Source organism: Astatotilapia calliptera, chromosome 22, assembly GCF_900246225.1.
Source record: "Astatotilapia calliptera chromosome 22, fAstCal1.2, whole genome shotgun sequence".
Classification (NCBI taxonomy): domain Eukaryota; kingdom Metazoa; phylum Chordata; class Actinopteri; order Cichliformes; family Cichlidae; genus Astatotilapia; species Astatotilapia calliptera.
In genome coordinates this window covers 34,037,922-34,090,503 of record NC_039322.1, presented here as the reverse complement: position 1 = coordinate 34,090,503, position 52,582 = coordinate 34,037,922, and the positions used below count along the sequence as shown (strand labels likewise).

General features: G+C 42.6%; 1 long non-coding RNA gene across 2 annotated transcripts; it reads left to right on the top strand.

Annotated features, from left to right (window-relative positions):
• Nucleotides 1-25,372: 25,372 nt before the first annotated feature.
• On the top strand, nucleotides 25,373-28,930 carry LOC113014760 (uncharacterized). 2 transcript variants are annotated; one of them, XR_003271000.1, is made up of 5 exons: nucleotides 25,373-25,427; nucleotides 25,965-26,011; nucleotides 26,391-26,483; nucleotides 27,114-27,234; nucleotides 28,706-28,930. It is a non-coding gene; the product is annotated as an uncharacterized LOC113014760 (long non-coding RNA). The 2 variants fall into 2 exon arrangements; XR_003270999.1 differs by lacking the exon at nucleotides 25,373-25,427 and having other exon boundaries at nucleotides 25,856-26,011; nucleotides 28,706-28,926.
• Nucleotides 28,931-52,582: the final 23,652 nt, after the last annotated feature.

The following is a 52,582-nucleotide window of genomic DNA, read 5'->3' as shown; positions in this document are numbered from 1 at the left end:
GTATTTGATGCTTTTGTCTCAGACTTCTACATCATCAGGTGACTTTTTTACCCTCAAAAAATGAAATTAATTGCATGACACATTTTTAAGGATGATCTGATATCGTCGTGTTGGTGTTGTTCCCAGACCATCATGAAAATGTTGTTCCAGGTTCAACATTGCAAGTGACCAATCACATTGTTGTGACGTTATTCTTTTGCCATTCATGCATTTATGAAATTCCAATGTTGCAAGGACAATATCAATTCTGCTTGCTGTTTATTAAAGGGTTACAGTTAGGGTTAGGGTCAGGGTCCGTTGATCGGCGGACAGAGGCGGTTTCACGCAGCTTTAGAACAGTTTTTTGTTTTACGCCGCTTTTTCCCGAAGTCGCAAAAGTATGACGTCACAACATTCTGATTGGTCACTTGCAATGTTGATCCTGGAACAACATTTAGTATGATGATCTGGGAACAACACCAACACGAGGATATCAGATCAACCCATTTTTAATGACTAAATTGCAAAAACATGGCTAATGTAGCAAATGTGATACAAATTAAAATTTGATACATTTTTATATATTTTGTGTAAAGGTTCAACAAACACCATTATAAAAAAAATAAAGATTTCTGGCAGTTACTTCAGGTTTTAAAGGGTTAGGGATGGCATCGGTGTGGTGATTCTCACAAACACACACACACAGCGATGGCTAACAACAGCACAGCAGAAGTTTCCTCTGAGACGCTGTTTCCTTTCTATCAGAATCAGAATCAGAATCAGAATACTTTATTGATCCCTGGGGGAAATTATTTTTTGTTACAGTGCTCCATTTTAAACCAACATTAAGACAAGACAGACAATACGCTAACTAAGAATAGTACAATATATACATATATATACATACATACATACATAAGTCACTCATAAATAAATATTTGGAAAAGAAACATGTGTAGTTGTAGCAGCAAACAGTGTGTTAAGTGGATGCGTTGTACAGGGAGCCACAGGCAGGAATGATTTCCTGTGTCGTTCAGTGGTGCTTTTCGGTAATCTCAGTCTCTCACTGAACGAGCTCCTGTGACTGACCAACATGTCATGGAGTGGGTGGGAGGTGTTATCCAACATTGTCTTTATCTTGGACAGCATCCGCCTCTCCGACACCACCTTGAGGGAGTCCAGCTCCATCCCCACAACATTGCTGGCCTTACGGATCAGTTTATTAAGTCTGTTGGCATCTGCGACCCTCAGCCTGCTCCCCCAGCATGCAACAGCATAGAGGATCGCACTGGCCACCACAGACTCATAGAAAATCCTCAGCATTTTCTGGCAGATGTTGAAGGACCTCAGTCGCCTCAAAAAATAGAGACGACTCTGGCCCTTCCTGTAAAGTGCTGTGGTGTTTTTAGCCCAGTCCAGTTTATTGTCAATGTGTACTCCAAGGTATTTATAGTCCTCCACAATGTCAACACTGACCCCCTGGATTGAAACAGGGGTCAAGTGTTTCCTGGTCTTCCTGAAGTCCACGATCAGTTCCTTGGTCTTTGCCACGTTGAGCTGCAGATGATTCTGCTCACACCACGTGACAAAGGAGTCGACCACAGCCCGGTACTCTGTCTCATCATCCCTGCTGATGCATCCAACCACCGCAGAAGTTTTCTGATGACTCTGCGGTGTCTATCAACAACAGACCCACAATATAGAAATGTTCATCAAGCTTTCCAACAATATTACCATTGCTCTTCATTTCAGTTGAGTCCAGTAATGGTGTGACTTGGATTTGTACTTTGTTTACAGCTATGACGGCCTTCTACTGTCAGTGAGTGTGTTCACGCAGCACCAGCACAGCAACTTTCCTTTGGGGAAGGTTACTGTAAACTTACATGTATTTTAGTGCTCATGCAACAGAGCGGCCAAAGAAACGTCCATTCTTCTTTTTATTACAAGGTTTAAAGGCAACAGCAAAATAATAGCTGACATAATTACAAATTAGTGCATTTTTAAGAAGGATAAGAACATAGACTGACTTGGATCCACTGAGTTGAGCACTAGTACATTGTGTGAGAGCTGATGAATCACACAGTTCCTCAATGTAATCAGATGGAGAGGAGAGCCAATCCCAGTTTAGTTCCCCTGAGAGAATGAATTCAGTCACTGAAAGTGTGTAAGACATCACAAAGACAGGAGAAGGCTTCTTTGTAGCTGACTGCACCCAGTGACAGCAACGAGCGCAGACTGTCTTCCTTTTGTTAGCAATCGTCACAAAGAGCTACAAAATTTTCACTTAAACCAGTTTTACCAGCAAACAGACTGTAACCATCAGTCACAGTCAAAGTGTACGTCAGTGACTTTTTAGCCAAGATAAAACTTTATGTCTGTGCTAGTTGTGACAACTCAAAGCTTTATGAAGACTTTCAATAATAACGTACACACAGGCCAGTATGTGTGCTGCTGCCATAACAACATTTCTGAGATTGTACATCAGAGTTTGGTGTTGGTGGAGAGGCTGGAACAGGACAAATTAATTCTGTATAGGCTTTTACATACGTAAGTTGAGTGACTGTAATTGATTGATCGGTTGTAATCTGTGTGTCACATGGGCACACAACAAATGTGTTGGAGCCAGAATTCTGGCTGGCTTGTAGGGCATCATAATATGACTCAATGACATGCAGGCTGATTTATACAGACCTGTCATAAACATCAGAGTCCCTTCATTTCTTTGTAAGTGAGAAAACTTCAGCAGGAGCTCAAATAGTTCTTCCTCCAGCTGTACCCACTCACCCACTCGGGTGTGGACAGGGGCAGACAGGGCAGCACTAAACCTCCTGTGGTCACCAATGAACTAACTGTACGGGATTAAATTAGACCTGATGAAGTTTAATGTAACTGTTCTACAACCCAGTAACACAGTTCACTGTTGGCTTCTTGAAATAAACCAGATGAACCAAAGCTTATCCCAGTTTAGGTTTTGGTGTAGTTTTGCCTCAGCTTGATTTCTTTTTCACCAGCAGCCTAAGTAAGCGGCTCACTTTTTGTCACACTTTAGTTTTCACTCCTGTGTCTGCTTTTGGGTCCACACCACAAACACACCGGCTGCTCAGCGTGGCAACTAAACTATTTCCATCTATTATACACACATGTTCAAATACACAAAACAAACACACCTCTGAAATTAAAAAGTTTTATCCTAATATTATATATTGAGCTGTGTCCTCAGTTTCTAATATTATTGTATTTTTTTCTTCCAGCAGCAGCATTTAAAGTCTGATAGGGAGCAAAGCTGCACTCAGCCTTGAGACATGGGCTGCTGAGTCTTCTGGATGTGTGTTCATGGACTTACAGCGATATGCTCATTGTTATGTAAATTCACTGAGGGCTGGAAGAAGGATGCAGGGATCAGCAGCAACAGGTCCAGTCGGTTATTTTAACCATCCAGTATGAGCGCAGTGGTGTCGTGGAAGAGCAACAGAAGACACTACAAATAATAAAGTATCGCCACGGTGACTGGTGGAGCAGAACTATGTTTTCTACCTCAGCACCAGGATCCTGAGCTTCTCTGATGACGGGGTGTGACTGTGGCTTCTGGGGAGTGTCTGGAATGGGTACCATCTCTTTGCGGTGCTCCACAAAGGCCTGACGATGGGAAGAGAGGGGACAAGTCAAAGATTCAAATCAGCCATTGGCTGACACGAGAGGACGAAAAGGAGAAAGAAAAGGCGGATGGGAGGTGGGTGAAGACAGAGGGTGCATGGGAATGGCTCATTCTCTCCTCCGCCGCCCAGCAGCTCTGGCATATCACCAATGTTATGGCGGTAATTGATTCTCTCTGTGCCATTAGTCTCTGAGACAAAGATGCGCCAATGAGAGGGGGTGCTGTCACTTAGAGGCTGGCGCGGCGCCCAGCCACGCGCTTTTACCAGCACACAAACAGACCTACGCAAAGATATATTCATTTTACAGGCGCACACACATGCAGTCGTTCATACAGAGGCAAAATACTATTTGTATAATGTCAGCTGTCAGGGTCTGTTGAAGCAGGAGTATTGCTCATTTGCAAATAAGCCAATCATGAATCATATATAGCACAAACATGGTTAATGCAGAAGTGAGCACACGAGGAATCAAAGAAATACAAATGGCTGCTGATCATAATTGGCATTCTCATCCTACTCGTGATTCTGTGTCTGCTTTTGAGGTTACTGTGGTGGAGGCAGAACAACTCTAGTGCATTTCCTCACACACACTCGAATATAGAAAGTGAACTCCCCAGACAAAGAGCAGGGCTTCATCTCATTAAAGTTAACGAGACGCTTCTGTCCTCTGCCTGCAGACCAGCAGTAATCTGATACGGAGCCGTGCTGTGGGCTTCGGGCCTCGGCGCTGTCACAACCTGCACCGCAGCACTCATCGCCACCATCGCACTCATCACCCAGCCTGTGACTGATGTCACTGCTGCACCTTAATGCTGATCGCAGTCATAATACTAATTCTAAGTCTTCAACATTCACGTGTTACCTTATCATCTTTACCGTCGAGTGCTAAATATTGTACATCGTCACCATGGCAATTGTCTTTTGTCTCTGCTGTTCTCATCACCATAGTCACAGCAGCGTTACCTGCTTCACAGTGAGGCAGAGAGGGAGAACAAAAGCAGGTATAACCTGCTACACACACATGCAAGCAAACACGCATGCACTGAATGCCAATTAACCAAATGAGGGATAAGCTGGTGAAGACAATCGCCTCTCAGTCAGTTATAAGCTAATTACAGAACATATTAACGCACATGCTCAGATCATTCAGATCTGCGAGCCCCCAGGTGCTGCAAGCTGGCGGATGAGCGTTCTTCAATATATGTAAAAGCACGCCTGTAAATTGGTGGCAGCCTTCCATCGCTCGAGTCAAACCAGCCCTGGCTGACTTTTTTCCTCTTGCCTTTAAGGCCCACGACTACTTGGATGCTCATTTGGAGTCTGTAATTAATTGGAAGCTCTATTTTTCCATCTATTTTTGTTTGGCTGTTGACCGACGTGTGGTCCTCTCACGCACTCATCTTCAGGTCGAAGTGGCTCCCTAATTAAGACTCCAGAGGATGGCTAATTGCTGTTGCGTGCCTCACGGCAAAGCAAGGGAACCTTCTCCCGGCGCTGCCCAGAAAGAGTGCCCGAGCACCGAATTAAAGGAGTTTATGTAAGCTTGCGGTGAAACTATTAAACACCAACCAACTTTTCCTTGTGAGGAGCTGCCACTTCATTTAATGGGCCTCATTAAAAGTGCACATCACAGAGATCCAAACCACTCTGTGCAACTTCACAAGACAATGGGATAATGGTTCCTCCTCCATGCTGTCAAAGCCTGATCCTAAATATTGAACAGTACTATTGCTCCAGCGGAAGGAACCAAAATGGGCTGCAGCATTCTTAAAAGGAAGTATTCACATCATTTGTCTTTTTTGACAAGGAGCAGAGAGAAGGGATAGATGGTGCCGAGCAGCTCTCTGTTGTTTATTAGAAGCATTTAAAAAAAAAAAACCCTGGAGTCGAATGAGAATAGATCCAATACAAAGCTGAAACACTGGTTTACTGCACTCCTTCAAACTTTAGATGAGTTTCTTCTGATGCGAAGAGATCAGATACATGTTGATACTGTTTACATGGATTTGATACAAATAACTGTAATCCACGACATTTTTGCATATATCAATGGCCCCATTTAAGGTGACATATAAGGATTTATAAAAAATGAGTGTGCTGTTATTTAGTGATCTCACTTCTCCTGGTTTTTGCCTGATTTGCTTTGGTTAGTCTTTTGTTACTTTGTTATTCTTACATGTTTCAGGTCATTAGCTACATTTTATTTTAATATCAGAGTAAATACAAAGTCCAGTTTGTAAATACTGGTTAATCTGTAACTGAGACCTTGAATTCTAATGATATGATAAGGACGATGTTTGGTCTTTAGTTTGATCTCTGGAGCTCAAGCACACCTGGGCTATGGAGCAGGATGATGATCTGAAACACACCAGTAAAGCCACCTCTGATTGGCTAAGGTCATCTTTGACATTAACACTGGTTTGATCTGAACCAAGAAAAGTGATAAGAAAGGAGGAAATGGGGCAAATATGTTTTCACAGCACTGTAGCTCCATATCAGGCAGTATCTACTTACGTGTTGAACTAAATATGCAACGACACATTTACATTCAGTCATTTATGACTGAAGCAGGTGGACGACAACAACCACCTGATCTGTGGCCAGAGAAAGGAAACTCACTGCAGTTATTACACGTCAGTGTTCGGCAGTGTGGAAGGCAGGATGTGGACCGGGATCAGAAACCAGGAGTGAATTCGAAACAAAGCTTGAATGCAGGTAATTAACAATACAGAGAAAAACAAATAATATGTAGAGCACAGAATCCAAAACATAGAAGACTGAATGCAGAACAAAGAAACACAACCATGAGGGCCAACTCAACAACGGACAAGGGGAGACTGGGACAAAACACAGGACAATGAGGGTGTGGGTACCAGTGGGAACACAGGTGGGGATAGTTAATAATGAGTCTTGGGAAAAGTAAACTGACTCAAGACAGAGAACATCACCCACCAAAATAAAACAGGAAGTGCAACAGCAGCACAGGGGAAGCATGACCAACTTGACACAAATCACAAAGAGAAGCAGAGACACGAAGGCTGTCAGACATGGGAGGTGGAAATAAACACAGACTCAAGGAATAAAACACAAACACAGAAGTAGATGTGACATTATAATATAAATATAATGAAACCAAGCAGCAAATGCTGCTATGAGAAAATATAAAACTCAGAATATAGAAGAGACTGTCAAAGTTCAAGACCCAGGGTCCATGACGTAACATCCATGAGTGGGAAATTAGGTGTTTTTGTTTTTTTAAGGGAATGTGGTCTCACTGTGTTAAGGATTTAAGAGTGAGTGTTTGCAGAGTATTAAAAAAAATTCGAAGTCCTAAAGTAGCACCCTGAACGCCCTGTAGTGTTACCCAAGCATTGCTATTCATTGATACAATGAAACTCACCAAACCAACAGGAATGAAAGTCATTTTCCACTGTTCCAGTCAAACATGCAATTTAACCTGGAAGCTGTATCAGGTTCCACAGCTTCCAGATTTATGTGTGAAACTGTGCAAGCACTGTTTGTTTCCCCCTGTGGTTACAATATCTTCCAAGGCCCCCACTTGGCCCCACAGCTTAGCAGTAGCCCTCATACTGTACATACTTCATAAATCCTTAAATAATAAAAGTGAAGTAAACTGGCTCCACTAGTTTGCTGCATACATTACACATGTATCTGCCAATAGAAAACTCACCCACCTTGAGAAATTGGTCTTGTCAAACCAACTAAGGTCACTGCAGCAAACGTAATGTGTTAAATCAAGTCAAATATTGAAAATTAATTGGATTTTTCACAAAAAATCAAATATGAGTTGAAGAATAAGCCAATCACTGGGGTTGCTGTAGCTCACAAGGTAGAGCAAGTAAGGTTGGTGATTTGATCCCTGCTGCTCCGGTCTGCATGCCAAATATCCTTGGGCAAGATACCAACCCCAAGATGCTCTGTGTGTTGGGTGCTCAGGTAGAGTGCTTTATACCAGCGGTCTCCAACCTTTTTTGCGCCACGGACCAGTTTATGCCCGACAATATTTTCACGGACCGGCCTTTAAGGTGTCGCGGATAAATACAACAAAATAAAACTAGTACCGGTACCGAAAAAAAGAAAATTTATTCATAACACACGTGAAAAGACCCAGGAAAACCAAGTTAACGATAAAAACGATAACAAAATAACGCTGAAAACCGATAAAAACCCTGAAAACCAGACATTTCACACCTGAGCCTCAACTCTTGTGGCCCGGTACCAAACGACTCACGGACCGGTACCGGTCCGAGGCCCGGGGGTTGGGGACCGCTGCTTTATACCAGTCCAGTTTGACACTTTGATACTTTCCCCTTGTAATCTACCTTTGAGCAGGCTCTGAATGAATCAACGAGTGTAGATGCTTCAAGAGGAAGGACAGTATAAAACACAGCAGCACTTAAGTGTAATTAAAACATGCATATGTGGAAAGACCACGAGCACAATGGGTACCCTTGAAACACTCCTTCACTTCAAACACATAACTTGTGCTTCTCAGAAAAAAAAATAATAAAAAAAACTCAAAGGAAAAAAGGAGATGGTAGAAAAAAACAAAAGCAAATCAGGAAGAAGCTGGAAATGAGTGCAATTCATGCATAACTTCAAACACTCCGTCTTCAAAGTTGCATAACATTAAAAAAGCAAGCCCACTCCAAGCTCGAAACATCAAAAACCAGCCTGCATCGCTGGGACACTGCTGAGTCTGCTGGGCCATGCCCTCACTCTGAGGCACAGCATGCACCCACCCTCCTCTTCATCTTCATCCTTTGTCATCCCTTGCTATTGTCCTTCGGGTATTTGTTGATGCAACGCAATGCAGCTTTATGGGTAAGAGGAGGGCCAGGTGGTAGCACACATAATGACCCAAAGGCAGGCCAAGAGAATGTGGAGATCCTCTGAATTCATTCCACCAGGATGCCTTTTAGTCCACACACATACATATTTCTCTGTTTGTGCATGAGAGCCTGAAAAAGACCGACGACACAGCAGTTCCTGTTTGTCACTCATTGCCCGTTTAGATGTGCTCTTTTTAAACTGTCATTTAACAATAGTGATTAATGATTTTAAACAAGTGCTAAGATGATATGTATTGTGCGTGGCACACAGGATATTGTACACTCACTGTGCTATTTGAAATCTGATTGACGTTCCTAATCTTCACAGTGCTTTAGGGGAAGTAATGCACAGCTGAAAGTTGTTCAAAAGAGTTTGTAGAACTGTCCCATGTCCTTTATCTTTCTATTGGCATTATTACAATCTTCATCCTCCATGTATAAGATAAGATAAGATAAGATAACCTTTATTAGTCCCACACGTGGGAAATTTGTTTTGTCACAGCAGGAAGTGGACAGTGCAAAAGTTATGAGGCAAAAATTAGAATACAATAAGAATAAATACAGTACACAACTGTACAGAATAGAATAAAATAAAATACTATATACAGTAGAATAAAATAGAATAAAAATATACAATAAGATAAAAATAGAATACGAATGCTATATACAACTGAGTAAAAATACAACGATGCCAGAAAAGATTATTGCACTTAGTGTTATTGCACATGTGTGGATGTGTGTGTTTGTTCAGTTAAAGTCTTTGTTGTGGAGTCTGACAGTGATGTATGCATGTTTAGATGCCTTGGGAGCATCTGTATCCAGAGTTAGGTTCCCTAGGCTAGAAGCCCAAAAGCTACTTTGGATATGAGTGAGAAAGAGATAACTGAAACCATATCTGCTTGATTAATCAGGTCCATGTCAAGTGTTGAGGAACCAGGACACAGGTGAGATGTGGGCGGCTGGACCAAGAAGGCGTAAATGGATGAGAACAAGCACTCTTTGAATACTACCAAGAAGGAGGCTGTTTCCCTCTTGCTAAATAATCCCTTGTGTTCTGTCCAGGCTCCAGCTCCTCTGTTCTGATTGAATGCTGCTCACTGACTCCACCTAACTGCCAAGCAGCAGAGCCCTATGTAATGCAGCTGTGTGTCTGGGCCGTCCAGCCATTTTTGACTGCCATACTTGTGCAGACTTACATGGCTTGTGATGTGTATGTGCATTTTATGTGTCTGTGTTCAGACTGCCTGTAGGGGACAGCTGCCTTTTGTTTTGATCCCCTGTTTTCTCCTGTTTCTGTGTTGTTAGGCAGGTTATGGTTATAGGTTGTATATTTTGTTTTCTTCGGAGTTAGGTAAGTTCCTGTTATTGTCATATCAGGGATGTTTTGTTTGTTATGCTGGCCTTGGCTCTCCCTGAAGTTAACCTACAGTCTGAACCAGAACTTTAACACTAGCAGAAAATAAACCTTTTAAACCTTTAAAACGACCATCTTGACTCCTTCTTCACCATTTTACCATTTAACACTACTATGCAAGTAACCCCAGCGGTTAGATGTCCTATTGAAACTTTGATACCCAACATCAAAGCAATTAATAGCTCAGTATTCCAACATTCAGAACAAGGAACTGCTATCACAACAGGATGTTGATGAGGTAAAACAGTAAAGGTATGGCAACGGGGAAGCAGGAAGTCAGGTCAGAGAGGAAATCACAACCACTAAGGATTGGGACCCAAGTCCAACTGAAGGTGCGTTGAGTGTGAGAGCAGCTGACCTGAAAGACAGGATCATGGCAGGGCTACAAACCTGGAACCTCCGTGGCCGATTACAAGACTACATGAAGCACCCTGTGAAGGTCTGCTAGAAGGTGTGAATGCAGCATTACAACCTACTGTAACCATCACCACAACTAATCAGCTGATCTATACCAAGCAGCAGTGATCACTGAGATGCTTGGCTACAAAATGAATGGCCACATGGAGCAGTACATGGAGAAGAAGACTAGAGGCCAAGATCAAGGCAGTGCAGAGGAAATAAGCCAATCACTGGAGCTGCAGACTGTTGTGATGAAGAAAGGCGTACAGCAAGCTGTCCATACCTGAGTCCTTGGAAACTTGGAAGCAACGACTCACGGCCTTGGCCAGCCACTTGAAGAGATACACCAGAGAGACCGAAGGCAGGAGAATAAACCAGCTGTTTGCACAGAACCAAGAAGTAAATGCAAATCCTCATGACCATTGATCAACAACCACTAATCGTGGTCATGAGTACCAACAGAACCAACTTTTGCAGAGAGGAAAATACTTTTAATGTTTCAGGAAAATCTCAAAGAGACAAATAAATTATAGTAAGAATCATTGTGTTGCCAGTATGAGACAGGATGATGATTGGTACAATCAACAAATGCAGTGTCAGAGTATTAGTATGAAAGTCTGAAGTTAAATCTGAGACGCTGTGGAATTAAACACCACAAACAGCAGCAGCCACTTCTGCTCAGTTGTTGTTTAATCTGATTAGTTTGTTTGTCTCTATGATACCATTGGCCTGTGATTTTAAAACATCTTTCTGACTGGTTTGTACTCTGGTGCCTCATGCTGTGGTTAGCACTGCTGCTTCACGATGAGGAGGTCACCTGGGGCCTTTCTGTGCCTCTGTAGCTTTCCTGGGCTGTGTCCCAATTCAGGGTCTGCATGCTTGAAGAACGCGCACTACGCGTACTACGTACGGTGCGTACGAGAAGTGCGCAAGTGAGAGGCTTGTAAAATGGGACGGTATACGCTTCGTCGCACTGTTCAGGTTGCCTAGCAACCATGATACTAACCGCGACACACGTTACAGCTTTGTTTGACAGAAATGAAGGAGAAAAATGTTTTGTTGGTCATTCATTTTCGTCATGACATCACTTTGATTAGTTGAGTATCTGAGGCTGAGACCACAGGACTGTAAAACATGATTGTTGGGCTTCATTTCTGTGCTGAACAGTCATTTAAGATTAGTTAGTAAATAACAATTAGTTAATGTTGTTCATGAGACTAAAGCCTGTGGTAATGTAAATATAATATGGCCAATATTATAGTATTGTCAGATTATTATGATATATATATATATTATATATATATAAGAGTTAGTGTCATTTTGCTTTGATAACATCTTTTCCTTTGCTAAGCTGCTCAGCATACACACTGCTGTGTCATAAAATAAATACATTGTGATAGAAAACAAAACAGAGGTTATAAACTTTGGTGAACAGCTGGGACTGTGTGAACTTTTTATTTAAAACAGTGCAGCAAGAGGGAACCTTATGTAATATTTAAACCTCCAGCCACCTTTACACACTGTACAACAAATAGAAAGAGCCTGCTTTAGACATCACAGACCAGTATGCACACACAGCTACATGCATGTAGCAGGGAAATGCCACAGTAATGTGTTAGAAAGCACAGTGTACAAAGCACGGGAGACATACTTTAAAGCTAGCTGTACAAGCTGACGAATGAAAAGATACGACAGATATTTCCCGAAACTCTGACTTACCATCAGTTTTCTTCTGTTTACTGGGAGCCTGTCCCACTGGTTTAAAGGCAGGGTACACACTGCACAAGTCACCCGTCTATTGCAGGTCTAACACAGAAGAACAGGCAACCATTCACACTCCCAGTGTCCTCATTACTACAAGTTACCTCTATTGCTGCTGGAGCATTAAGCTGCTGTTAAATGAAGCACTTCCTTAAGCTTAGTCGCAGCTTGAGGGACTTATTGCAGTTGCGTCTAGTGAAGTTACTACCATTACTTAGTTTAACTTAGTTGTTGAACTATGTCAGAATTTGGCTGAGAAAACACAGTAACCCCCGAGGTGATGGGTAGCATTATAAAGAACGTATGAATGTAAAACTGAATCACTGCTCATATCTTTGATTATTTGCAGTTCAGTTAATATTGCTGATAATCACCAGGTTCTTCTTTAAAATAGACATTTAATGCTTCTTTCTAGTTGCATATTTTTAGCATGGAGCCCCACTCGAAACGTATGATTTATTTTATCTGATACTGCTCCTCAGTTCACTCAGCATCTGAAACAAGCACTTCTGGTCTTGCCCATTGAATCAGATCTGAGCTTATTTTGTTCATATTAAATGTTTACATTCCTGACTGTGCAAAGCAGCTAACGCAGGACAAAATGTTCTGCAAACTTTTGCAGATGTCACGGCTGCGGAAGGGAGACGAGGAAGCAGGAAGACACAGGAGAGACGACACAGAGGAACCAGCAACGAACACGAGGGAACTCACACTATAAATACACAGAGGGGAACGAGGACACGACACACAGGAGGGAGGCACAGCTTATTCTGATTGACAAGACGAGACAGGGGAAATACAAACTGAACAACTGGCATAAGACACAGACTTTCACAATAAAACAGGAAACGTAGAACACAGGGACACATAACAAACCCTAAAACTGAACTCAAGAAACACTAAAAAACTTGACACCATGAGAAGAAACCAAAAACCAAAAGTATAAAACTCAAAAAACACTGGGTCACTAACCCAGGCCCATAACAAAAGATTCCTCTGTGATGTGGTGTGAACACACAACTAGCTAGCCTTGTTTATAATGAGTGTACACATTTATAATATATATGATATAAAATAACAAAAAGCATAATAGATCTCCTTCACTCAGTTTGCCATTTACTCTATATGCGTCTTTAAAGACTTCTTATATTATCTAAATGGTTCCACACTTGTGAACCACATCACTGGTATGCAGCGCTCAGCGTATGCAATGAGCTCCACGAGGATGACAGCAAGCACACAGCAACTACAAGTGCAAAGTCTTAGCATGTCTCTATTTAAGAAAGGGCAGAAGTGTTGGAGGCAGCACGGACTGTGTAAAAGCACACTTCTTCAAGTCATCACGTGGCTTTTCCCTTCTTTGTCACTTTCAGCTGCTTCTGACAAATTCTCCAATATACTGATAAACACATACAAAATCCCGCCCACGCGTTCACACAGAGAAAGCTCTTCAGAAGCGCACCTTTCCACCCACATATGTTGACACACACTCATGAACAAACTGGTAATGTTCCATCAAAGCTTATAGCGCCCATTAAAACACGGAGACACACATGGAGCCATGCTCGTAGTCGACACCCACACACTCGTGAATGGCATGGCTTTCCATCACTGCAATTGCTGGTGACAATCATGCACCTCACTCAATTACACCTGGCTAATTGTTGAGATGCCATATTACCATAGAGATTTTCAGTGATGAGTCGCATATGTAATAAAGGATGAATATATATATATACACACGAGGTCAATCCCAGGTGGGGTGGGGACGGAGGGAAACTGTTCGTGCGGCTGTTGGCCACACTGATGTGATTGGTGCTTCCTGCTCTCCCAAACAAGCGTGCACGTCTTCACTGGGATGCTCAATCCTGGCTTGGCAAGTGTGAGGCTTGTGCAGTTTTTCGATTTTTGAACACAAAAAGCCTTAAACCGGTTAAAATTAACGCCAATTACGTAGGTGTAAAAACGTTTGCAAGTGTGGCAGAGAGCTTAGAGCGGTCAGAAGGTGATTCTGCTCCGACGAAGAGGTGAAAGACGAGGTTCGACGCTCCCTGACAGACCTGGCGGCGAGCTGGTATGACTCGGGCATCCTAAAACTGCCACAGCGCCGACAAAAATGTATCAACCAATTATGTAGAAAAATAAATAATTCTTCAACCTTTAAAATGACGTAAATATTATAGAAAGTAAAAGGTGGTTTGTATTTCTAAAGAAATAGGAGACCTTACTTTTGGGATTGCCCTCGTATACACTTATAATTCATTCTTCTGGTTGATGTTACGGTTCTGTAATGTCCTCATATAATCACCAAATTATTTGAGCATGTGCTGTCATAGATTTTCTCTTTTTGCTCCCAAATACACACACACAAACTGCGAACTACACAATGTACACTACAGGGCACACACACTGCCTGAAGGATTTTAATTTGAGATGCAGACTCTGGTGTCATAGTGAATGATATTAAAAGTCGTATCATGAATAAATCAGGAGACAGAGGACTCACCTCAGCAATGTGACAGATAAGCAAAGAGAAACAGCACACAGGAGGAGACAAAAAGATGGAGAGAGGAAAAGGCTCGGGACTGGCAGAGGAAAGACCAATAAATAAAGCCACTTGCATTTTAACAATACAGCCAGCAGCACTGTTTGATGGAGGCCATTAGTTTATGGCTTTACCCAACAAGGCTGTAATTACTTTACTGCTAAATCTACCACATATGTGCATCTGTTACCTGAGCACTGGAGAAGGTTCTTTATGACGGTTAACAAACAGGAGACGTGTTCACAATGGGAGCTTCATTTGTAAGAAATCACTCAGTTGTAACATCAACACAGATTGACAATTTGTCTATTTGTCATGTAGTTACTGAACAACACCGAACGATGCAGGAGAGCAGTGCAGCCAGACTATGAGAAAGGGCAAGAATTCATTCAAACCTGTCAGCTTTGAGATCAGGAAGGAACACAGATGATGAATGACGCATGGTGCCGAAGACGTGTTAGTTCTGTAATTGTCTATACAACTAAACTGCAGTTTGCCTCCATTATTCCAAACTCTGACTTATTATCTCACAGAATACGAAGTATGACACAAACGTCCACAGCACGATGGTGTTGAAGATAAAGCCTTCAGACTTTGAGCCTGCTGTGCTCTATCTGTGCTGACGTTTGTGGATTCTTTCTTCATTAAGGCTACGTATACACGAATACGTTTGAAAATGGCGCTTTTGTCCAAAAACACTAGCGTTTTCAGTGGTTTTCACAGAGTTGTGCGTCCACATTGAAAAGGCCGAAAATGCGAGAAACGCAAGAAGATTCGACCTGCCTCATTTCTGTCTGCCACTTATTTATTTTCCGGCTCTTTGAAACGTCGGCAAAATGTGGAGGAAAAGCAGCGAGTTTTTTAAATGGACTCACAATGAGGTGGAGTTGTTGCTGCGAGTAACACAAAAGTACAAAGTTGCAAAAGCGATTGAGAATTAAAGAATTTGAAGAAAAGCTCTCTGGAGCCCGTGCAGACTGATTAATCTTTAACAGGGCTGTCAAACACAACAACAGCTGTATAATGCCCTCCACTATCTTTGTTTAATTGGTCACATGACTGCATCACATGACTCAAATGCATCATCGTTTTCGAAAAAGCTCCAGGTTCTCTGTCCACACTGCAACGTGCAAGTGGCGTTTTCTAATGTCTCTGCTTTGGAGAGCGTTTTCAAAACGCTGTGTTTTCCTTGACCGAAAACGCCGTCTCAGTGTGGACGGGAGGCCACGGAGAGAAAACTGTCACAAACAAGGATGCAGTGGACTCAAGAGCAGACTCAATTGCTCGAACTAAGTACAATTTATTGAAAGGAAAAGGAACTTAAACAAGACTGGGTCTAACAGAAATCATTTGCAGGAACTGAGGGAGGCCTGAGGGCGGAGAAACAGACGTAGAACACAGGGAGAACACGGGCGGGAACTTCTGCAAACACAGGAGAAGGGTTTTACTGAATGGGAAACAAGTAAAGGGCAGAGGTGAGTGGTACTAGTGGACACCGGCTATTAGGCGGGGAAGGGGTTGCCGTGGGAGCGTTCCAGGGATGGTTGAGAGTGTGGGGAGGCTGGTCCAGGTTCCAAGGTGTCCAGGGAAGTTGAAGTATGGGCTGGAGGGCAGGCTGAGGAGAAGATGAGTGTGTGGTCCTAGGGTTCTGGGCAGACTGGAAAACAGGACGGAAACAGAACCACCGCTGCTGGTGAGTACGACGGGTGATGAATCTGGAGAATACAGGAGACGGAGAACACATTAACCCACGATCCAGGCATACAGAGTCTGAGCACAGAGGAGGCCAAGTTTACCACGGGTGGTAGCAGGACGAACTGGCGAGGAGTGGCAGGCAGTGCTGGCTTAAAAACCCTCTAGATGGAGCCCCGGAAATTGGAAGCAGGTGATGAGCTGGCCAACTCCTCCCCAGGGGACGGACAACAGGAACCTGGACCACACCCGACCCGACACTCCCACAGCATATGACAGAAAACGATGCGTTTTCAAATGAAAACGTATTAGTGTGGACGTAGCCTAAATCATCCAAAACCCTGACTAACGCTGTGACACCATTTGACTTGTTAATGACTTTGTTAAAAGCAGGTACTCGCCATTGGCGACTACAAGCTGAAATTGTGTCATTTGATTTTGTGTTCAAATAGCTGTTAGAATTTGACTGATCTCAGCAACAGGTCAGACATTATATCCACTGGCTACATTTCATGTCAGAGTTTTGGAGTTATGCCTAAAACATGTTTCTTTATTTGTACCAACAAACATTTCCCTTATGCTAACCTGCTCATAGTTTCCATCTGAAGGTAGAATATAACAGAAAATCTGTGAAAACATTTATAATTTCATCTTGCACGTAATCATTGACCCAAATGTATTTGATAAAATAAATGGCACCCTACAGTTTCAGGAGGGGACAGGTGCTAGAATTAGATTTTAGTTTTTCTGGGGAAAACAATACTTGTGTCATAAAACATGTAAAGCACCATTTTAATATCCTTCTAAAATGTTGTTTAACCAAGTTATTCTCCAGACTTTATGCTGATATGGGGATGATGTGCTAAATCACACAGTTGATCTACAGTATTATGCATGTTATCAGTCAGTTAGTGCTCATGAGAGCATTATTTCAAATCACAAATGCTGCTTTGGTGCTGTTAGTGTCAAAAGCTGCAATGTTTGCATCCAAATACAGCAGGGCGAGCGAGAGATACTGATATCAGTTTGATTTTAGGACAAGCCATTAATGCCAAAGCCAGTATGCTACCACAGCATCCATGCAGGACCCTCTGGTATGCACCTAGTTGGTCAGGGCTTCATCATACAGCAGGATAAAGACCCCAAACATAAATCCAAGCTGTGCCAGAACTACCTCAGGAACAAAGAACAAGATGGTGAGCTTGAAAACATGGAGGTCCAGCACAGTCTCCAGACTTAAACCCCATCGAGCTGGTTTGGGATGAACTGCACAGAAGAGTGAAAGCAAAGCAGCTACAAGGTCCACGTTTATGGGAACTTCTGCTACAGATATGGGAGAAGATTAGATTTCTGCTGTAGCCAGAAGCCACGGCTGTGTTCAGCTGTTATATCTGCAAAGGAGGCGACTCTGATGAGTCAAAGGTTAGACTCACTTTGGTCTATAAACTGATTCCATGATTTCTGATTTAACTCCAACTCCTTATTTGTACCATGCTTTCATTTCCGAGTGCAACGAGACATTAAACTGCATAATTTTCAATATAAAATGGAAACACTGGGTTGTTCTAAAATGTTTGTGTACTTCTGTGCCGCTCCTGACTTTCTCATGCATCCTCTCCTCTACCAACCGCAGCCTGTTTCAACTCCTCCTTGAACGCTGTACAATATGTTTCCTTCTTTAACTTCCACTACTACCTGCTGACCTCTGCCTTCACTTGTTTTCTCTTCGTGATTTTGAAAGTCATCCTACAAATGACCGTCCAACGTTGCCTAGCCACCATCTAACAGTCTCTCTCTCAGATTACAGATGCTGCACTACATGTAGTTCACCTTTGTGCATCTTGTTCTTATATGTCACCGTCCACTTCTCCCTGTTCCTGAAATATATGCTCACCACAGCCATTTCCATCCTTTTTGTGAATTTCACCACCATCTGTCATTTCTCTCATTAACACCATACCTGCCAACACCTCATCATCTCTGTCTCCTTATGTCCACCTATGTCCACTGAAGTCTGTTCCAATCACCGGTCTAACCCTTTGGGGACACTACCACTTCATCCAGCTTACTCCAGATTTTTTCTTCAGACATCCAACTTGTGGAGCATGTGCACTCACAGCTTCCAACATTATCCACAGATTTCCAGCTTGATTTCCAGGATCAAACTTATGATCCTGTCAAGCACTCTCTTCACTCCACATTCTACTGTCAAGATTTCTCTTCCTATCGACACCATGATGGAACAGTGTGAATGCTACCATTCCTCTCACCACCATGTCGGCCTCCTCTCTCGCTTTACCAGACCAATTATTGTTGTTCTCTAATATTTGATTTGAATTACCTTTTTAACTTAAAAGTAGTCCTGAATAAATGTGCTGTTCACATCACCTAAAGGGACTTGAACCTCTAGAAGAATTATACAGTATGGAAAGTTTTTATCTCCTATGCTTCCCTTCAACGTAACTTTATTCTTTCATGAGTTATTTACAAGTTTCTCTTTGTTCACAGCCATTGACATGTCGAAGAGGTTAACACGTGAGGAGCGGATCGAAATTGTGTTGATATCTGGTGAACGCAGTAACCGGGTCATTGCATCAGATTTCAATGCCAGACACCCTACGAGACCACCCATCTCCCATGCTACAGTCAGCAAACTGCTTGCTAAGTTTCGTGAAACTGGTTCAGTGTTGGATTTGCCAAAATGTGGACGCAAGAAAACTGTCAGTAAAGAAGAAACATCAGTGGCTGTCCTAGCTTCATTCAGCAAGAGCCCACAGCGTAGCACTCGCCACATGTCACTGGAGAGTGGCACTAGTCGAACGTCCCTTCGGCGGATATTAGCTACTCACAAATGGCACCCTTACAAACTCCAGCTACTGCAGCATCTCAGCGAGGATGACCCAGGTCGGCGCACAGAATTTGCAGAATGGGCAAAACAAAAACTGGAACAGGACCCTCAGTTCACGCAGAAGATTTTGTTCAGTGATGAGGCAAACTTTTATGTGAATGGTGAAGTTAACAAAAAAAAACCCACCGCTATTGGTCTGACACTAACCCACATTGGATGGATCCCTCCAAGACTGTTGGAACTACAAAAGTGATGGTTTGGTGTGGTATATGGGAACAACGATAGTGGGTCCATTCTTCATCAATGGAAACCTCAAGGCCACTGGATATTTGAAATTGCTACATGATGATGTGTTTCCCTCTTTATGCACTGAAGCTGGCACGTTCCCTGAGTTTTTCCAGCAAGATGGTGCACCACCACATTATGGGTGCAGGTCCGAGCATTCCTAGATGAACAGTTTCCTGGAAAGTGGATTGGTCGTCGTGGGCCAGTTGAATGGCCCCCAAGGTCTCCCGATCTGACCCCCTTAGACTTTTATCTTTGGGGTCATCTGAAGGCAGTTGTCTATGGTGTGAAGATACGAGATGTGCAGCACCTGAAACTACGGATACTGGATGCCTGTGCTGGCATTTCTCCTGCGGTGTTGCTATCAGTGTGTGAAGAGTGGGAGAAGAGGGTTGCATTGACAATCCAACACAATGGGCAGCACATTGAACACATTTTATAAGTGGTCAGAAACTTGTAAATAACTCATGACAGAATAAAGTTACGTTGAAACCAAGCACACCACTGTTTTTCTTGTGACATTACCAATAAGTTTGATGTGTCACATGGCCCTCTTCCTATTGAAAAAACAAAAGTTGTATCCAAGATGGCCGACTTCTAAATGGCCACCATGGTCACCACCCATCTTGAGGAGTTTGCCCCCTCACATATACTAATGTGCCACAAACAGGACTTTAACATATCACCAACCATTCCCATGTTATTACGGTGTATCCATATAAATGGCCCACCCTGTATATATGAATATATGAGTTTGCATGTGTATTCATGTGTCAGCGCTGCGGTTACCTTAGAGGTGGAGATGGCCGCGCTGGCAGCAGGTTAATCCAGCCCTGAGGCTAAGCATCAAACTTTCAGATCAGACAATCAATAATTCAGACAGCAGCGTGTCAGGATCTATCACCGAACACAGACTGAGAGGCAGGCAGCAGTACGACAAAGGAACACGGGTGATTTATAGCCACATACGACTCACAACATACAAATAAAGGACAGAGCCCCCCTGCATAATTGTGCACCGGTACGCTCAAATTACAGATGCAGGTGCTGAAAGAAAAGAGCGATGGCCACGTATATTTATTCAAACACACAATTATTACAGGCTAGCTGTGATATATGATGGAAAACAACGGATTCAGAAACATGTTTGATTCCCAAACCTCGGCAGCGTGTCACAGATCTACTGCTGTGCTTAAGATCCTCCAAATAGTCCTTGAAGCATATGCCAAAATATTAATATGGTTGTGGCATTGCTGTAAATCCTCTGTAAATCAGAGAAACACAGCAACAGACCGTGGCTGTTTAGTGTGCTTTGTGGGGGAGTTAGTTGGTAGGGGGTAAGAGAAATTGAGGGATATTTCAGCGTGTGGGTGTATAATGGCTATCAGAGGTGACTTTCAGTGGGATCAACTCAAAACACTTGCACACAAAAACACAAACAAGCTCCCCCACTCCCACCCACCCACCATAACAGTCACAGACTCAGGACATTAGCTTCTACAGATAACCGTATCAAATGATCATGCAGCAACAAGCTTTGAGGGTGTGTGCGTGTGACTGCATGAGGCAGTCGTGAAGTTGAATGTGCTGATTCTAAGAGACGTTTTCTTGGAGCTGAGTGAGCCCCTGCAGGCCTGCTAACCTTGAGCTCCAAGCTGCGTGAACCCTGAGCAACACAGTGAACGTAACATGACTTTATTTCTCTCTCTCTGTTTATATGTTTAAAATCACTGGCAACTGTACTACAAAGACATGCGAATGGATCTGAGAGCACCAGAGGATGTAATGTCTACCCTCCGTTTAAAAAAAGGATCAGGCTTTTGGTCAAGTTCAGGGACCAAATTCAGACACTGTTAGGTACAAATATGCGGCGGGTATCAGTTTGAAGCCCACAAAGAATTGTTTAGCGCTTTCCAGGCTGTCCTTACCTGACAGGTGGTCTACAGCAGCGGTCCCCAACCTGCTCCACAGACGGTTTAATGTCAGACAGTATTTTCACGGACCGGCCTTTAAGGTGTGGCGGATTGTGGTGGGGCGTGGTCTGCCATCTGCCGCACGGACGCACCTGCACGGCATCCACAATCATGCCCGCCGTGTTACAACACGGGGACTCAAGGGTTGGTGTAGTTGTGGTGGGATGCATGTCAATAAAGATGGCTCAAAACTGTGACCCGTGGACTCACCATGCCTTATTCACACCACACGGATAAATACAACAAAATAAAAGACCGAGACAAAAACTGAGGTATAATAATAAACGTGAATTCATTGTGTAGCTTTATTAGCAGCGTCCTCCTAAAATGCGCCAACAACATTGGGAGTAACATCCTCCTCTCTGCCCCTTAATGCTCTCTGGTCGCTATGGTAACGCATTTCTTTCAAAATACGGGAAAGACCCAGGGGAACCGAGTTAACGATAAAAACCCTGAAAACCATCAATTTCACACCCGAGCCTCACGGCCCGGTACCGAACGACTCACAGAACGGTGCCGGGCCGTGGGGCGGGGGTTGGGGACCGCTGCTCTACATGCTGCTACTGCACTTGATTTGTTTGCTGGGTGCTATGCTTGATCTTTTAGATAGATTGATAGCATCTGTCCAAACTGCTAGACTGTCACCTTTAACAGCTTACTTATGATACTGTGTATTTCTGATACAGCTGTTTATAATGTTATACCTGAAACTCAAAGAGTCCAAAAGGAATCAGCCATGAAGAAATCGTGATTCTGAGGTACAGATGTAAGCTCCCTGTTTTTACAAACCTCTCACCTGTGCAGGCTTACAACAGCATACCTACTAGTCTGCTTTAAGACTACTGTGGTAAAAGAAGGCAAATATCACTAAAACCTACTGAAAGCTGATTTTATGTAGTGTTAATGTATGACACTTCTGTTACTTTTTTAGACAATTATATGGGAAAAGATCATCTCTACTTTAAACTATAGTCTGGCACTTTTAGTTATAAATGATTTTAAATTATTCCAGAAGAATTATATCTATGTCCACACAGTTGCTTTTTGTCTGTCTTGATCCTGTTCAGGCTTCGGTACTTTGACCCAAATGTTTTTCCTATATGAAGTCAGGATCATTTTTAGACTCTCAGTCTCCTGTGCGCTGTGTGCCAAACACTTTAATTGTTATATAAAGTCTAAAAATGTCTGAATCAGATGAAAGCGTATACAGAGTTCTGCCTGCCATTATCTTCATTCAGTCCCCAGCATTAGAAAACACTCTTTGCTGCAGCACCAGTCGCAGGGAAACTGATCATTATCCACAGAGCTTGGTGGACGCAGATCATTTAAAACTAAATCTGTTTCTTCATGCAATCAGAGTCGACACAGTTTTGAATCTTCGTGAAAGTGTTGTAGTGAATGTTGGTGTGCACAGAGGGTTGTTAGTGGAGTCTGCTGTTATGGTGTGATGCCATACGATGTTTCTACCAATAACTTAACCTTGGCTTTGCAATGTTAGTTATTAACCTTCAGATCTAAACCCTGAGCCCAACCCTGGATAACTGTGCCCTGTGTATGTGCTACACCATTTACTCTCAACTCTGAGAATATATTCACAGCTGCAGTGGGAAAGTGGGAAGATGTAATGAGCACTTCTGTCTGCATTTTTATTCTACGCCTCTACCAGCATTAGTTTTTGTGATTTGGAGTTTAAGATCTGTCACCTCGTGATGTGCTTGTGGAGCTGCAGGTCCCTAAACCCAACTATGTTCAGGATTAGGCGATGAAGTCAAAAATACTTTCCTCAGGCCTCGTCATATACTTATGCTTGATCAGGTTCTCCTTGTTTCATTCTGACATGTAGGACCCGATAATAACACGATGATGTTATGTGGATGTAATATGGTGTGAGTCATCAAAAGGTATTACAGTTAAAAATATAGTGGAAACATAAAATGTTTCATGTTAAGTTGCACTTAAGAGTGGTCTGAGGTGGTCTGTCTGTCTGTAACTGACTGTGACATGAAAGGAAACATCAACAAAAACACTGAAAGGAAAGAACAGACGTGCTAGCTCGGAAACCGTTAGCACAAAGAACGATTAGGCTCCTGTAACAGTGTGCAAGAATGTTCATGTCTGTGCTTGGTTATTACTCTGGGACAGAGTAAGCAGCAGTGTTGAGGACAGCTGCAGTCAGAGAAACAGACGAACGCAAGCTAGTCAGGACAAATAACTACCAGAATAAAACAGGAAGTGAAACATGATAACTAAACAGAGAAACATGAATGTAGTTACCGTATTTTTCGGACCATAAGGTGCAGCAGATTATAAAGGCGCCTTAAGCAAAAGAAAACAGTCAGGCAAGTCAAACTTTACTAAACTCATTCTTCTTGCTTCCTCCACTTCCATTAATTCATTAATGTTGAATTCTCTGGCAGCTGCTCTGTTCCCATGTTGTTGCAGTATATTAATGACTAACCTCGTATTGTGGATTATCTCAGTTGTTCTCCTGACTGAAGTTTGGTCCTTTTACAGCCTCCTGCCATGCGATTACATTTGTTCCTGACCACCGAGAACACTCACGTTAACTTTTATCGAGTGGGAAAAAGTTAGTGTTCATCCTGCAGCTTCACTGTGTTTGTTATGCTAACATAGCTGTGCTAGCTAGCGATCACGTAGTACATCATTATATACCAGCTAGCCCAGTGGTTCTCAAACTTTTTTAGGCCCCCCTTTCCCAGCCAACATTTACATGTGGGGCCCATATGGTTTGGAAATGGCCTAAAAAATGGGCCCCATATAGGATTGTCCGCGGGTTCCATAATGGCCCCATGTTATGTTCGGAAGATCTGGGCATTAAATGGGCCCCAACTAGGCAAAGTACACAGAAACTGTCAGGGCTCTGTGTGCGGGCAGGCGGAGGTGAGGATCCAAATGCAGGACTCCAAGACTGAATGCAACTCAAAACCCAGAGCTTTATTGCTGGCACAAAACAAAACATGAATCAAACTGAGATTGCTAAGACAACAACACACAGGCAATTCTGAGGGTACGACACAACAGAGAGCAAAGGCAAACACAGGGCTTATATACACAGGGAGTAATCAGGGAAAGGGAAACAGGAGGGAGACACAGCTGGGAGAGATTAGGATTAACGAGACAGGGGCAGGTAAAAGTGAATACACTGACATAGGACTGGGACTATCAAAATAAAACAGGAAATAAGAAATAAATCACAAAAACGCAAACTTGACACTGAGAGATTGACAGAAGGAATATAAAACATAAACAGAGAAGACAGTGACTTAAACTAGAGGCCAGAACACCAAATAACGTAAGGAGAACAAAACCAAGAATAACCCTTAATACAAAATCAAACCAGCACAACTCAAAAACCCAAACAAATCATAATTTAGAAAACACCAAAACAGAAGCAGAAAAAGCTGGGTCAAAATGACCCAGAACCGTGACAGAAACACACCCGGGCCCCACCTTTCAAGTTTTTTGTGGGTACCATGTAGGTACCACATAAGCTAAAACGTGGGTTTAAAGTGGGATTGTCTGCGGGTTCCATAATGGCCCCATTTTATAAGCCCATCTTGGTGGTATATTGGTAAAATCTGGGAACTAAATGGGCCCCAACGGGGCAAAGCACACAGAAACCCACCCAGGCCCCATTTTTCATGTTCTTAGTGGGTACAACATGAGGACAACATGAGCTAAAAAGTTGGAAAGGCCTTATCAGTGGGTTCTGTACACTCAAAAAAGTGAAATTTGGTGGTTATTGCATTTACAAGACTCTAACATGTAATTTGAACACAATGAATTTATGTTTCTAAAGTGAACGTAATAAAATCATATAAGATCTACAAGAAATTTACCAACTTAGCGCCTCTTAAATTTATTCTTGTTTTTATGACATGATAAAATCTAACAAGAGTGGTTAGCTGCCTTAAAGACTCGCGATATCACAAGATCACATGAGATTCTAAACAACAAGAGGCAGGAAAGCACATGGTTTGCTTCACGGTCATCTTGGAAAGGTAAGAGTGAATCTATCTTCATCCATCTTGATGAAAATACTTTTTGCACAAAGGTATCATTAGTTTGTCGATTCTTTTCAGTTCTATTTATTCACATTTGTTTTTTTGTTTTTGTTTTTTAAAATATCTGTTTGTTTATGCCATTCTAGCTAGCTAACACATTAGTGCAAGAATATAGCACAATGTCATGCTAGCATGATAGCCTAATATGAAAGACTTAGCTACTCCAAATATAGATATTGTTTATAACTTAACCTCTGCACATAAGCTAGTTTGGCTCTACCACAGAGACTGTTGTGATAAATTTACATTTTACGTGTGGGTTGTTGAAATTTGTAAGTTTGTAAGTTGCAACTGATGGAGAGTGGTTTATTTAACAATTTATGTGTTTTTAGTACACTGAGGAGGAAAGACAAAACATGAACAGATATGTTTTCCTGTTTTTTAATTTTTTTGAAATTAAATATTTTTCTACTTAATAAACTTGGAGACTTGCAGTTCCCTCCTGTAAAGATAATAAATGTTTAATCTTATCAGGTGGTGAAAGGTCTGGAGAGCTGGCAGGCCAGTTCATCAAATTCATGGTGAGCTAATATTTTTCTTAAAAATTATCACATTCCCATGTTAAAAATGTAATATATTCATTTGTAAGTGACATATAGTTTTGAGACCAAGAAAACATTGCATTCTGATTTTATGTACACATCATCTAAACTTTCTTGAATTGGGGGTATGGCATGATTAAATTAATACACAAATTACAAAACAATATTAAAATGACAGACTTGTCTAAAATGCATAAATACTATTTGAAAAGATTAAGACTGTAAAACTGTAAAACAATAGCCTCTGTATTTCTCACAAATTCCTGGTAATTCAACTAAAAGTTCTTTAATCCCACTGCTAGGTCGTTGAGATGGATTTCCGTATATATTTGTTTTTTTCCCCCCTCTGTGTATAAAGACTGATGCTGTTGAAATCAGAAGAGAATACATCGCCCAAGGTCTTTGCGTGTACCTGAATGAAGATCCTGAGAAGCTGGTGAAGGATTACCTGGTATGTTAACTTGCCTGTATCCTTAACTAAGGAGATGATCAAAGATAAGCTTGAACTACATAAAAGAGTTTCAGGGGATGGGGTTTTCCTATAAATTACCGGTGGCTGTAAAAAATACCTTTTAAAATAGGAAAAGTAAGAGCTTTAAGTTTCTCACTGGATACTACACACACCATTCTTGAGTGTTTTATACTATCATTATTATAATATCATTATAATAACCTCATTCATACACACATTCATACAAGATTTTTATGTAACATTTACACTTCAATGGATGTATCAGGAGCAACTTGGGGTTCAGTATGTTACCCATTGATAGTTTTAGTATCAGATTAGAGAAGCCAGGGATTAAACCAGTAGACAACTTGCTCTACCTCCTGTGCCACAGTCACCCCTATCACAACTCAAGATTTTGAAAGACATTGTTGAGGTATTGAATGAACTTCTCTTGAGTCAGGAAAAATATCGGGCAGTCATTTTTGATTACATTTACATTATTATAAGGCTTGAATGAATAGCTTTTAGGTATTTTACATTAATGTAAAACAGATATTTATTTTTAAAACTGTTTGCAATGGACATTAGTGAGAAATCATTATCTTTTTTTTGTTTGTTTTATTGTCACAGGAAGTTGATAAAAAGCATCGCCACTGCCATAGCAGAGACAGTCTTTGGAATCTGTGTCATTCGGTCAGAGGGTGCGGAGCCTGGCGATGACCCTCAGGATGTTGTGATTGTTCTAGAGGGGGTGGAAGTAGGGCTGAACGATATATCGCATTTGCGATAATATCGCGACATGATCAAGTGCAATTTTCTAACCGCAAAGGCTGCGATTATACTCTGGACATGTCCAAATTCATGGGCTGCATCCTCCTGAGGCCGCATTTGTAGACCGATTACGTCACAGCGACGCGCCGAAGGCTGTCCAAATTACTACCATATCCCAGAATTCATAGCGCGGCCCAGCCAAACTCCAGTTTCCAGCAATGGCGGCCGCTACTAAGTTTTAAAATTACTCATACTAATCTTTCTGGGTCACAAAATAAACTTTTAACATATTTTCAGGCGAGAAAGTAGTTGTGTAAACATCAAATATCTGCTCGGTTTATCAAGATATCCCATATTTGCAAAAGTGCTTCGACGTTTTCAGAGGCGTCTGCTACCCACCAGCTCGACAGCTAGCCGGGAGCTCGAGGGTTACTGATGCGGCCGAGAACGGCACAACTCCCGGCACATCATTTTCAGATCACCGCGGAGTTTCGCTGCTCGGGTTAAACGTAATATATAAGTCACTTAGACAACCTAAAAATGTTATTGTTGGGCTTTTTTCAGTGTTTGTTTGTTCGTGAGTAAATCGGTTTGGCTGAGATTAAAGTTATTAGATTAGATAAAATAAAACTTTATTAATCCCCCGGGTGGGTTCCTCCTTGGTTTTCACACAGCTGACTAAACGTCAAACAGAAAACTTATTAAACAGAAGTGTGAGACAGTCGAGAATTTACACCAGTGTCTGGTTATATTTTAGATAGCAAGAAGCAGACGGCCGAGTTTATTAAACTCCACCGAGACAGCGGTGACGCTAATCAGAACTAGACCGTCCAATTTCACGCCTTTAAACTTTAAAGGCGTGTTTGTGTGTGTGTTTATACAATTGCTATTATGTTTGCACTTTATGTGTAATGTTACTGACTGCAGAGATCAGTAAGATGTGTGTATTTTTTATTTATTAGTTTTATTTATTTAATATTATTTTTTAATTGAAAGACTGTCTAGTAGTTCACAGATGTCGAAAAACTGAGTGTGGTAAAGCCACTGATTTTGTTTATGTATATTTCTGCAATCTGCACATTGTACTGACTTTCATTTTAATGTTTACACCAGGGTTCCTTGTCAGCACTTTATGCTCAGATGTTTGTAAGCTAAAAATAAACTATTGTGTATGTTCAAATATACTGTTGTGATTGAAGAAGTTAAATAAAAATGTCAGTCATCAATTCATGCATCACCTCATGTCATCATAACAGAGGTCTGTCTTCCAGGAAAGAACAGTTTAAAATTAATGTAATATAGTATTGGCCATACTATATGATGTATTGCTTGTCTTTGTTTAATAATACAGAAGACAAAGACCTTAAAAAATAATCGCATATCGCATCGCAATCGCAATATTGGGGCAAAAAATCGCAATTAGATTATTTTCCATAATCGTTCAGCCCTAGGTGGAAGTGATGGGTGAGTTGGGCAATGTAGTTTTTGCAGTGACAATGTTGCTTGGTCTGGTCTATTCACTGAACCTGAGCTACCCTCTGGAACTCAGGTACACCTTTGAGGTCCTGCAGAAGATTCTTATGGAATTAGATGCACACGAACTATCCAACAGCACACAAAGTACAGGTTCTCAAAACACTATTTTCTCATTGAGAAATGTTTCCATTACAACAGCTATACCATGTATCTGGACCATGAACCTAAAATAATTGCAGATATTTTCTTTTTTGAAAGTGCATCTGTTGACCTTCAAAGTAGTTGTATTAGTCATCGGAAAATCACCTGATTCAGCCATTCATTGTTGTTAAAAAATTGTTTTAACAGGTTAACTTTCCACTTTGTCCACTACTTTTTTTTCTGTTATGTAACTTGTACTTGCATTTCATGTATTCTTTATACATTATGTGAAATTTGCTATAAATTCAATAAATTGGAGAAAACAAAAAGATGTGTATGACAAATTTTTATTTACCTTTTAGATGTAATAGTGAAATGTATGTTAACCAGACTCTAGACTTTGTTAAATACTCCAAAAAATTACTCTTTAAATTAACTTAAAATAATCATGGAAAGAATTTCCATGTGATTAAATTGCTTTCTATTAGCATTAAAGACTTGTGTTGGAATAACTTAATTTGTATGAGTTGGTTCAACTCAATTAACTTAAGCTGGGACCAAATTTAGTAAATTAGTTGGAGAAAACCTACTGAATTGAGTTGGAACAAAACTCTTTAAGTTGTATCAACACTATTAAAATATATTGGATCAAAATGCAGTAAATACGTTGATTCATCAATCTTTAATTAAGTTGGTCCAACTTGAGTGCATTAAGTTGGAGTAACAGAATTGCATAATGCTAAAATAAAGCAATTTAATCACGTGGAAATTCTTTCCATGATTTTTTTATGTTCATTTAAAGAGTTATTTTTTTGAGTGTAGTTGCAACTTACTTCTTGTTTGAATTGGCTAATTTCTGGCACTGGATGGGCCCCGTGTAGGAAAACAGCAACAAAATCAATTTAACAGACGGCCAATACGGGTTCTGTGACACAAAGACACCAAATATATTAAAGCTGACCGCAAACAAAAACTAGTTTGTAAATATAACCATTACAAAAATCACGAGGGGACACAAAACAATATTTTTCACATTTATTTTGTCCAAAAACTGTGATTTTACGTAACTGTATTCCAAAGTGCGTAAACGTTTAAAAACTAGAAATGTCAAACTACAGCAAAATTCCTTAGATATTTGGAACTGTAGCAACATGGGAAAGTCAGATGGAAAACTCAAAAGCTTATCTTGAATCAGCAGGGTTTCTTTTTTGTTTTGTTTTTACAGAGCTGTAAGCTCTACTTTGTACCCTTGCAGCCCTCAGTCCTCTGTCTTTAGCTCCAGTGAACCACTTGGACAGAGTAACTCTGCTTCTTGAAGGTTAAAGAATTCTTCTTCAGTGCCTCTGGTTAGGATGCCTCCCTGGTGAGGTGTTTTGGGCACGTCCCACCAGGATGAGACCCAGAGAAACTGGGCCTCTCTACTTAGTACCGGATTGGGTTGCGAGGGGAAGCAGCCTCAGCTTAAGATAATGGACCAGGAATGGAGGATAAATGGACACTTTATATATTACTTAATGTTTACTGTGTGGTGACAAAAAAATGGTAGTAAACACAAGCTAAACTGTAAAAAATGTAATCGTAGTTCCTTAACCCTTTATCCCTTATAGTGTTAAGCAGGATAACCGGAATTATATACAGTGGAACCCCGACTTACGAAATTAATTCGTTCCCGAGGGTCTTTCGTAAGTCGAAAATTTTCGTAAGTCGAGGTACCCATCGCGGCTTTTGAGTGAACGATAGGCTAATTGCTAACTGCAACAACAATACGTCGTTCAAGCGAAGCGCAAGTACGAAAGCCAAGGGGGTCGTCACCAGTGTTGGTCAAGTTACTTGAAAAATGTAATCAGTAACTAATTACTGATTACTTCCCCCAAAAAGTAATCCCGTTACTTTACTGATTACTTATTTTCAAAAGTAATTAATTACTTAGTTACTTAGTTACTTTTTAAAAACACGATTTACAACCTGAAGAGGTGATAAAGCGATAGATCTTTCAGCCCAATTCTACTTTTTCTACATAATCCATCATACAAAATGTAATCAAATGGAAAAGTCTCTTTTTAAAACTTGTTTTTATCAGTTTTAATCTTTTAACTTTATGCATCAAGCAAAAATTTAATTATATGCAACATTCTCTGACTGGAAGAAATTAGTTTAACATTTAAACCTATTTTCTGCACATTCCAGCACATAAAATAAAATATTTTTTGTGTTTACACTCAGTCTTTCAAATAGATGCAAGTAAAACACAGCAGAAAATAAATAAAGTCAAAGACTCAGCGGTCCTGTTGCTCTATTTTCACCTGTAAAGCAGGAGTGGGGCAGGCGGAGGTTTACCCTGGTGCAGGTGTGCCGCGGTCAGTGGAAGAATCCGTGAGTTTCTCTGTGAGTTTCCCATCACGTCGTAGCTACTCGGTGCTTGTTGGAAGTTTAGGGGTTTTTTCGCTGTAAAAAGAAGTTTTCTTCCCACGCACAACGGACACTAATGTTTTTGTCACTTTTTATGGAATCAAACTCAAAGTAAGGTCAGTACTTCCACGCTTTAAACGCTGCACACTCGTACTCTCTCTGCACTCGATATATGATCCATTGTTGATCTGCACACAGCTGTTGTCACTAACGTCGCACTCGCTTACGTCACTGTCATGAGACATTCTCGCAAAAACATCACGGTTTTAGTAACGCAGTAACGCAGCGTTCCTACGGGAAAGTAACGGTAATCTAATTACCGTTTTTGCAATAGTAATCCCTTACTTTACTCGTTACCTGAAAAAGGTAATCAGATTACAGTTACTGCCCATCTCTGGTTGTCACATGATTCGGAAGGTATTGTGGGCATTGTCGGCTCAGCCAATCAGAGCCAGCGGATTTTGTTACGCGGGCATTTTGCCATAACACGGGCAGAAATATAGCCGTTAAGCGCCTTTGTAACTTGAATTTTTCGTTAAATGGTGTATTCGTCAGTCGGGGTTCCACTGTATTGTTTTAGCTGTAAAAGTGTCATAAAATCAGCTGTGAGTGTGTGTGCTCTTTTCCCGTTTTTCAGGATTACTACTACTCTTACTATAAGAGTGTAATCAGGGATTATTAACAGAAAAAAAAAACGAAATTGAAATTGAGCTGTTTTTACTGAAAAAGGCAATCAAAATGTACATGAATAAAAGATTTTGTAACGGCGGATATGTAAAGCTAGCGCATATTCACGTAATATGACATTTTTTATTTTGGTAACTTCCTGTGTGACCGGAAGTGAATGATGTAACGGTAAACAACTTGATGTGCAAAAGAGACGGAAGAAAACGGAAAACTAATGCTAACGGAGAAAAGGGAGAGAAGAATATAGTTAAATTGTACAAAAACGAATGGTTCTAGCTACAGTCAACAGGGGAACAAGGTTTGTAATGTATGTGATTTAATTTGAGCAATCTGAAATGCATAATATGTATTATATAGTTTAATAGAAAACGGTTAGACCAGCGTAATGAGCGGTTAAGATGCTGTTACATGAATAATATGGTAATTGTTTTATTTGTTTGTCTAGCTCTTACGTTGGTTCGTTGTCTGATACACGGCAAGGAATAATAAAGGTCATTCAACAACCATCAGTTCTGGCCTTCTCAGTTCGACTGGATGCTACAGTAAGAGCTTGACCGCCGCCATTTTGCTACACCACGAGGGCTCAAGGTTTAACGGCAATTCCCACAACGTCCAGCAGATGGCAGAAGCAGGTCAGAGAACAAAACGGCGAAAGGCATAAGGAAAATAAAGTTAAAATGGAGGATTCAGAAGAAGACATTAATGAACAGTTTGCAAACAAAGAACAAATATTAAATGAGCCACAAGATAAAGCTCAAAGTAACTCTGCGATTCCAAGGCGTTCAGAAAGAGCCAAGGTGCCAACGGAAAAAATGCTAACTTATCAGAAAGAAGAGATAAGTAAAAAAGAAAAAAGACTATTAACTCTTTATGAACAATGGAAAATACGAGTGCGAGAAACAAGAGAAAGATTAAAGTTGGACATTTCAGAGAAAGAAATGGCAGATCTTGCAGATGATGTAGAGCAAAGAAAAGATGAACTGCTAAAGTTGTACACTGAAATGAGAAGTCACATTGCACCTTCATCAGACATACGAAGAAAAACCGATGCATGTGAAGCAGTTACTCATGACATCGTGAAAGTCATCCTGGAAAGAATAAGCGGTGTAGATGGAGATTTTGATGGAGAATATGAAAGAAAACGTCTACGCAGACTATTAGAACATGATTATGCCCAATCCATCTATGGTTCAACTGCAGCATCGAAACGTAGCCAACTGTCTTCAGCCTCACATCTTGCTTCAAAACGAGCAGAGGCAGCAGCAGAACTAGCAGCAAAGGAGGCAGAGTACAAGATTGTACAAGAGGAACAAAGACAGAAGGAAAAGATAAAGGCTCTAGAAGAGGAGCATAAGAAACAAATGGCAGTTCAAACATCAGAGTTGGAATGCCTGAAAGCTGAAAGGGAGGTGGAAGCCGCTCGCGCCAGGTTGGACGCCTACAACAGAGAGTTGTCGCAACTTGATGATGCATATTCAGTTAAGATGGAAAAGGTGAACCCAGAGCACACACCCAAACACACTGTACCATCATGCTCCATACCGGCGCCAACAACCCCTCCTAGTGTCAGCCAGCTTGCACAGGCGGTACAAGACAGCATAAGAATAAATAGACTCCCCACGCCAGAACCAACGATGTTTAGTGGTGAGCCAATAAAATTTATTGAATGGAAATCCACTTTCATGTCACTTATTGAACAAACTGACATGTCAGCAGCAGATAAACTGTACTATCTGAAAAGGTATGTAACTGGCTCAGCTCGCAAGTGCCTTGAAGGGACTTTCTTCAGAAATGATGAAGAAGCGTATAACGATGCTTGGGCAAAGTTAAACCAAAGGTATGGCCAGCCTTTCGTGCTACAAAGGGCATTTAGAGAGAAGTTATCTAGTTGGCCTAAAATACAGTCGAGAGATGCTGATGGGCTAAGGAACTTTGCTGATTTTGTGAATGCATGCACACTTGCTATGCCTCACGTGAAAGGACTGCAAATACTCAATGACTGTGAAGAAAATCAGAAACTGTTGCATAAATTGCCAGACTGGATAAACACAAGATGGAACAGGCATGTAACAAAGACACTCATGGACGGTGGTGAATTCCCCAGCTTCAGTGAATTTGCCTCCTTTCTCTCACTTGAAGCAGAAGTAGCATGCAACCCAGTCACTTCCATACATGCACTTCGCTCCACGGAAATAAATGATGACAAAAGAAACACAAGAGAAGTCAAAAGAAACAAGGCAAGTGTATTCAACATTAACACAACTGAACGAGATGCAAAGACTAAAATATACAACAGTTCTTCATGCACACTGTGCCAAGAGTCGCATCCACTTATAAAGTGCCCAAAGTTTCTGCAAATGACCCTGGAAATGAAAAAGAAACATGTAAAGGATAATAAACATTGTTATGGTTGTTTAAAGCAAGGTCATAGTGCCAAGGACTGCAAACGGCGTCTCACTTGTGAAACCTGCTCTAAGAGACACCCGACCTGTCTTCACGATGAGAACTACAGCATCAGTCTGCAAAGAGAAAAGCAAGCTCAAGTGAGTATAGACATCGCAACACAAGGGAACTCACCTGAAAGTGCAACAGCCATGGCGTTAAATGTCGCTAGAGCAGAACACACAGTCAGCACCTCCATGATAGTCCCAGTATGGGTCTCAACGGCTGCTAATCCACAAAGGGAAAAACTAGTCTATGCGCTACTAGACACGCAGAGTGACACTGTTTTTATAGATCAGGATGTAACACAGAAACTGCAAGCAAATGTGTGCCCTGTGAAACTCAGACTTACCACAATGATGGGTAAAAATGCAGTAGTAAGCAGCGGAAAGGTGTGTGATCTTCTAGTGAGAGGTTACAATTCAGCAACTGTGCTAAGGCTCCCAACTGCTTACACAAAGGACTACATACCTGCAAATAGAGAACACATACCAACATGTGACACGGCAAAACTGTGGAGTCATTTGTCGTCCATTGCAGATGAGATCCCACCGCTCCTCAGTTGTGAGGTGAGTCTCCTGATAGGTTATACTTGTCCCCAAGCTCTGGCGTCTAGACAAGTACTCTTAGGTAAAGACAATGAGCCATATGCCATCCAAACTGATTTAGGATGGAGCATAGTTGGCAACTCAGTGCCATGCAGTGCATCAGAGACAACAAGGAGTCTCTGTCACAGAATAACTGTTAAAGAAATGCCTCCATGTACTCCCGCAGATGCAATACGTGCACTAGAAAGGGACTTTAAAGAAAACGAAATAAACGAAAAGACGGTGTCTCAAGACGACCTTAGGTTTCTTGAGAAACTTGAACAAGGCATAACACAAGCAGAAAAGGGACATTATGAAATGCCATTGCCATTTAAAGAAAGGCTACAAATGCCAGATAACAGACAACTCGCCGAGAGCAGACTCAATCAGCTCAAATGTAAACCAATGCGTGATGAAAAATACAAAAGAGACTATGTCACATACATGAATGACATTATACAAAGGGGTGATGCCAAAGAGATTGATGATAATGGACCTGAAGGCGAGAAACAAAACAATACTACACCACAGCAATGGTTCTATGTACCGACGAGTGAAAACCCCGCTGACATAACATCAAGGAGCACATCAGTAGCGGAACTGCTATCATCAAACTGGCTCACAGGCCCTCAGTTCTTATGGGAAAAGAAGTTAAACCTTCCAACTAAAGAGTCTATTGAACTTTTGGTGGGAGATCCAGAGGTGAGAAACGTGCAAACACTCAACAGCCAAACTACAGAACACAGAAGTCTCTGTGACCGTCTCACAAGGTTCTCATCCTGGTCACACGCTGTCAGTGCCATAGCACGTCTCAAACGTTTCCTACTCAGAGACAAATCAAAGTCACTCAGCACTGTAACTGAAAGACATAACGCTGAAATAGTGATTATCAAAAACTTACAAGGGCTAACATTTTCAGATGAGATAAAGACATTAAGCAAAGGAAAGGCACTACATGAGAGCAACAAAATGTACAACTTGGATCCTTTCTTGGACGAAGACAATGTGCTCAAGGTGGGAGGAAGGCTACAACACTCAATGCTTCCTAACACATTCAAACATCTAACTGTCATTCCAAGAGACCATCATATTACTAAACTCATAATCGCTCACTGTCATGAAAGAATAAATCATCAAGGAAAGAGCTTCACAATGAACGAAATACGGTCCAGCGGTTATTGGATTCCCAAGCTAAGTCAAACAGTATCAGACTACATCCGTCAGTGTGTGACATGTCGGAGACTAAGGAGAGCTGTGGAAGGACAAAAAATGAAAGATCTCCCCACAGAAAGAGTCGAACACTCTCCGCCTTTCACATATTGTGGTATGGATGTTTTCGGCCCGTTCCTAACCAAGCAAGCAAGAAAAGAAAAGAAAAGAAAAGGTACGCTCTCCTTTTCATTTGTTTCTATTTACGAGCAGTACACATAGAAATGTTAGAAGACCTGACTACGGACGCTTTCATTAATGGACTAAGGTGCTTTATAGCTCTGAGAGGCTCTGTCAGACAAATAAAATGTGATCGAGGTACTAACTTTGTAGGTGCCAAAAATGAACTGTGTGCAGCACTGAATGAAATAGACACTGAAAAACTGACAATCTTTCTATCTGAAAAACAATGTGATTTTGTGTTTAACACACCCCATGCTAGCCACGCAGGTGGAGTATGGGAACGACAAATTCGGACTGTGAGAAACGTCCTCAACGCCACACTTGCTCTCGCAAAGAGACGACTCACCGATTCATCACTCAGAACCTTTCTCTATGAAGCAGCTGCAATAGTAAACAGCTGCCCGTTGACGACAGACAATCTCAATGATCCAAACTGTTTGAAACCAATAACTCCAAATCATCTCCTAACTATGAAAACCACAACAGCTTTGCCTCCTCCAGGACAGTTTGTTAAAGAGGATCTGTATGCTCGGAAGCAATGGCGTCAGGTACAATACCTAACGGAGCAATTTTGGAGCAGATGGAAGAGAGAGTATCTTCACAACATCAGGGTTCGGCAGAGATGGCATGCTGCTAAAAGGAATATGCAAGTAGGTGACATAGTGATGGACAAGAAAGAAATACTGCCACGATCCCAATGGAGACTTGGTAGGGTTGTGGACACCATAACAGACGAAGATGGACTTGTGAGAAAGGTCAAAGTAACCTTTGCAGACAGAAACCTTAGTAAAAAGGGTGAACGTTTGCAAAGGATGTCTACAGTGGAACGCCCAGTTCATAAGTTGATTCTACTGTTAGAAAGTTGTGAAAAGTAAGATGCATTAAGCAGTTAAAATGCAATGAAAATTTGTTGTTGCATATACAAAGGTATTATCATTGTTAAGTTACCTGTTTAGAAATTATTTGTGTTTTATTTTGTTTGTAACAGCAAATAATTTGGTGGGAGTGTAACGGCGGATATGTAAAGCTAGCGCATATTCACGTAATATAACATTTGTGCTTTTATTCTGGTAACTTCCTGTGTGACCGGAAGTGAATGATGTAACGGTAAAAATTGGATGTACAAAAGAGACGGAAGAAAATGGAAAACTAATGCTAACGGAGAAAAGGGAGAGAAGATTATGGTTAAATTGTACAAAAACGAATGGTTCTAGCTACAGTCGACAGGGGAACAAGGTTTGTAATGTATATGATTTAATTTGAGCAATCTGAAATGCATAATATGTATTATATAGTTTAATAGAAAACGGTTAGACCAGCGTAATGAGCGGTTAAGATGCTGTTACATGAATAATATGGTAATTGTTTTATTTGTTTGTCTAGCTCTTACGTTGGTTCGTTGTCTGATACACGGCAAGGAATAATAAAGGTCATTCAACAACCATCAGTTCTGGCCTTCTCAGTTCGACTGGATGCTACAGATTTAGAATAGCCAATTTGAATTAACTAGTAAATTAATCAAGTACTTGACCATGTGGTTTATTTTCGGGCATCTCTTTCCTTTAAATAAGTCCAGGCGTGTTGGGCCCCTGGTAGAGCTCAGGTTTGGAAAAACCTGTCGCTGGCGACTTGTTGGGGGCTAAAGGGTTAAAATAAATAGGAATTGGCCAAAATTTGTATAATCTATCATAGCAGAACAAAAATTAAAAAAATCTTTATCAATTATCAGAATCAAATATTTGATTAGGATAAAAAATGTAACTTTCTGGACGGTTTCTCCTTACATCTGGCATAAAAGTAACAACATCTCAGTAAAGAAACATCATAGCAACAGAAAAATATGGTAGCTGTGTGATGTGATGGTCCCTGGCCAGAGTTTTACACGTATTATAAGCCCTGTGACACAAAAACCACCGAACTCGGACACACACAGTTTTCCTTTGTAGTGATGAAAGAAAATGCTGGGCTGGTATGTAAAAGGGAATTTATTCTTCCAGGACCTGAAGCTCTGTAAAGCACCGCTACAACAGCCAAACCTGTCTGTTCTCTGATTGGATTGTTAAATTTGTGATTGATTAACATTGAGCTGCTGCAGTCAACACCATCAAACTCATTTAGTGTTAAAATCTTTACCAGAGCTTAAAGACTGTAGATGTTCACACCTGCTGTTAGAAAACCGAGCTCACAGCAGTGTTTTTTTTAAAGCAGGAAATAAAGATTTTCATTGGATGCTATTTTTATTACCACTTTAATCAGTAATGTACTTCCTATGAAATATAGATTTGATGAGTTACCGGTTCATTGAAGTCAAGTAGTGAACACATTAATCGCTTTATTGAACTAACCCCTAACCCTAACCCTAACCCTTACACTCTTGTGAGCTCTGGTTACTAACAGCAGGTGTGAATGTTTGGAGCCCCAAACGCAGATAAAGATTAGAATAACAAGGCAATGAAAAATCAGTTTGATGCAGTTGACAGTAGCAGCTCAGATGGAAATCAGCCAATTGTGAGAGGAGCAGAGGACTAAAACTGTCAGAGTTGTGGGACAAGTGAAGAGAACACCGTTAGCATTATTGTTAGCATAAAAGATTGAAATGTAAATAAATGTTAAATTTTAAAATTGATCTTTGCCTCCTGTGCCTAAGTAAATATATATACACTGATTACCAGTAAAAATAAATAAATAAATAAAATGAAGCAATGCACTCCTTTCCAGGAAGCCCCATAGACTATCACTTTTCAAAATAATCTGTGCAAGTTATTGAATGTGGCTAATAAGTAATACAAATAATATAAAAGTTACTTACATGTCAAAGATGGTGTTTGAGAAAGTGTCTGGGCTGGGGCTCTGGCTGGGCCTTGGGGGCTTGGATTCTGGTTGGTGTGTCGCCGAGGTTGTGGGCGGGTGGGTGCATGGGGGCTCAGCCCTGGCGCGGGGGCCCTACGGTGCATTGAGCCAACTGGGGGGGCTCTTCAACTGGTGGGGAGGTTGTTACATCCTTGCAGAAGTTCTCTGGTCTCCAGGAGTTCACTCTGCAGGTGGGGGAGATTCAATTCAATTTCAATTTTATTTATTTAGCGCCAAATCACAACAAATGTTGCCTCAAGGCGCTTCATAGATACAGAGAAAAACCAAACAATCATATGACCCCCTATGAGCAAGCACTTTGGCGACAGTGGGAAGGAAAAACTCCCTTTTAACAGGAAGAAACCTCCGGCAGAACCAGGCTCAGGGAGGGGCGGGGCCATCTGCTGAGATCGGTTGGGGTGAGAGAAGGAAGACAGGATGAAGACATGCTGTGGAAGAGAGACAGAGGTTAATAACAGGTATGATTCAATGCAGAGAGGTCAGTTAACACATAGTGAGTGAGAAAGGTGACTGGAAAGGAAAAACTCAATGCATCATGGGAATCCCCCGGCAGCCTACGTCTATTGCTCGTCTGTGAAGCACTTTGTTGTACCTGTGACTTTTAAATGTGCTATAGAAATAAAATTGAAATTGAAAATTGAAATTGCAGCATAACTAAGGGAGGATTCAGGGTCACCTGGTCCAGCCCTAACTATAATGTTAGGAGGAGGATAATAATGGGGCCCGGGTGGGCACAGCAGTGATTGGGAGGAACGACCCCCCGGATCTGAACCCGAGCGGTGTTTCGTTATTGGACTTCAATGCAAACCACAGTTTGGACATAACGAACACCATGTTCGACCATAAGAGTGTCCATAAGTGCACGTGGCACCAGGACACTCTAGGCCACAGGTCGATTATCGATTTTGTAATCGTATCACCAGACCTGAGGCCATATGTTTTGGACACTCGGGTAAAGAAAGGGGCTGAGCTGTTAACTGATCACCACCTGGTGGTGAGCTGGATCAGGTGGCGGGGGAGGACGCTGTACAGACCTGGCGCGCCCAAACGTACAGTGAGGGTGTGATGGGAACGCCTAGCAGAGGCCCCAGTCTGCGAGATCTTCAACACACACCTCCGGCAGAGCTTCAACAGCATTCTGAGGGAGACTGGGGACATTGAGATTCTGAATGGACCATGTTCAGCACCTCTATTGCTGAAGCCGCTGCACTGAGCTGCAGCCGCAAGGTAGTTGGTGCCTGCCATGGTGGTAATCCCCGAACCAAATGGTGGACACCAGAGGTGAAGGGAGCCACCAAGCTGAAGAAGGAGTCCTACCGGGTCAGGCGGTGGAAGGAATACCTTGAGGACCTCCTCAATCCCACTGACACATCTTCCTTGGTGAAAGCAGAGTCTGGGGATGAAGGGGATGACCCGCCAATCTCTGGGGGCAAGGTCACTGAGGCAGTTAAACAACTCCTTGGTGGCAGAGCCCCTGGGGTGGACGAGGTGTGCCCCGAGTTCCTGAAGGCTCTGGACGTTGTAGGGTTGTCCTGGTTGACACGTCTCTGCAATGTTGCATGGAGAACAGGGGTAGTACCCCTGGACTGGCAGACCGGGGTGGTGGTCCCCATCTTTAAGAAAGGGGACCGGAGGATGTGTTCCAACTACAGAGGGATCACACTCCTTAGCCTCCCTGGGAAAGTCTATGCCAGGGTGCTGGAGAGGAGAGTCCGTCCGTTAGTTGAAACTCGGATACAGGAGGAACAATCCGGTTTTCGTCCTGGTCGTGGAACACTGGACCAGCTCTTTATCCTCTCAAGGATACTTGAGGGTGCATGGGAGTTTGCCCAACCAGTCTACATGTGTTTTGTGAACTTGGAGAAGGCATTCGACTGTGTCCCTTGGGGTGTCCTGTGGGAGGTGTTGCGGGAGTATGGGGTGTCTGGCCCATTGCTACGGGCCATTCGATCCCTATACAACCGTTGCAAGAGCTTGGTTCGCATTGCCAGCAATAAGTCGGACTCGTTCCCGGTGGGTGATGGACTCCACCAGGGCTGCCCTTTGTCACCGATTCTGTTCATAATTTTCATGGACAGAATTTCTAGGCGCAGCCAAGTGGCGGAGGGCTTTCACTTCGGTGGCCTCAGAATCTCATCTCTGCTTTTTGTGGATAATGTGGTCCTATTGGCTTCATCAGGTGATGGCCTCCAGCTCGCCTTGGAACGGTTCGCAGCCGAGTGTGAAGCGGTGGGAATGAGAAATCTGAGGCCATGGTCCTCAGCTGGAAAAGGGTGGAGTGCCCACTCCGGGTCAGGGACGTGACCCTGCCCCAAGTGAAGGAGTTTAAGTATCTCGGGGTCTTGTTCACGAGTGATGGGAGAAGGGAGCGAGAGATCGACAGACGGATTGGTGCAGCGGCTGCAGTGATGTGGACGAGGTACCGGTCCGTCGTGGTGAAGAGAGAGCTGAGTGTAAAAGCGAAGCTCTCAATTTCCCGGTCGATCTACGTCCCTACCCTCACCTATGGCCACGAGCTGTGGGTAGTGACCGAAAGAACGAGATCGCAAATACAAGCCGCGGAAATGGGCATCCTCTGAAGGGTGGCTGGCCTCTCCCTTAGAAATAGGGTCAGAAGTTCGGCCATTCAGGAGGGGCTCAGAGTAGCGCCGCTGCTCCTCCACAGCAAAAGGAGCCAGTTGAGGTGGTTCAGGCATCTGACAAGGATGCCTCCTGGGCGAGGTTTTCCGGGCATGTCCCACCGGGAGGAGGCCCCGGGGCAGACCCGGCAGATCCAGGACACGCTGGAGCGATTATATCTCTCGGCTGGCCTGGGAACGCCTTGGTGTTCCCCCAGATAAGCTGGAGGAGGTGGCTGGGTAGAGGGAGATCTGGGTTTCTCTGCCTGGGCTGCTGCCCCCGCGACCGTGCCCCGGATAAGCGGAAGAAAATGGATGGATAGAATCAATGAAGTCCTTATTTTATCTTATCTGAGCCTCACCATGCGGAGCGCTGAAAGTTCAAGTTAAGTACTTAAAATGAAATCTAAACTTAAAAAGTAACCCATTGCAAACCAGTTGTTTGGAATAGTGTGCAACATGGACTTTGAACCAAGGCTAAATACTGAGAGGGTCAAAAATGAAAGGTAAAGAACATCTGACTGTACCTAAGGATAGCAAAAGTGATAGACTGAGGTTGTGCCAAATATTAGGGTGATTTGTTAGAGAATGCCAAAAATGGTACCCCATGGGTGCCGTCTGCAGGATATAAAAGAGATTTATGTTCATACTTTTGAGATTCTTTCTATAATTTGACTTTCAGAAGTCTCCCTGGACTGTGTGCAATCTGTAATGGGCTTGTTTGGAATAATTTATTCAAATAACACTTTCTCAGGGTCTTCACAGAAGAAGAATCCTCACATAACCATGTGCAACGGTTTTGAACCAATGCACAATATTGACCATCAATGACCTAAGTAGGACCTACATTGGATGCCCACCCAGGTTTATCCATATGGATTTAATGTTAGAAACCCAAATGGGTCCCATATATACTAAACAATTTTGAGGCCATGTAAAATATATGCCCATATTAACTTAACCATTTGGGGCCCACATAGACATGTGGACATGTCAGACAGGGTCTGACTTGCATTTGCCTATGTGTGACCCATATAGTTTAACCAGGTGGGCCCCACCTGTCTCATCAGTACAAAAAAATATATATTGATTACCTAACTTTGCCCCACCTGGGGCCCACAACAACAGCTTTTCTTTAAATGACTGTGTTTGCCCATGTCTAACCCAGGTGAAAAACCCAAGTGGGTCCTACGTGTGTTTCCCATTTTGAACCAAGTTAAGTGTTTCCCATGTTTGACCCAGCAAGGAGCTACTAAAAGTGCCCACTTGGGATTGCCCATATGGGTTTAATATGAGAAACCCACGTAGGCCCCATACAAAAAGCCCAGTTTGAGCCCATGCCCAGATGGTACCCATCCAGCACGAGCAAAAACCAGGTGGGGACCATATATACATGTTGGCTGGGTGGTTTTACAAGAACCCCTCCCCTGCACCAACACATCTTCCAATCACACACACCCATATTTTGTTTTTAAACTCCATTGCAGTTTATTCCACCCCTCAAACCTTTTGTAAACCGTTAAATAAAAGTTAACTGAAACAAATTACAGATTGCAATAAAATAAACCACTAAACAAACCATCTTTATGGTGTAATTATTTTACATCTTTCTCTTTTCGTTTGTGTGGGAGCCCCGTCAAAAAACCTGTCCATTATGCTAGCAGTGTCCAAGCGTTGTTTTGTTTTTTTTAATTTATACCGCACCCACGCCGGTGCGTCGAGCCACCTGGGGGGCTCTTCAACTGGTGGGGGAGATTGTCACATCTTGCAGGAGCTTTCCTTTCTTCAGGAACTCTCTCTGCAGGAGGGGGAGATACAGGAGAGGTGGAGGAAGATCTCAGCCTGGGCGTCTATTGTCTTATGTAGTCTGGAAGATGAGTGGATGGTGGGGTGGGTGCAGTTTTCTCTGTGGTGGGGTTGGGTGGACTGTCCCGGGCTCTGTGGGGCCGGGAGGCGCTGCTGCACTGGGCCCCGGTCTGGATGGGCCTGGGCCCCCTTTCCCTGGCGGGTTGCAGAGTATGGGGGTGCCTACTGGGGTCAGCGGGGGAACTTGCCCCTCCCTTCCTTCCCTCCCCATCTCCAGCTGCCTCCCTCTTCCCGCTCCACCACAACCACCCACACATGCAGGGCCTTGGAGTAGGGGTATGTCACCAGGGTGCAGAGGAGGCTACCCCCCCCCCCCCCTCTGTCCCCTTCTGGCTGCCTCTGCCTCAATTTTATCCCACAACTTAGACATTCACATTACTCACACTCTCATTACACATACATGTAGGATCTTGGGGGTGGGCACGATACACGGATTCCAAAGTACCATCAGGGTGTACACCTCACCCCTGGCGTCGTTGCCCACCTCTCAATGTTAAATACACGTAGACATTGAGGGCTAGCAGGAGGGACCATGCGCTTACCTGCTCCTCTCTGGCAGGTAGCTCCATGCCCTCCTGGGTTTTAAAGGCACCTTAGAACACACATGCATCAACACTACAATGAGCGGGTGGAGGGAGGTTTGGAGTCTTCTCTCACCCCCGTTCTCTGTGGCCTGCTGGAGCAGGGGGGCTAGGAGGAGTTGGCCGTCCGACTGCGGTCTGGAGTGTGGGGCCTCCCTGCTGCTGCAGAGTCGGGGCGGTCTGCCTCCCCCCACTGCAGGGAAAAGGGTAACACCACCTGGGTCTGGGTGCAGTTCCCCCCTCCAGGGGCAAGGGTACCTAGACCCGGTTTGTAGAGTACGTTTGGGGAGTGTGATCGTGTGTACAGCGTCTCTTTATGTCTGTCTCCACGTTGGTTGAGTGTGGAGTAAGTGCATATGAGAGCATGAGGGTGGGAATGGATGTTTGTGTCTGTGTGTGCCTGTATGTCTGTGTCTATATGTCAGGCTGGGTATCAGACGTCACCTCTCTGGGGACATCTCAGGCCCTCCAAGGTATGGAGGCCTATCTCCCACCACCACCACTTCCCCTGCTAGTGGCAGATGCCCTCAGACATCGGTGCATTGGTGGTTCTTTGTGTCTGGGGATGGGCATTCAGGTACCCACCGGCTCACTCCTTGGCGGCCGCTTATCGGGGCCTGGAGCCTGGGGCTCGCTCCGGCCACTTCGGAGGTGGGGTGCCCTCGGCCTCTCGGCCTGGGGCTCGGTCACTCAGGCACGGCTGGCTGCCGGCGGAGCTCACGGGCGCGTCACTGCAACTCCCCCTGGCTTCTGCTCCGCGGCTGCTGAGTGAGCCCTCATCTGGGACTCTCCTCAGCTCTTTCTGGGACAGTGGCGCGGCTGCCCCTCTGTTGGTCTTCCTTGGTCTCTTGTGTTCTGGGGGCCTCTGGATGTCTGGAGTTTTGATCTCCTCCATACCTGCTTCATACCCTGGAGGACGGGGCTGTGGCCCCCCCACACCCTCTAGCAGATCATTACATGAAGGAACCTTTTAAATACAAGCGCGTCCATGCTCACAGGTGCACACACGGGTGATCACACCCACAAACTACACCCTTTTTGGCTCCTACCTCAAAGCACACTGTGTTCTGTTGATCTTATGTGCTGCACAATAATGTTTAATATTTAGTATTTACTGTCATATTCCCATATATCATTGTCCATCCATCCACCCATCCATTCGCTTCCGCTTATCCTTTTCAGGGTCGCGGGGGGGCGCTGGAGCCTATCCCAGCTGTCATAGGGCGAAAGGCGGGGTACACCCTGGACAGGTCGCCAGTCTGTCGCAGGGCTAACACACAAGGACAGACAACCATTCGCACTCACATTCACACCTAGTGACAATTTGGATTATCCAATTAACCTATCCCCACAAGCTGCATGTCTTTGGACGGTGGGAGGAAGCCGGAGTACCCGGAGGGAACCCACGCAAACACGGGGAGAACATGCAAACTCCACACAGAAAGACCCCGGCCTGATGGTGGAATTGAACTCAGGACCTTCTTGCTGTGCGGCAACAGTGCTAACTACTGTGCCACCGTGCATATCATTGTGATGTTGTTTATTCTATTGCTCTTGTTCTCTTCTGCTTGCTTTCTTTTTTCTTTCTCAGCAGGTGATCCAGGTGATCGATATATGCATTTTTTTTCTTTTTTTTTCTGCCCATTCTGTTGGTTTTTGTCTTTTGCCCTTCTCCCCCGTCCCTCTTCTCAGCTGTTTCTCTTTCCCTCTTTCTTTCTCCCCTTCTTTCCCCCAGTCAAGTCTGTCCCGTATTCAGTAAGTGAAAATAAAATGAACAATAAAAGGTGAATCAAATGGACCATTACGGCAAGGCTGGGATGGTCAATTTGGTAAAGTAAATCCGTTGGGCATCTTTCTTTGCCTTTAGACAACAATTCTGATGGCAAAAGAGCCAAACGGGACAGGCAAAAAAAAAAAAAATTTCATACTGCACCCTTACTGCAATGGCTCTGCATGACCCCTAGGGGGCACACCCCACACTTTGGGAACGCCTGAGCTAGCCCAACTTCAGTAACCCTACAAATGTCACTGCTGTTTAGTTTCCTGTCTTCATTTATGTTGGAAGTGATAGCAGAGCTGCACGTTTGATGCTATATCTGCCGTGGTCCTGGGTCGTTTTGTTTCATTTTTGGTATCGCTTTGTGTTTTGTGTTAATCCTGATTTTGCATTGGTTCTTAGGGTTGGTTCTGGTGTTTAGCGTTTTATCATCCCTATCTGTGTCTTTCCTCTGTGTTCTGTTCTTGTCAAGTTCTTCAAGTTTGTGTTGTAAAACAGTCTGTAAGTTTCCTGTTTTACTTTGAAGGTCTGTGTCTCGTTATGCCCATTAGTTCCACCTGTGTCCACCCCTGCATGTTATTTCCCCTCATTACCGTGTATGTATCTATAGTGCATGTCTGCCTATGCTCCTTGTAGCGTCGTCTGCTTTACTCTGTGTATTTTGGTATTCCTTGCAACATGTCCTCATGTTTTCAGGTTTGTGTATTAGTTTTCCCAGTTTAGGCTTTAGTTGCTCCCTGTTTATTTCCTGTTTTGTACTTTACTTTCATTACAAATAAACACTCACTCGCACCCCAGCCAGTACCTGCATTTTGGATCCTTCTCTCACTACACCACACAACTGCTGCCCCAGCAGTGATAATATCATGTTTAGGTGATAACTAGCGAGCTAACTTCCTGCTCACTTCTATCTCTGTTAAATTTGATAAATTCTGTTTTCATGGATGCCTGGATTTTAATAGTTACACCTGGTAAAGCAGCAACTCTGATCATTTTATTAAAGATGAAAGAATTTAGAGCAGCGGTCCCCAACCCCCGGGCCATGGACTGGTACCGGTCTGTGAGTCGTTTGGTACTGGGCTGTGAGAGTTGACGCTTCGGTGTGAAATTTGTGGCTTTCAGGATTTTTATCATTAACTCGGTTTCCCTGGGTCTTTTCCCGTGTTGTAGTTGTGTGTCTTATTATAAAATAAATATTTATGCCTTACCATAGCGACAAGAGAGCATTAAGGGGCAGAGTCATTGGTCGTATCATTTTGTTGTATTTATCTGCGACACCTTAAAGGCCGGTCAGTGAAAATATTGTCTGACATTAAACCGGTCCATAGCACAAAAAAGGTTGGGGACCGCTGATTTAGACAGTTTTTAACTCTCAGTGATGCCGCAGTGTTCGTTTGACTTTGGGACCTGTAGCAGAGTTTAGGACCCAGATTCCTCCGTGAGGCTCCTGACTATGGTAGCCATATTGCTCCAACAATCCATCAAGTGAACTAAAACATTTTTGACAGATTGCTGAGCGCCGTGTAGCACATAAAATTGGTCCGAGGTCAGTAAGCACAACCACAATTCATACATAAGGTGCACTGTCGATTTTTGAGAAAATTAAAGGATTTTAAGTGCGCCTTATAGTCAGAAAACTACAAAAATACAGGGCAACTGATACGAAACAAAAGGGACAACCCAGAAAAATACATAAAGGCCAATATAATCCAAACTCCTGGGGTCGGACACCCACATACGCTCGTCTACATAGCATTAATATAAATGATAATTGATTGGTTGTTGTGACTCTTTTTTGACTCCTAACCTGTCCAGAGTTGTGACAAAGTGAGAGAGACTAGAGGAGGAAATACGAGAGAGTGCGAGACTAGTCTGACCTCAAGAGGAGAGGCAGATAAAGAGATAAAAGGATAAAGAGGGATGAGAGACGAGATGGAGGATGCAAGAAGGCAAGGGGAAGGAACAGCCTGTCTGCTTCCTGTGTTCATCTATATTTCACAGCACTTTCAATTAGAACCAGTGTGGCTGCAGTGCGGCCCAGAGAGATAAAGAGAGCGATGGGGAGAGAGCGAGGTTTGCTCCAGGTCACGGTGGCCCTGGTAATGGCCTGTCTCCCGCTCTCTTCCCTTAAAGGTGTTTGCAAACATAAAGTCTGTTTACTTTGGCCTGAAGCAAAGCTCTTGGTTTGTTACGTCTGTATATTGCTCAGGTTATTTTTAATGTGGCGTAACTTGCAGCATGCTGTAATTTATCAAGAGAAGCCACATGGAGCAGCCTTTTCATTCACAAGATCTTTTGGCGTTGGGGAAACTTGCTCCTTGCACATCCCAGTCGGTGTGGGAGAAGTTCAAAGTACAAACAAAATTCTCTCTATGTAAGAGCGACACGGTGGGAATTTAATTGAAAATAGATCCGGAAACTGTTTTTAACTGATAGTAAAAAGATTTTATACCCCAAATCCCCTCAAACTCTGTAGACATCAAATTTCATTTAGACCTCAAAATTTTCAAGTTGTGAAAGTTTTTGAACTGGCCAAGAGAATTATTAGCAAAGTTATACAGGAAGCCTGACAGCGGTCCTGTCTACATGTTAGAGCTAAAGGAGGAGGGCGCTTCGACTAGCTTAGCTTTAATTATCAGCTGTCACCTGACCGTTAATGTTTTTCTAATTATTAGACTATTATCATTAATCAGTCAACATTAACTGTAAAAGACAACATTGGCGTGTTTCAGCATGTGAGTTCTCACACTGACCAGCCCATGTATCTGTGTGGTTTGCTTTGCTACCCCAACTTTTCCTCAGATTCAGTCGTTTGCTCCGCTCAGATCAACCCTTCAGCACAGACCTCTTAACAAACCAAGACCAAATGCCACATTCGATGGTGTCTAATCAATTAAGAGAAAAAAAGTTTTCAGATAGTTGGATGACAGGTTTTAATTATATAATGAATGTTTGGTTTGTGCTTTTAGCATCTTGAGTTCACCTTCAGTCCAACCTTCATCAGGCTCTTTGAGTTATATTTAGAGCTCATTTAAATTTTTATTTTTCAAAATAAATTATGCAGATCTCTGTTTTTTATTTATAAATGAGAACCAAAGAGGAAAGAAAGTGTTTAAGAATGTGTTAAAAACCAGATTTTTTAAATCAAGTTTTATTTGAACTTTGAAATAAAACTTTTCACTCTTTATTAAAGTTTTGTGTCAGTAACACAGTTAACTAAAACATTTACAGTTCCTGGGTGCATGAATATATAAAACTCTCATTATTAGTTGGTAATTACAAAAATAAAATCTAATCATACTGAATATGAAAGACATGCAAGCTGATGAAAGTGTTACTGGGAGGTTTGGCAGACTCAACAAAAATAAAATAAAATAAAAAAAACTATAATAAATACAACCAAAATACCAAAAAATGACAAATGAAATAAAAATGACTGCAGAGAGGTACAGAGCTATACGGAGATGCAAACATTTATACTGCTAACAAGAGACACAGCAGATTATTGATCTATTATGATAACAGACGCTGAACATAGTCTGGTAGCAGTTATCAAAATTACTCCATTATTTCAAATGATGGCGTTCCTCTTCAGCCTCGAACCATCAAACAGGCTGCAAACAGCATCAGGCTGTAAGCAGGAGTCTGTCTGCAGACAGAGGATGATGGAAGTGAGAGGAAGGAAAATGAAGGCTGTCCTGAGGCTGGAGGGAAGGATGAGGACAGAGAGCATGTCAGAAAAGTGTTGCAAAACTTCATATCTTCAGAATCATAAACTCCTGAATAAAAATAAACTCTTCAGTTTGATATTCTAAGCGAACATTACAGCATGTGGAGAAATGAGGGTTGAAATGTGAGATATGTAAGACGTATCATAGATTTATATTATGTTTGGTATATGAACAATGCCTACCCCAATGACCTCTATTCATTTTTATGTGCAGTTGTCAGCTCACGATTCTTTTTAAAAAATCAGAAGATGTGTGAGAGAAGGAGACCACAGAGACGTCTTCTGTTCAAGGTCTAGAGCTCTGTACTGAACCCCTGCACCGGAGGAACGGGCAGAACATTATAACCTCTGGGGACCACAAATATCTGTACCAGATGTCAATTCATGCACAAAAAATCGAAATACAGTCAGAAGAATGCATCATCTGTGGAGCATGAAAAGTATAGCAACTGTCCTAATATTAGCAGCTGATATTTCTTTCAGATCTGAAACGTAACATCTGTGAAATCATGCTGCTGGTAGTGGAGTTAAAAATACCGAATCATTTTCAGCATTTGAATGCCACATGAAAGAGCCGGAGTTGAAAGGCAGGCATAGGTCTGGTCGCTGTTGAAAGATTGTGCAGCACTGGAAGGATCAGAGCATTTCTACTGAATGCTTCAGCAGTGGGCCATTCATATAAAACTGTGACCATAACCTCACAGCTACGTCGAACATGCAAAGCACTGTGTCAAAGAGCAAGAGTAGAAACTAAGAAAGGCCTCAGAGGACTCGTCGTAAGCACTGGTGTGTATACTGGACTGACTGGACGCAGGAGATGGTCGATTAAGGTTGCATGTGAGGAAAGACCATTTCTGCTGCTTCCAGCATCTGCTCTCCAACACCACCTGTTTCTCCAGGGAACTAAGGCCTACAGAGAAGGGACAGCAGTGTCCGGGCAAAACCCCGGGCAGTATATTTCAGCCATATGCCCGGGCTGCAGGGAGTGAGGCATGGAAAAAATGACACACTGTCATTATACTGAACACCACCACTGACATAGAGTAGTGTGTGTGTCCGAAGGAAATGATGAAGAGTGGCACATCAGGAAATTAATGAATACCCCAAAAGTAGCAAAGAAGCTATCTGAGTCAATAAAGCTGTGTTCCCTTGGATCAGCTGGTCAACCCACGGAAGTTAGTTGCATATAAAAATGTGATGTCTGTCACCTGGTTCAACATCACCCACACTGCTTCGAGTTAGCCACAGCTGCATCGTAAGATTTCAAAATAAAAGCCTCAGCTGACACTTTGGGAATTGTTGTAAATTGCCCCCTTTACCAAACAATACGAGAGCAGAGTCTGGAAGCAGACAGTGTTTTGGGGAGACGATGGCTCTGAGATAGATGCAGTCTACCTGCTGTCCAGTCTGACACTGTGATGTGGCTGTTGTATGTTAGGTTTCTTCTAACATCCTCGAAAGCGGAGCTTGAATTATGACTCCAGGGGAACTCCGGGCCTCGATGGCCGGTGTCCTGCAGGTTCAGCTCTCACCCTGGGTCAACACACCTGAATCAGATGATTAGTTCATAACCAGGCCTCTGGGGAAGGTCACGACATGTGGTTTGACACCGACTTCTGTCAGGGCAGTCAGCTTTTCATCTGCTGCCACACTCCACACTCGTCTCCGGTCCTCGGCGCTGCCCCTTGAGCACCACCCCTCCCCTACAGCAGAGCCAGAGACCACACCCCCGCCACAAATGAACTATACGAAAGTCATAACATGAGTCAGAAGGTGAGCTGGCATAAAAGGTAATGACAGGAATCACAGGATAACGACACAGGGGAAGTAGAACCAAACCCAAGCACACAAGACTGTCAAAATAAAATAGGAGCTAATATACACACTGAAACCCAGACTAAGACTCGTGAACTTGAAGAAAAATTGACTTGGAGACATGACTGACTGGGGAGACCAGACACACTACCGAGACATGGCACAGAGGGACTAGATGGACACGGGGATAAGACTAAATGTCACATAACCTAAAGATGAACACAAACTGAAAATCAGAAGCACAAGGAAACATTATACTGAAAGAGCTTGAACATAAACCACATCTAAAAATCTAAGAATGAATTATACGTCCACAGCAAAAACTCAAAATGCTGAGATCGTGACATCTCTGGTTATACACAGTGCTTAGCTGTGAGTCAGACTACGTCCACTCTAGCCCGGACAGAATTGAAAACGGCGTTTCCGTCTCCGCGTCCACACTAGCGTTTTCAGTTGTTTTCACAGAGCTGTGCGTCCACATTGACACAGCCGAAAACGCTGACGTTCCAGTCCTGCACATGCGTGAAACGCAAGAAGATTCGACCTGCCTCATTTCTGTCTGCCGCTTATTTACTTTCCGGTTCTTTGAAACTTCAGCAAAATGTGGAGGAAAAGCACCAAGTTTTTTAAATGGACTCACAATGAGGTGGAGTTGTTGCTGCGAGTAACACAAAAGTACAAAGATAAGATAGAACTTTATTAATCCCTCGGGTGGGTTCCTCTGGGAAATTCGATTTCCAAAAAAGCACAGCACCGACAGAAGTTACAGTTACAGAATGTTATATATATATATATATACACACACACACATATATAAATACAGAGACAAATATAAATAAAATATACAAAGGGGATAAATAGAATAAATAGGAATAAAAAATAAAAAATAAAAAATAAAAATAAAAAGTTGCAAAAGCGAGTGAGAATTAACGAATT